General features: G+C 36.2%; 1 protein-coding gene across 2 annotated transcripts; it reads right to left on the bottom strand.

The window, feature by feature from the left end:
* Positions 1–20,043: 20,043 nt before the first annotated feature.
* Positions 20,044–61,696, bottom strand: LOC131069024 (mitochondrial carrier protein CoAc2). Of its 2 annotated transcripts, none has more exons than XM_058004321.2 (7): positions 61,221–61,696; positions 60,656–60,741; positions 59,430–59,637; positions 58,839–58,974; positions 21,246–21,430; positions 20,963–21,112; positions 20,044–20,565 (listed from the first exon to the last, which is right to left on the bottom strand). In XM_058004321.2, exons 1-7 carry the CDS (start codon positions 61,422–61,424, stop codon positions 20,464–20,466), a joined length of 1,071 nt encoding a protein of 356 aa, XP_057860304.1. In that variant the 5' UTR covers positions 61,425–61,696; the 3' UTR covers positions 20,044–20,463. The 2 variants fall into 2 exon arrangements, with proteins under 2 accessions (XP_057860304.1, XP_059075918.1); XM_059219935.1 differs by having other exon boundaries at positions 59,430–59,503; positions 61,221–61,246.
* Between the last annotated feature and the right edge of the window lie 10,393 nt (positions 61,697–72,089).

The raw sequence follows: 72,089 nt of genomic DNA, 5'->3' as shown, positions 1-72,089 counted from the left end.
AAGACAATGATGATCCTAATGAATAGGAATGATGAAAGTCTCAATCAATAACTCTACACAAGGAATCAAATTATCAATGGAAGTGAAGGTAAATCAACTATATTTGAAGAAAAATCGGGAACCTTTGAAGGAACCACATCCTCATCTTATGAAGTTTAAAATTCTCTAAATAAGAAAACTCTCAAATTGTATCACAATCATAGGGTATCATTTCTGAAAAGTGAAGAGGCACAATACAGTCTGAAATAGGATCATCTAAGAATGGATGAGTATCTTGAGATGTCCATATAACTGCCAAATTTTAGTCCAAACAACATGATGACACTCAAAATAAATAATAGACTTTGAAATATTTCATCATCTACATGCATAGCAATAACTCCTAAGACATGATCCCTTTTACAATTTCAAGAAAATTTATTACTAGGTAGGCTAGGTAGGGGAACAGTGTTATACAAATATGGAAACAAATTAAGCCATCTAATATTTTTATGATTCCATGTTTACATTGTTTATAGTTCCCCTTTTTGAGAATGATCAAACAAAGATGAAATGAAAAGCCTATTTCAAACCATGATATTTCTTCAAAATTATAAGGATAGAAACTATCACATGAATATAGAAACTCCCAAACATAATTAATACTAGTTGAATGAAGTCTTTCCACAAAGACAAAACTTCTCCAGGTGTCGAGACGTCCAAGTAATCAATATGGCATATGGTCAAAAAACTAAATAAATAATACTTAGGGTTGAGTCTAGAAAAGGTGCATGTGAACAATGATAAAGTTCCTCAATACCTTTATAATGCTGCAAGAATCGCAAAAAATTGAGATTGTGGTAAAATGTTATGAGTTCGGAGGTCCAAAATGGAAAATATAACTTTAGGATACAATATAGTCTATCAAATAGAAAAATATCTAAAAATCACCTACACCACTATGAAGTACACAGAACCAGCTTTCCAATGATATCTCATTTGTACAAACTTGACTCACTATGCCCAGGTTATGCTCTACCAAATAAAAAGCCCAATTAAGCTATAAGAGGGGCCAAAAAAGTAGCACTTAGGGCTAATGGTGTGGGATCCCATGTGAATTGGTCATTGGTGGTCAGAAAAAGGGGGTTGTTGCCCAATAGTGATTGAGCATGGGTGGCTAGGACCCCCCATGGCTTTCTCCACCATTCGCAAGGCTCCGCTCATGATTATACACATGATTGTGACAAAGCTTAAGTACTATAATTCAACATTTTTTATATTCTAGATCGTTTACAAATATTTTGCTCATACGAGCATCAACTTGAGACCATTACATGACACTAATATTTTCTCATATCGAGCAACCACAACCATGACACTAATACTAGCTCATTTCGAGCAACCATGCTAGAATCAACAAGTGGAAGACCAAGAGTCACAAATTAGAATCTACTTATTAGAAACCACCATTAGCTCATTTCAAGCAACCACACTAGAATCAACCTATGGAAGACCAAGAGTCACAAATTAGAATCCACCTAGAAGCCAACTGTGGAAGACTGAGAGTCATGACTTTGAATTCCATATTAGATGTCCCTTTGGTATTTGAACTTTGATCTCCACAATGAGAACTCAATGCTTTAACCAATAGAACACAACCCCTTGGACACTATAATTCAACATTTAAAAAATTTATTGAACAAAATATCAAATTAAAATTTTAAAAATCTCCTGATAGGCCTATGCACTTCATACAATGTGACACGGAGATTGTAGCCCCATACACAAATTGTACAAATAGTAACATAGGATGTATGATGCAATCTAGAGCAAATATGCTCACAAAATATTTTAATTTTAAACTGACTATTTTGATGACAACTTGTGGAAGCTGATTTCATATGGTATGCATTCTATACAAAATAAATAATGGCAAAAATTTTCCCTAGAGCCCCAAGTGACTGTGATGAAATTTGATGATTTGATAGGTGTTCCTAGGATTTTTGGGCCTACTAGACAAAATGGCAAGGTCTATTTTGGCCCAATTTGATTCAAAAAATTAGCTACCTCTAGATTTGACAACTTGCCCAAACTTCAAACCCTCATAATTTTAGCAAAAATGGTTAGATTCAAATGCAACAAATACCAATTTTGACTTTATTAGTTTTCTTGGACTCAATGGTGAGCTCAGATCTCCTCCAAGACATGCCAAAGTTAGCTTGTAATAAAAAATTTCTCATCTGGCAATAGATTTACCCTCAAATATGAGGAGGGTTTTACATGGTCATGGCTCTAATAACATGTTGAAGCTATAGACTTCAAGATCACCAACAAAAACAATAAAACCTTCCACAAGAGAGTATGCAATAATGGACTTGCTTGAATATTGAGATATGAGATATGGGATATGTTACAAATGTACAATCAAATTGATTATATAGGCAAGGTGTGATGGGGTATGAAAACTACCCTTGATACAAACATTAAATGCTCATTGAAAATATTAAATGCCTAGATAACTAAAAGTTAATAAGGCGAACATGACCCCATTATAACTAACTTCTAGAAATGACACCTACGACCTAAGTTAACTTAATATGTGAATATATTCTCACTAATATCTAGTTAGGAAATAACCTCATTCACACTAACAATTTAATGAGGATCCGGTTTGGTAGGTCTTGTTGTTGATCACCATTATTTTATTGGTATGTTGATTCTAGTGAGAAAAACATTTTGTGGAGTACTTGATATAGTTGTTCATTTTAATTTTAACAACAAATTATGTTGCATGAGAATCTCTATTTACTTTTAGTGGAGTTTTGGTAATTATGTTCATTATGTTATGTATAACTATCACTTTTGGCAATGGTGTTGTTCATGATGCCATGAGCATTCTTGTACCCATTCTTGATCATTCATCTATCTTGGACACAAGTGCAATATGCTCATATTCTCTCAAATTAACCATGTATAATGAAAATCCCCAAGTTCAATATATATTTTTCTTTCTCAAATGTCTCCCTTTTCATAAAACCCTAATCATTAGGATTTTAAATAAAATGAAAAACATTAGGAAGATGTATCAAGCACACGTGCGTGTGCACGCATGCACATACACACGCGCATACAGACACCAACTAGGGCATCATGGACACTCAATAGTTCTTAAATATCCCTTAAACCCTCCACACACTTCTATTATTGCACACATTATTTATTCTTGAAAGCACACATGATCTCACACACACTACCATTAATGTTAGCTATCTACTACTAACTCAACCTAGAGATTTGAATAATATCAATTGAACAAACAACCATAATGTACCCATTTCCCCACATGTTGTATTTGATAGGTTTAGCTCCAACAATCACATAGACCATATCAACACCACTAGTAGAACATTGGTGTACCAGAGGAGACACGATCACCACTAGTAGAACATTGGTGTACCAGAGGAGACACGATCATGAAAGTGAGGATATGATCATCCTAGATCATACATGACTATGTATGCTAGTAGCATTTAACACTGTTCCAAGGCCAGATTGTCCTCTTATGAAGTTGGACCAAGCTAAGTCTATCATAAAGAGCATTCACATGGGCTTGTAAACGTTTTCAACAACTCACAACTTAGGCAAATGACAGAGTTTGTGAGGAATAAGAACAAATGAAGCAGAACAGACAGTTATTGGAATAGCTGTTTCTTTTGTTTCTTCCTGCGTTACAAAAGGAATACAACCATGTTTAATATAAAAGCAATACATCCATGTGACAGACAACATTAAAATCTTTGTAAGAAACAAAAATGTTGAATACAAAAGGAATACAACCATGTGACAGACAAGTTAACACATATTGGGAAGAGAATTCTAAGCAATTGTACTGACAAAAGACAAACGCCCGCAGCAAATCAGAGTATGGCCATTAATGGATTGAGCCCACATCACTGAGAAAAGTTCCAACCAAATGTTATTTTTTTTGTGCAACTTTTGTTTTATAGAGTGTTGGCAGTTGGTGCTATTTTGTTCTTTAAACAGAAGACTAAAAGAACAAAATTTTGGTGTTTGTTTTTCATGTAAGTTGTTGCCAGACATTGCTGTTGAGGATCAAGTATCCTAAGTGAACAATATCATCTTATTGAGTAAGTTGTGATAGTATTGTAAAATGGTTGTGGTTGGTAAAAAAAGGAAGATTTTATAAGATGACCTTAGAAGAAAATAAACATTAAGTATGTACAAAATAGTTTAGGTTAATAAATGATTGTTAGATATTGATATTCTATTAATCATTATAATTATTAAATGTAAATAGAAATAAGAGTATTTAGTTTGATAATTCAAGATGATTTTAAGATTTATGTGAATTTAAATTTGTGGTACATCTTGTTGTCAGAATGAGGATATTAAATTTGTAAATATTTGGAATCAAAATATTATTTAATCACTATCTAAGTCCAAGGGTTAGAGATAAATTCAATTCTATGAAATTGTCTTGTATTTGTGTGATATCTATTTTTCTTTTATTTCTTTTTCTTATGTATGTCACTCTCATTTGCTCTTTTTGAATATCTAAGGGCATGAATGTTTAGAAACACTGTAAAGGTTGTCAATTAGTCATAGCAAGTCAAGCTATCTAAATCAATCTCCAAAAATTGCACAATGATTGAAGATGTTAATCTTTAGTCATGCAATTGGTTTTCGAAAGATTGTGCAAAGCTAGAATCCTTTTAGAGCACAAATTAAAGTGTGCAAATATGAATAATATCTGATTATTGCTTTGATTAGGAGATCATTAGAATGAATATATTGAATGTCTTTAAATATAGTGACATGTCAACATATTAAGTTGTATTTCATTGGCCTTGGGTAAGAAGGATAAAGGTGAGAAGTTGGTCAAATTTAATTTTAGGCAACATAAGTCCATGGCCACAAGGATGACATTGCAACTACATAGTGGGGCCTTAGGAAAAATAGGGGTTAGATCTTGGTCGATAATGTGTGCATGAAAATAAGTGAGTATAGATGTGATAAACAATAGAAAAGGGTGAATATATGAGGATGTGTGAAGCTATGGATGGGGATGAGTGTAGGTACATATGAACAAATGTAAATGAGGTAGGTGGATAGAATAAGGAAAGGGACACAACTTTGCACAAAATTATGTCATTTGTGACTACGTCTATGTATTAAAGGACTCTCCTAAAAAAGACAAAACTAAATGGGAAAATTTGGTGTTGCTCCCATTAGGGGTGGAGGATGGTGGTGTAGCTCTCAATGGTCAAGAATAATCATGTATAGCGATCACTTAGTGCAATGCTCTCAAGTAGTAATAAAAAGGAAATTGTTTAGTACAATATCTCCAAATGTAAGAAAAAGGATAGTACTTAGCACAATACCTTCAAATTTAATAGAAAATGAGAGTTCTTAGTGCAATATTTTTAAATATAGTAGAAAAAGGAGAGCACTTAGTATATATCCAAATGTAAGAAAAAAATGACAACACTTTGTGCAACACCTTTGAATATCATCAAAGAGGAGAGTGTTACCACAATGCCCTCAAATTAGATCAAATGGGTCCATTCAATGTCACAATGTAAGACATAAACATCAAATCCCATATCAAATAAATAGCCCCATGTAGGAAAGAAAATGTGTAAAAGGGGAAGGCTCAATACCCCTCATGTTGAAAGATATGGCAAAAATAGCATAAAAAATAGAGATGGGGATGCTTTTGGGATTAACTACCCCTATTGCAAATGAAAAACAAGGTACGATAAGGAAACTTAAGATTGTGTGATAAAAAATACTAAATCATATCATCCATTCTATCAAACAAAATTAATAGAAGTATATGGAATATTATGCAAAATCAAGACTACGTCAGATGCTCATATTTACATAGAAAACCATTACAAGAGAAATCTCACAACCAAAACAAAATCATTATTATGTTATTAAAAATACAAAGATTCATTACAACATGTCTCTTATATAGTCTTGATCCATAGTATTACAAGATACACTTTTTTTGCAGTCGAGTGGCAGTCAATCTTCTATCTATCCAACCTAAAAAAAAAAATTAATGTGACCTTGGAACCTTCACACAAGAAGATAGATATATGCATCATCATGGAATACTAACAACCTACTTCCATTCAATTAACCTATGGAATACCAAGAATTGTATAACTATACTCTAACCATACTATGACATCAATATGTTACATATTTAACTAAACTTGATATCTCTACATGAATAATCATTGTGTATAAATACAATCTACCACACATTGAGAGCTAATAGTTTCTGAATAGATTTCACTAAAGTGTGTGTGCCTTCCTATTTTGCTACCAATCTAAGATTGTGATTGCATATACATAATCTAACCATTTATAGTTCCTTGTGGTATCTCAGGATACCATCTTGAACATAATCATGTCCTTGGATCTTATCATATGAACTCTATCTCAATTGCATATGTACCTACATTACCAACCATTGTCTTATAATGCTTACTTCAATATGTAGTAGTGAGTTCTTCAAATGAATTGTGGTTCATACTATAATAACCACTTGTAAACTAGCATGCCTATTATACAACAATATTTAGAACCCATTGTATCTTATTATATTGCATTATATAGCTTCTTACTACAATGTAAATAAACATATCCTTTGAGAACTAGGTGAATAGTAAAATTAAGTTCCAACATCCTCCCACTTGATATTTACCATAAGAAATTAACTAGGACAAGCATATATAATCCCCACACAACATGAAATAGGTGGTATTTACAATTTTCTTCAAAAATCAACAAAATATACCTAAATGTCAACGTTCTCATCTAAAATTTCATGGTTTCACCCTTACAAAATGATATTGCCTAGTTCTAGCATGGTATACATGATTTATTTCTTCTTTAGCTATCTCCCTTACAAAATGATATTGCACATCAATATCCTTAGTACTAGCATGGTAAACATGTTTTCTTTCTTCGCTTTTTAACATTGTAATACTCTTTACGATGTCTTGATCTGAAGGATGCAGAGTGGGATGTCATGCACGGCTAGAATTTTGGGCCCAACCAAGGCTTTTGGTGATGGAATAGCTGGAGGATCTAAGGAGGATGGAGAAGATGATGTTGTGTGTGGGGTTCTTGGAGTTGTTGATTCAGCTTTGGTGGAGGCTGTTGCTTTGGGCGAGATGGGGTTGCCCCCTTTCATTTTTAGTTTTATCACTTTTCCTCTTTCGTTGTTTTGGCCCTCCTAGGAGCATCGGGTGATGCTTTTCCTGGTGCATGATGTGAAAGAGTGGTTCAAACTGACTATTGGGGAGGAAGCTACTGAGTGGTCTTGCCAACATGCCTGCTTTAGAGTCAATTTGGCCTCAGTTTTGAAATAAGTTGAACTGGCATTATTCATTGTTGACTACAAAGGGCATGCCTAGCAGGTAATGTCTCCACTCTCACAGGCAATGCATAATAGCACTCATTTCCTTCTTGTGTCCAATACTTTCTCTTTCTAGCATTTAGCTTGCATGACTCATAGGCCACAGAGCGGCCTTCTTGCATTAAAACTTTTCCAATGGCAAAGTCTGAGGCATCAGTCTAGACCTGGAACGGCTTCCCATACGAGGAGAATACAAGGACTACATCGACTGTAAGCTTCTCCTTTAGTTGATCAAAAGCATCCTATTTTTCCATCCACTCCTAGCCTCTATGCTTCTTAAGAAAATCTATGAGGGGCACTATTATTCTCATATAGCTCAATACAAACTTGCGGTAGTAGTTGGCAAGGTCGAGGAATTGGCACACCTCGTGCATTGACCTAAGAGGTTCTCATTCTCGGATTGCTTGCTACTTTGTTGGGTCTAGCATCAGTAATTTGTGACCAGCAATGTGGCCCTGGTAGAATGCTCTTTAGTAGGGAAACTAGTCTTCACCTGCTTTCGATCATCACATGGTTTGCACCTTGTAGATGAAGGCTTCTTGATCTTAGGTATGTACTATTTCTTTTGAGCTAATTTCACAAGATAATCAAAATTAATATGTTCCAATCTTTTGTGTCACAACCAACTCTCTTCTCTTTGTATGGCAAAGCAATTATATTTATTTACTTCACTTAGATGATACACATCACTATCAATCCTACTTCCTTCTGCAACAAGATCTTTGATATCCTTCTTTCTAATTTCACATTCTTTTGCATTGAATGAAAGGTTATAACCATTGTCACACATCTAACTTACACTCAAAATATTATGTTTTGAACCTTTACGTATAGGGTGATTTCACATCCTTTTGCGTTGAATAAAAGGTTATAACCATTGCCACACATCTGACTTCACTAAAAAAATTATGTTTTAAACCTTTACATACAGGATATTGTAAGTTCTTGTCTTACCACCATCAAGACTTAAGGTACCCTTACTGACAATCCTAGCAATATAATTGTTATTGACAATAACATCTTCTCCATCAAAATCCTTGAAATTCATGAACTTACTCTTATCTCTTGTCATGTGACTTGAATATCCGTTGTCTATGATCCATAAATTACTCTTCTTATGTGCATGAAGTGCAATCTGAGCCACTAAAGATTTCTTTATCTTCTATTCTTTAGGTTTCCTCTTCCAAACCTTCTCGAGATCACAATTCGAATTTATTGAATTAATTCTTTTTATTTTTGGCTTAGCATGGCTCACATACTTTCTTCTACAGTTTCTTGCAATTTGTCTAAAGTTGTTGCAATTATGAAAAATGATATTGAAATCAAATAATGGAGCAAACATGTTTCTACTAACAAAATTATTTCTTCTTACCAAACCTTTCCTACAATCCACAACCTTATGACCAAAATGATTGCAATTAAAATAATAGCTAGAAAAAGAATGATTGAACCTAGTATTGAATTCTTGTCCTCTTGATGCTTGTCTTTGGATAGATCCTATTCTATCTCGACACTTGAGTGAAACCATCATCCATATTTCTATTATTTTTAGTTGTCACAACTTGTTCATACTTTGAACTTCTATTTCAAATTCTCTACAACTGTCCTCATGGACTATCCAACCATCTTTCCCTTCTAATCTTCTATAAAACCAATGTTGATTTTAATGTATTTATTTGATCCAAGATCTTAGTAATTTCCAAACTTTGGCTTCAATGATTGTTTTCTTTTTCAAGATCTTTTCTCAGCACCACAATTTATAAATGCCTCTAACTTTTCATAGTCCTTCTCTTCATTCAACAACCTCTCTAGCAAAACTTCTTCAATTCTCTTTGCTTCTTGTATTTGAACCTTCAAATCAATGACTCTCTTTTTTTGCCTTCTCAAGACTCTAAGCCAATTTGCCTTTAGCCTTCACTTATTTATCAATTATGTTCTTCAACCTCTTTATCTCTTTGCCTGTGTAGAGTAATTCTTCCACAAGATCAACCTTATCATCATTCTTTGGACTTCATTCCAGTATTACCAACAAGAGTCTCAATCGTCGTGAATAGAGATTTTTCACCATCATTCCTAGAAGTTCCTTTATCTTCTTCTTCATCAGATGAACAATTATCCTCATTTACAAAGAATTTTTTTTACTCTTGTAAAATTTCTTCTTCTTGTTGAAAGACTTCTTTTCATTCTTTTGACCTTCATTGTTAGAATCTGTATATGAACACTTATAGCCATAAAATGTCTTGTCTCACCACAATTAAAACATTTGAAAAGAAACTTACCTTAGTACTTCCTGGAACCTCTCTACAATCTTTTGACAAAGTTTGCCTTTTCCAAACCTGACTCATCATCAAAATCAAAATCTTCTTGCTTGTTAGACATCTTGAAAGCAACCTCCTTTCTTGAGGATTTGTCACTCTCAAATCTCATCTCATAAGAAATCAATGACTCATGTAACTCATCTATAGTCAACTTATTTAGATCTTTAGCTTCTTCAATTGCAACCACTTTGGGATCAAATCTTCGTAGTATAAATTTGATTATCTTCTTTACAATTACCATTTCCTTTAGTCCTTAACCAAGTCCTCTAATAGAACTAACTATCTCATTAACCCATAGTAGAAATGCAATTTGACTCACACATCCTTCATTGTCTTAAAGTTCCTGACTTTCACAAACTCAGAACTAGTTAGACCACATATAATAGCATTCCTTGTTTTGTCATTATTCTCACAAACCTTCATTCTAGCCTAAGTTTTTTGGGGGCTGTCAAGAATTTCATATCCATCCAAAACTGATTGCCAAACCTCAAATCCTAGAGCCATCAAATAGGATTCCATCCTTGCACTCTAAAAAACATATTTGATCGAACTATGTTTTAGGCCATCAATATTTCTTAACCAAATATCTAGTTCGATCCTATTACAAATTTGGTTAAGAAATTTTCGTATTCTTGACTTGTAGCTATTGGTTTTATATCTTGGGCCAACACATGAATGTAGTTGTAATTGTATTGCATATATATGGCGATCTAGGATTTGTCCTAGGTAGTTATTGTATTTGTTGTTGCTAGAATGCTATATTATGAGGGCTTCAATGCAAATATCTGAATGTTTGATGTACAGTTGGATTTGATGGAGTATGAATTGAATTCTAAACATAGTGTGAATTGAATTCTAAACATTGTGTGAATTGAATTCTAAACATTGTGTGAATTCATCAAAAGATCATATGAAGTGTGTGAGAGTGTTTGAAGGTTAAATAGATCAAGAGCAAGCTAATTTTTTCAGTTTTCAAGGTCTACAAATCATGCCTTTGTAATGTGGTAGGATTGGTGCCTTACCTGTTGAGTTGGTGCTTAGATCTTTGTGTGCAAATTAGTATATTGTGTGCCCTTCAATTGGTGTTAGAGTTGAGTTCCTTGGAAGAAGCTTAGCAACTTGAGGTAGATCCATGATGGAACACTCAATTGCTCAAGAAGGTTTTTCTTCAAACCATGCCCAAAATATAAAACCAATATCTGCAAGTCATCCATACGAAAATTTCTTAACCAAATTTGTAATAGGCTAGGTCCAAAAGCCCAAACACTACTCCAAAAGAAAGAAAATGCTACACTGTTCCCAATATAGCCCTATCTAGTCCCAATCTAGTCCAAAAGGTCATCCACATGCTACCTTTAATGAGCACATGTTAAAGCCACAACCACATTGAGAACTGAAACAAGTTGTAAAATTAACCAGTATAGTGACTCTTCTATCACTTAAAACGTTTTGTTTGATAAACATCAATTTTGAAAACATTAGAATATTATGGAACATGTATACACATACTCTCCTTTCAAACCGTAGGACATAACTCACAACCAAGAAGAAATGTGAATCATAATAAGTTACTAAAATAAGCTCAATGTTTGGGTATCTTACCTCAAACATTCTAGATCATACTTCCAAATAAATTCCACCAACATAAATAGATGCAATATGATACTACAAACATTCCTCATTTGATTTCATCAACATAACTAGACAAAATACCTTCGCAACTTAATTTTTCTTATATGATATGACAGTGTTATGCATTTTTCAATACTTTTGAATGTCATTGCATCAATGATAGAATTGACTATCACATCTAGCACTCTTTTGATAGCAAAGACAATACTCCTTTGACATCAATGGCAACATATGTTTAAAACAAATTAATGAGGAGATCATGAGAGATTTTCATAAACATAAGTATGAGTAATTTATCATCTTCTCATATCTATTTATCTATTTGCATACAACCTTTTCATTAGAATATCTTGTGCTTATATATTATGTTAGATGCAAAGTATCAAATGCTATTAATACCCTAGCCATTCAAAATAATCTAAGGCTCCTATTAAATTATTCATGTACAAGGTAATTATCTAAATGTGGAACCATTTTCATGAATCAACTAGAATAGAACTATAGTAATAAAGTTTTGATTTTAGGGTATAAGTTGTTCCATAATAACATAATGGATTCTCCCATCCTGGTGGATTCAACTCTTGTTGCCTCTAACTTACAATTCTACTCCTGATGTTGTTCCTTTGTAGCAACCCATTGTTGTTCTACAATAGCCCCATGTTGATCTACAACAGTCGATTGTTGTTCTACAACAACACTCTATTGGCACTACTAATGGTATCCCAATGGGGTCCTTACCGCTTGATCTCTCTCTTGATGATCCCAATGATAGTGTTTGGACTGTAGTTTGTCACACGCAGAAGGGGAAGTCCTCCCCCTTCCCCCAAACCCCTCCTTGTCAAGGCCCGGGTGTCCCTACCCCTCCTTGAGTTGAGTATGGGTTGTTGATGGTTAGACAAGTTTTTTCACTTGTCTGACCTTGTTGATTTGGGACTTTCTCACATGTTTTGTTGTTCTCTTACTACCTACAGGCTATTGTACTAAAGGTCAACACCCTTATTTTTGCTTCTTGATCAAAAACATATCAAAGAAAACTTCATATCTATGATATATGAAAAATAAATATAGGAGAAAAAGAAACTATGAAGATATTCTAAAGTGGTTAAAGAACTTGCTAGCATTAGACTCGAAGATTTGAGGGAAAGAGAAACCATTTAACTAGACATATGAAAATCAATATTTCAACCCTATTGACCTCTTTCTTAAAAAATGATATTAGAGTTTCAACATCAAGATCAAGGAAAGACAAATTACTATACAACGTTGGTCCAAAGATACATACTCACATCTTATATAATAAATTTAATTGGAGACTTAGATCCTTATAAAGTGGAATAAATATCCTATCTTTAACACCATTTTATGCCTTATGGATTAAGGCTATCATACAAGAGATCTAATATAGATTAAGCTCACAACTCAATCACCTTCAAAAGGATTTTTTATTATAACACAAAATGCAAAACTTAATCGCATTCATATATCATTACTGAGTTCATTCATGATGGGTAATTTCTTTGAAAATATTAATTCTATAGTCTACTATAAATTAACATAATTAATTTCCTTTCACGATATCACTCTAATGAAAGAAATATATATCATATATAATATTAAAAGATTGTATATTTTTTGATGGAGGATTTTTCATTCACAAAGTCAATTTAGCTATCCAATATAAGAGCACAAACCTTAAGCGGAAACCTCTTTTGCTAAGAGCCATAGATTGTATATTGTCAATACCAAAATTCGAAACAAAGATCTTCAATGGTATAAATAGGATAATTGACAATATTGGTGTAAGATACTAAATATGCTTAGCTTTGCCTCATTTACAAATTCAATAGATGGGTTTCCCTTCCTTACGTAGTGGGTTATTTGAATTGTTTAATAATTTCTTATATGCGAATTTGTAAGTTTTGTTTAATAATGTGAAACAACAAGGGGATGGTCATCGATGAAATTTGGTACAGTTGTGTTCTTGTTTGACTTTTTTTGTGTGCAACTAGAATGTACCCAAGAGATAAATTATGACAAAAATGAATAGTTTACTCTCTCAAGATATATGTAAATATTATTTATAAGTTTGTATGCACACTTATACTTCTTTTTTAATTTTAAGTAGATGAATTTGATAGGTGTAAATTCAAATTTGATGACTATTGTTAAAGTTCTTTAAATTTATAAGAATGACTAGGTACACATGTAATTTTATCTAAAACAAATTGAGATGTTTAATGTGATTATAAATCAATGTACACCATCAATTACTAAAAAAGAGAAAATGAATTAATAAATTTAAAAATAATAGTGCACCACATGAATTGCAACATGCATTGATTGAGCATAAAAAAGTTTCCCATCAAGTTTTATACATTTTCTAGTATAACTTATTAAAACAATTAGTATAGCCTGACAAACTTTGACACCACGTTAGAAATTAGGATCTTACGATACTAATCATTATAAATAAAATACAAAATAAATAAAATGAAAACCACACAAGCACTAGTTTTACACATTGTTAGCCTTATTTTTAACTTCCAAAATTTTAAACGTTCATGTCAAACTCCTCATATTGATAAGCTCCTCACTAAAAGTATCTTCCATCATCTACAAGCTCTTGGGGTTTTAGCTGTGAAATGCAAAGGCACGAACTAGGCATTTGAGTAGTATAACAAGTATTTCTCAAGGAATGTCATGATTGCATGATATATCATAATGGTAAAGCTCTCAAAAATGACAAATGTGTTCATAAACATATCATTTAATTGAAATTATTGTCAGATATTCTCATTGATATGTCATGCATAGGCATTTTTAAGGAGGCTCTCAAACGTATAACAACAAGTACCAAATGAAGCGGTTATTAAAACTTGATTTGTCACTTCGCATAATTACCCAGGCCGTCCAAGTTTCCAATGAAATAAAGAAGTTAAATTGTTGAAGATAGAGCTTTTCATCAAATTGCATAGCAAAATGATATTTATGGGTCAGTTTACAAAGATTTGAAAGAGACCAATTCACTCCACTTAGTTCTTCACTTCTCGGTGAGTTGTTCAAGTTTCGAAAGATGTCGATGCATTACAAGTATGAAAAGTTAGTTATTATAACTCACTCATCTGTCGTGGACTTTTTCAAGTTTCTTAAGTTGCCAAAAGCTCAATTCATTAACATCATCGACAGGTTATTGCAGTTTTCAAAGATTCTGATGACATAAAGTAGCCGCCGTCATTCACAAATTATCAACTATATGGGCAAGTTATGGTATTTTTGCAAATCACCGAAAACAATGCCTTCATCATAATGATTCGATTTGAGTTGGCTCACATAACTTAAATACCGATGCATGTATTCATCTCATCGATTAAAAACATATTGGTAAGTTTGTATTCCGAAAGAAAAGTGTGAAAGAAGAGTTAGTTATTATAACTAACTCAAAGATAACGTTATGAATCATTCTTTAGCAAGAACTGGAGTTCCAGGATAGGATATCGACATTCAATTAAGGTTCATAGGCTTGTATGAAAGATGTGGAACACAAACATAAATGTGCACAAAGAGTAATGGTGTGTGAGCCACTCAAATCGAATACCCGACATATTGTCTCATGAGATGCAATAGTTGCAGACTACGCAAAATATAGATGTTGAAAAAGCTTTCAAAACTTTCAAACAAATGCAATTTGCAGGAGTAATGTCGCGTTTCCCAACCATTTCCCAGGGCTCTTCACGTCTTCACAACAATGTATGGTCATGCACTAAAGCACCTTCAAAGGCAAAATTTTGTCAGATACTATAATTGGAAAAGCCTGGTAGACGTGCATGCAAATGTGGATTCATAGCCAAGCAGCTTGAACCTATGATAGAATGCTTCGAAGAAATGTGGTCTCACAAGAATGCATAAAATACATACGATGAAATGCACACGAAATGTGAAGTATTGACAGGGCACATGAACTGCTTGACAGAATACCTCGAAAAGATGTCACCTCAAGGATAGCATAAAATGATAAGAGAAGTGAAAAAGGACTGTGCATACTTCAATCAAATCGATTTGCAGCATAGTTGATCGATGGGCATCAATAAATAGTGGTTGTTTTGAAGGGACCTTGAGACATATCATCAAGAGGCGAGATCAAACTATAGCAGTGGGTGTAAGGATGTGTTTTCTTGGTGTCTGAAGATAATGTATGAATATGGGTTGGTCATAGAAATAAAGCGCCTGAACAATTTGATTGGCAATCTTCTAGAATGGAATGTGGAGTCATCGACATATTGGTTTATTGAACGCTACAAATAGGTGGTAATGTTGCATTATGCATTGAAAGTGTACGACATGAATATGAGCGAAATAAGGTTATATTCATTCATGGACACAATCAATTGTATCATTGAGAAGAGGCCTCAATGCACCACTTTTGAGTATGCCATGGAGACCTGATGGTCATTGCAACAACAAGGAATATTGGTGTCATTTAGAATACTCGTACAAATCTCAAAAAAGATGTGGCTCACATAGTGTACCGTAAAGACCAAAATATTCATGAATGTGGGAAGATACCTTGCTACTTTGACAAATCCAATGCCATATTCTCTTTATGATGTTATGTGCTTCAAATTATCTTTTTGTAAAAGTGACTTATGTCTCTCATGTAACCACAAGTTAGAATTCAGGTTTAGCTTTTGTAAAAGTTAGTTATCCTAACTTGTTTCCAAAAGGTTTACTAGAAGTAGTCACTTAGGTAGTTATTTTAAGTGGGGAACTAGGGTAGTTATCCTAAGTAGTTACCTAAGGTGGTTATTCAAAGTGGTTATGAGTTGGTTATCAAGGTAGTTGTTCTCTCAAGTGCCTATAAATACAAGGCTTTAGCATTGTAAAAGGGGAGACTTACGGAAAGGGAGATGCTGGAGAACTTTTGGATTTTACATCTTTGTACTCAGAGCTTTTGAACTTGTATACTTTCAAAAGAATAGTCAAGAATACATATAATTCGTGTGTCTTGAATGTACTTCTCAATTATTGTTATCAATTTCTCGTATGTTAAATTGATAATTCGTTTATGTACTTGTGCAATCTATTGATCTACAGTTCAAATGATATATGTATATGATGAAACACAGTCATACCTTGGTATCTTGGTTTGAACGTGATAAGATAACATGTTTCCTTGTAGGTTGAGATTTTCTATCCTTCTTTTGTCTTTACATATCAAACATATTTTGTGCTCAAACCCCCTTATAAAAGTTATCAATTGTGGAATCTCAGTGTGTATTCGTATGTCTGCCATTGGGGTTTCTGTTATCTACTTTCATTAGTTTTGTGTTTTCCTTCCTTTATGTACTTTCAGGTTAAAAGTACACAGAAATCCCCCATCATACGAGGGAGCTGCCCCTCTCAAATGCAGAGGAAGATTGGCACCACAATCTCTCCAACTGACTGTTGGGACGGTTGTCACTACTCTTCGGGCGAACAAGGTCAAGTTTGAAGGAGAATTCACAGTGACAAATCTGTTTACCAACACACATTACACAAACCCTTTCAGATAACCCCATAAAACATCATTTTATTAAAACACTTACAAAAAAAATAAGTATTTTTAAAATAAACTCAAATTGGGAACACTCCTCTTGTGCATAATGATATATTTCACTATAAATCTCCAAATTCACACCCTCTCAATGAAAGCAAGCCTCCTCAAATATGGGAAATGGTGGGAAAATACCTAAAAGAGTATTAGTCACACTTATTCAAAACTACCATTCATAAATAAACAATAATCTAATAGTTATTAGACTATAATGAATTTAGTTGGGATATGTTTAATAAAGCATATAATATATAAAGTTATATAACCTTTATTAGAACAATAATAAATGTGATAAAGGTATGACCCCTAACACCATTATGTTCTAACAATTTGTTGTCCAATTAAAAAATTTCTCACTCTAATAGTTTGTAGCTATTAGAGCTACGTTGACCACCACAAACTCTTCTTTTGTGTTGGCATTTAGGGCTTGGTTGGGAACCAAAGGCTCATCCAAAACCTTGTTTAGGTTTTGAAGGTTCTTAGAATCCATCAAGTCTGTACTACTCTATTCTTGCCATTGTCTTTACCTTGTTGGAAACTAACTAGGAACCTGGAAAATTTGAAGATTTATGGTTCTTGATTTTGAAGGAAGTGTTAGCAGTCCCCATCTCATTTTGTTCATCCTCGTTGAAGTTTCACCTCCCAATTAGAACCTATGAGAGGCATTCCCTTTAGCATCTATTTATGACACTTAGAGCATCAAGGGGAACATGTCAAGAGATCGGTACCCAATCAAAACCCTAAGAAGTTCTACTATTATTCCTTCCTTTGGTCAAAGGTTCATCAAGAACCCTAAACCTTGAAGGTTCCTAGTTCCTAGTTTCCTAAAACCATGCTAACTCCCTTTCCTTTCTTGGTGTTGGAGGCTCATTGCCCATTGGGAACTCAATTGCAACACTTATCTTTAACAGTTTGTGTTGACAATTAGAGCCTAGTTGGGAACATATGAGTGACTGAGAATTATTGAAAGGTTCCTAGTTCCACTACAACCTCTAGCATCACTTTATGAAAAATTTCTCTGTATTAAACCTTAAGGTAGAAGGACTACTAAAAGAGAAACAAGAATATCCCTAAATCAAGTACAAGATGGCATGAAATGGCATGTCCCAAATAGGCAAGGGAAGTGGAAGAAGCAACAAGGGGGCTTGCGAATTTGAAGCAATAATATCATGTTAAAATTGACAAAATAACTTCATAAAAGCATCAATTTTTTTCAACACCAAAGAACCTTCTATGAGAGAGAAATGTGATAGAAACACTTTATTGTCAAATAATGATACAACTAAAATGTAAATAGAGACTCTTGTATATATAAGCAAGGATGAGACAAGATGATAGGGATAAGTGAGAGCCCAAAATGTGCATGTAAAAAATGTTATAACAAGTACTAAGTAAATGTAACTAACTAGGGGTGAATTGAGACTCTAGTAAATGAGTACAATACTAGACACATTTGGCCTCTATCAGTGGGTGAGATAAAGTAATTGGGATAGGTGAGAACTCCACATGTGCATGTGATAAATGCCATAACAAGTGCCATATGAGCATGACTTCAAACAAATACACATCCCTAAGTAAGCTTAATTAAAATGATGTGAATAGGAGACAATAGTAAACTTAGTCCCATAAAAGACCCTTACACCAACACAAATTTCTTCAAGCCTCCATTAGTGTAGAATCACATTAAACAAAAGCATTCTGAAGCAAAAAAGAACCTTCCATATTCATTCTATTTGCAATGATATGTAACAAAAGGTCAAGTGAAAAAGGACCTTCAATAGTCATCTAACTTTTCATGTGCGTTTGGGGTATCAACTCTCCAAAACAACTTTCCAAATGCAAAAATTCTTGATCAAAACACAAATTCCCCTCTTTCTAAAAAAATTGGGCACTAAATTGCCTTGATACTTCCATTTTGTATCAGAACATAGTAGTTCAACGGATCGACATGTTATCAATGAAAAGGATGGCCTGGATGCTTTATTTTGAAAACTTACGAAGTGGATTAAATAAATGTACTCTCTTTATAATGTGCAACCAAGCCGTCATTAAAAATAAGTGTCAAATGGAAAGCCCAATACGCAACTTGGAAAAGACATGTTATTATAACAAAAATTAACGTATCCATGTTTTCCCTCACAAGTGTATCGTTATAATAACCAAAATTAACGTATCCATGTTTTCCCTCACAAGTGTATCGTGTTTCATATTTTCAAAATGCTGACGAAATCAATAACCATCTTATCTCAAAGCAATCCTTGTTTGATCTCAATACGCAGAGGAACAAATTATAATACGGAAGACAAAATTTTGGAATTTCAAGTCCATGAACTAGTTCACATTATGAGTAAATAATTTGTTAAGAGTTGCTTGCTTAAATGCTCTCAATTCATAGAAACTTCGTACAGAAATAGACACCAAAGGAACATTTCAGAAAAGCAATTGCAAATGCTAAATAGTGACTCACTGTAAAAGGTAGAAAGCCCATGGACTGCTTGGATAACACCTTCCATCCAGCAGTAAAACGTATTACATTGATAAATAGTAGTCAAAAACATCAATTAAAATATCAGCTCCGTTCTGCTCTTTAATTAGGGTTAAGATATGGATAAAAAGCTACAATCATTTTATCATCTACTTTACCATCTATTTACAATCAGGACTGACATTTGCAATGTCAATGTGTGATAACTGTAAGACTTGTGACCTGGATTAGCAAGATAATAAATTTACTGCAAGATCTTTTCAACATTGCATGATATTTTTGCAGGATCAAGATATTTGTGTGAGATTTTTATTGATTAATAGACAAGATTTGCCGTAGATAAAGCAAGAAAACAGACAACTACTAACTCCGTGAATAGAAAGATATTTGACAAAGCACTCTAATTTAGATGCCAACTGTCTTATAAAATTATTTTAATAGATGTACATCAAAATTCCTTTCAATAGACTAAGGCAACACTGGCCAACAACAAACATGCTAAAGAAAACTCAGATGATTGCACGTAGGAAAATGAATCAAGTAAAGAAATAACATCCTAAAAACCAACCAGACAATCACATCATTGCTGCAAAATAACAAAATGCATTCAAATCTTTTTTATCAAGTAATCGTTTTACAATTGAATATGAATAATACCCCGTTTGAGGATATTTTAAATGCTATACACAAAGAAACCTACAGTTTATGGTTCACATAGATAAAGATTACAACTGTGTAAAGAATTAAAAAATGAAGATATAACAAAACAAAAGGAACAGGGATGAGTGGTAAGATATTTCTTCAATTGAATCATTGCTATTGTCAGTGTAACCTTCCATATCGGTGCATCCTTTCTTTTGCCAAGTGTCCAATCTCAATAACCCATTTCTCCAGACTGATTGTAGTCAGGCACAGTATATCATCTCCAAAAATCATTGGACCAGACATAGCAAGTGAATGACCTTGTCAAGGTAATGAAATACAAGAGACTTTGCATAGTCTCTTATTCTTTAATTCCACTATGAGCATTTTCTCGAGATGGAATTCCAAGAAAAGATTTCATGCCATCATAAGCAGCAAATCCAATTGCTACTGTAGGAACAACCTGTTAAAAAGCTGAAGATTAAAGCCAATCCTACAAAAAAACATTTGATACCCACCTGTATAAAGAAAATCTAAAAAAACCAATAAATATAAGATTTATTTCATGACACAACTGTAGCCAACAAGCAACTTAATTTCCAATTGGTAGATCCCTTTACTTCAAAGTTCTTAGTGAATGTCACAGCAACAAACATGTTCAGCAATCAAAAATTCTAGTTGAATTTCACAGATGGAAAAATACTGGATAAATACATTTACTGAATAAGGGTTAACTTTTTGGAGAATATTGTGTTAAAATAAATAGAAATCACTGGGTGGATGATAATGATATTTGAACTGCATTCAGCAATCAGTGTCCCTAAAAAAATCAAAATGAACTATATATTTTTACCATTTACCTTTACATAGTTGATGCTCAGTCCAGAAAACAATTGCTTCCAACCTTGTCTTTGAACAATGGTAATCAATCCATCCCATGTTCCCTTGAATTCATTTTCCATTGACCGAACAGAAGAGGCACTATCTTTGGTGACAGCTAATGTTTGTACCTAAAGAGGCAGTCAAACCTTAGATGTGAAGCTCTAGCATTGCAATCTTAATCTTCATTTTTAAATAATGAAATATGTGAAATCCATCTATACAACTGAAAACTCCTTACTCTAATCACTAAAAAAAATATACCTGCATCTGTCGTCTAACGACATCCAGAGGATATGTGATTGTCTGACCCATCAAACCAGCCAAGGCTCCGCAAGCAAGCTTTGCCAAGACAGATTTTTCATGCTCATTAGGAATATGTCTCTTCAGCTCCTCAAACACATAGAACTTTAATCCCGCATATGGAAAAATTCCATAGAGAGAAGGAACTGTCATGAACCATAAAATCCTTAAACAATCAAATGAAAAAGCACAGCAATTATCTGAAAAGATTTAATATCATTTATAATATTATATGACATGAAAGAAAAACAAGAACGCCATGTAATTAGCTAATAAAATCACTTCAACATGGAAACATAAACACATTATAAAAGCTGAAAAACATTTATAATAAAAGGTCTCACTAATTGGTAATTATAACAGTGCAAACATAAATCAATTATAAAGACCATAAAGAAATGATTCAAACGGGTCTCTTCAGTTAGAAGCATTAACGGACTCTAATTGGAAAACCATAAACTGGAAGTCATATTTCAAGTCTACCTTTCTAACAAGTACACACCCGCTAACAGCTCAGCACTGTTCTCTCCTTAAAACAAGATTTCATTGAGAATGAACTTGAAGTCACATTTTGAGTCTGGCTTTTTGAAAAGTACACACCCCCACTTACAGCTCAGCTATGTTCTCTCCTTATAAATAAGATCCCACTGAGGTTGAAGTGTTGAACCCATCACGACTTACCTATCTTAGCATCATCCTCGTCTCCCTCTATTCTTCTCTGCTCAACAGAATATTGCCAGCTGATCCACATTAAGTTTGTATAGGAGTTGGATAATGAACTACCCATACCCGGGGATCACCTACAAGACAAAAATAACCTTCCACAAGGGAGAAAATGGCAATAATAGCTTGCTTGATTATGGATGCTTGAATGATTGATTGAATATAAACAATTATATCCTATGCAATGAGACAACTTAAGTGACAATTATTAGATGACTTAAGACTTGAAATATTAAATGTCAAAAGATAAGATAAGACCTTATGGCAACTAACACCTTGAAAGATTCCCTAGGACCTAAGTAAACTTGAGTGTGTGAATAGGACCTACCAATGAACTAGTTAGGTAAAATACCTTATTCACACCAACAAACCCCCTTAAGTGCAGCTTTGGTAGTAGTAATTGTCATGCCCCCATTGATAGCCCTAGTCACAGCAATCATAAACCCTAATTGCAGAAGTAATAAACCCTGGTTGTAGCAGTCATGAAAACTTATCACAGATTTATATGGGTGATTAAATAAATGCAAGGGCCGACATAAAAAGATAACAAAATAAAATATGATAAAATATAATTTAAGATGGGAGGCAGACTTGGATTAATTTCTTCACGAAGCCGGCCTAGGGTTTTGATAAGACAAACAATATAGAAGTTTAAATTGGGGCTAACCTAGCCTTGAGATAAAATATTTAAGAGCTGACTCGTACCCCAGCCCTAAACAGAGGCATATATAAGGCCAATGCATAGGATGATTTAGAGACGAGCAATACAAAAAAAGACACATTAAATTATTGCAGAGCAGCGATTATTCCTAAACCTGCATACAGTGATCCACATACAGGTTAACTAGGCAGCAATCAATGATTATCAGCAGCGATTCTATTTACAACAGCGATGACTGGTAAATATACAATCAGCACTTATATTATAATGCAGCAATTAATACATCCAGCAATTAATACATGCAAAGATTATTAAGAGACGATTAAGACATGGATCAGACAGCATTTGAAGAGTCATCATTGATGATCGGACTTGAAGAGGCATGATTAAGAAGGTTATGTCTATTCCAAGGGGACAGCAACTTCCAAAGGTCACCTTCTTTCAAAGAAATGTAAAGATACAAAACATAGAAGACTAGATGGGAGGATGGGCATGGAAGGCAGAATCATTAGGCATTTGATCAAGGAATAAGCTGTCAGAGTTACTAATAATACACTATATGATAGTTTTACATATGGTTCAAGCATTTGGTATGATGCATAAATACATGGCACTCTGATCTGATTAATTTGTCATTTGTCTTCCATTTGATAGGAGTATATGCAGATAATCTATTGCTTCTAATATATATATATATATATATATATATAATTAATGATGAAAAGATTCCTTTAAAGCTTCAGCCAATCTGCCGTCCCATTATGGAGGGGAGAATGTGCATATAAGGAATGCCAGTAGCATAAGGGTCCATTTAAGTTGAGTAACCCTGAGTGGGGCTGGGAGGCTGAATGGTAGGTATCATTCCATGCTCTTGGGCTTGATGGATAGACTCAAGGCGCCTTGTATGATCTGCCATCATGCTTCATAATGTGGATGGGTTATTGGGAAGAGCCTTAAGGGAATCCCATATGTACATTATGAATATTATAATGACAATTAGAATTCTATTTTTAACATTGTTGGATTATATGTTTATTCATCTTTCATAATGATAACTAACCTGGTTGCGGGCTCTAAGTCAAGATATTAAGTTGACAATTTACATTCCCAAACATATTCCATACCTCATTTGGGAATTCTAGGGCAAATTGAGTAAGTCCCAATAGGGGTCACTAGACTGCTTTTCTTGTTAATATATCTATATATGTGCATAGTTAATTATGATAAGGTTCCTTTAAAAGCTTTCATCTAATCTGTCATCCCATTATGGAAGGGAGAAGATACATATGGGGGATGCAAGTAGCTAGGAATCCATTCAAGTAGAGACACCCCAAGTGGGGCTAGGAGGCCGAATGGTGAGTGTAATTTCATGCTCCTGGATGGAACGACTCGAGGTGCCTTGTATGATCTCCCATGGTGCTTCATAATGCAGATGAGTTGTTAGGGAAACCACATGCACATTATGTAATTTACAATTATGAGTAAGATAATGTTCCTAACCCTAGAAGGAAAGATCGATTTTATATCTAACATGATTGAGGGGTCTCAATCAAAATCTAATTAGTAAAGGATATCTCAAATCCATTTTTTACTGTACTTGGAATTGTAATTTTAGGGCAAAAACTAGGGCATTGGAAAAGGGGACATTACAGCAGATTATTATGCAAATGATGCAAAGATGAAGATTAGTATGGGTCCTATTGATGGGTGTTTTGTGACACCACCAACACAGAATAAAATTTCCAACGATCACTCTATCCTCTCTTGATCAAAATCTCATGTAAGCTAAGATTGCAGGAAGATCATACATTGATTCCAAGGTTCCAACTGTGTACTAGCAACTTTATGATGGATATAGACTCATTTGATTGATGTTGCTAGTAATCCAAGGGGACTTACGTACAATACAGAAGACTTAAATTTTGAAACTTCAAGGAAACTTTCGTGAATGATTTGGCAGTAAATAACTCTTTTTGGGACTTTTCAATGAAATATGCGGAAAATAAAACAAGAAAGGGTTTAGAAAAGCTAATCTAAATCTAGGAACTCAACAAAGGACAATGACGTGCAATCTTTAAAGGTTGTTCTTGTAAGATTTTAAACCATCAACGAACACCATCAAAGAACAATGTTCATCCAACAATCTAAGTTAAGTACGCACATGTAAAAGCTCATTCCAGCCTTACACTACAAATAGAAATCATCTATCGACAAAAGGTATGAGCAACTGATCTCATCATATAGCAATGCAATCAATTTCATTCATCTAAGTACTTAAAGCAAATCTAATCTAAGTGAGGAAGATGAAACCATGCAAGTTTTAAAATAGCTCAAGTGAACACCAAAAGCCAATGTATCATTATTATTATCTCATACAATTCTCCCCCCTTTTCTCTTCTTTGGTTGTGAACTCCCAGGAATGCTTTTCTCCTTCCTACGTTTTGTTCTTTCCTGCAAAATTTCCTCTTCCCTGACCTGGGCTCTTGATGATCCTTTTGTCGCCTTGCTATGGGATTCCAAGTCTCCCATCAGCTGGTAAGTCAAGCGAGCATTCTTAGCTTTCAAATTTGCTATATGCCATTCAACCCAATGCCTAGTGAATTTCAGGACTGGCCTGCTTAGGACATTTAAATCATCACTTTCTAGCTCTGACCACTCTAGCATCTAAATAGGCACATCCTTCTCCTTTTCATACTCTGGTTGAACAGTATTTTCATCTTCTTCAACTTGATCTGGCACTTAAATAACTTCACAAAGTCTTATCAGATTGAGAAGCAACCTGGAAAACATTCTCTTTCTGACTTTGAAATTGTCCTTGGCGTTGACCTGGTAATCCTCCAGCTGAAACTTGTGTTTGTGTTTTACTCCAGCAACCACCCTGATTTTACTGTACGGATCAAACAATGTCCTTGTAGTATGGGCTGCTAATTGATAAAATAATAATTCATCAATTGACTTTTCTATTACTGCCAACGTTGGACACATTTCCTCATAATCTCCTATGATAATTGGGAATTCAAGTGACAACTTCTTCTGAATTTTGTTATAGGCAATCAACTATCCGGTAACCTCTAGCAGCACCATCTTGTCTATTGGATATCTTGGAAGCATATATGGCTGATCAGCAAATCCTTGTACCCGTATATAAGTGAATTTTGGAAATTGGATGTACCAGGCTCCATTCTTCTTTACTAACTTTCTCGCCTCCTGCGACAACCTTGTATGAAGTCCTCCTTGCAATGATTTGGTGATGTGCATTGTGAATGTGTCACTTGCCATCTTGAAAGTAGTTTCATACAAGTGCAACTATGGATAGCACTCGTTAACTTTCAGTTTACCTGGTCCAAATCCCATGGGTCCTTTGCCTAGCAATCCATTGAAATTGCCCATTCTGGCCAACAAGTAAACAACATATGAGCTCATATAGAAAGATTGAGATTGCCTTAAGTTATTCAGCTGCTGGTCCAAGTTGTGGCTGATTATTTTCGCCCAATCTATCACTCTTTCACCTTCCATTACTTCACCAACAAAGTAAAACATCCACGGTTCAAAAATGAAGGCCTATGGACATCCCATGACTCTACTCAGCATCAACACAAGATCGACATACTCTTGTTTGAAATCTATGTTGGTGATCTACTTTGGCAACTTGGAAATATGAGGTTTTGGCCTCTACATCGACACCTTATTAATTATTCCAGCACACCTTTCAAAGCCAGCGTCATAAATCAATGTTACTCTTTCTTTGCTCTTGTATGTCATAGACTGGTATGTTGGAATTCCAAAAGTCTCTCCAATCACTTTAGGTGTGAAGATGGCAAGGAGCTTGCCATCAGGGGCCAAAATCGCCCTTCTTTTTGCATTGTAATGCTTTCACATTCTATAATCAGCTCTGGACACTAGATGGTAGGAGGGAAGCCGACAACTACAACAATCCTGTTTTTGACAATCTTTGTGGCAATGGCTGACGAAGCACGTCCAGTTGTTCCATATACTCTCCTCCTAAATTCTCCCAACCTAAAAGCTCCTAGGTTGGTGTCGTTGACTTCTCTCCACTTCGAAATAATCTTTGATTCTAGAAGAAATCCTCTTTGCTCATACTTGATTTGCGCCTGTCAGGAGGTATTTGCAGCCTTGCTGGATTCCGCAATTCCTACGAAATAAAATAATAAACATTAGATTCGCGGCAAAGGAATATTATAAATCTAACGAGGAAGGAATTTCATGCTGCAATTCCAGACTTGGAATAAGATAAAACCTCCAAGAACTAGAACTTTTGATAAATAACAAAACTTTGCTTCTGACTTTTCTCCACTTCTCTCTAGCTTCCAATTTCACCAAAAACCGTTGTAAGAAATGAATTCCAAATCATTGTTTAAATAGAAGTCTCTTATAAAGCTGCTAAGTTGGCGAGGGGATAAAATTAGCAGTTGCATTAATTTTCTTCAATCATGCATCATGTTTCCTTTGACAACTTGCCATTCAAGTGGATCCCACCATCATCTTTTCAAAAAAACTGGAACTTCTATAATTTTCTGAGTTGTGTCATAAATATAGAATATTCTCTTTGCATGTTGCCAACTCATTATTACGAAAATATTTCCATTTCGGGCACATAATAGATACTTTGGAAGATTTTCCTACCTTGGGAGAATCTTAACTTTTTTTCACTTCTAAAGGAATCCTGTATGTCTGGAAATCTAGGAGAGAGAAAAAAGTTTCTAGAGAGATTTTTATTTTGAAGGAATTTTTCTTGTTCTTGTGCACACCTCTTTCTATCAACTGACCACTTTTTCCATGTCCAAGGAAATTTCATCTTGTCCTGAGTCCTAGAGAGAAAATCTTCACTCTTAGCCATTTTTTTCAATCTTTTGGATTTCTTCAATCTAAGCGCAATTGCACCTTGAGAAAGGAATTTTTTTGAAATTTTGAAATTTTCCTCCTTAGCCTTGATTTCCATGTTCTATTTTGTCCTTGGGCACATTTTGAAGGTGGAGGAGGAATTTCTTTGGAATTGACATTTTCCTCCTAAAACATGTTTTTGTGTCTTCTACTTGTCCCGAAGCGCATTTGCTAGGAAGTGGAGGAATTCTGGAAAATTAGACTTTTCCTCCCGGATGTCATTTTGGTGCCCATTCCTTTTCTGAGAACGCACTTAGGCATAGAGGAAAGATTTTTCTGAAATTGACAAATTCCTCCTTGCATTGTCTTTAGCGCTCAACCACCATCCCTGGGCGCATTTCCACTAAGGAGGAGGAATTTGGAAGAATTGAAAAATTCTTCCTTGATAAGGTTTTAGCGCTCCTCTTCCATTTGGAGCGCATTTTGCTAGGAAGAAAGGATTGTGGGCATTGGGAGGATTTTCCTCCTTGTAGTGACTTTGGCGCTCTGTCTTGGCTTGGAGCGCATTTCCAAGGTGGAAAAGGAACTATGTGTTTGGAGGAAATTCCTCCTCTTCATGCATTTGGCGCCCTCATCCCATCTTGAGCACATTTCCTTGGAGGTGGAGCAATTTTGTCTTGGAGATAAATTCTCCTTAACATCATTTTAGTGCCCAAATCCTTCCTAGAGCACATTTTCCCTAGGATGGAGGAATTTGGAGGAAACAAGGAATCCCTCCTTGACATCACTTTAGCACCCAACTACCCTTGGAGCGCATTTTGGCTATGGAGGAGGAAATTTTGAGATTTGAACTTTTCCTCCAGGTCTTGAAATTTGCACCCACCATCATTTTTGAGTGCCACTTTAGGATAGAGAAGGAATTCTTAGAAGAGGGAAAACTTTCCATGCCTCAGAGTAAATTTTCGTGCTTTTGCCAATTTTGGAAGGAATTCCAGAATTGGCCATTTTTCTGATTATCTACTTGCTTTTTCAACTTTTTGGATTTGGAACTTGGATTTTCATGAATGCTCTGCCATCAATGTCCTGCCAAACTGCCTGAGATAGACCTACCAAAAATAGACTTACTAAAAATAGTAAGTACTTCCAAACATCAAATTAGGGCAAACCGGGATAGGACACTTGATAAAAATAGACACTGTTAAAAATAGTAAGTTTGTTTAAACGCAAAATTAGGCCAATCCGAGATGATCGAAACTTACTAAAACTAGTACGTCCTCAGAATTTGCTCAAATTTCACTGGTAGCTTCCTTGAAGGGTTCTGACTTCATTGCTACGTTCAGATTTTCCAAAACCCTAAGCTACTGAACTCAAATCTAAGTCTAAAGGGCAAAAAACCTAAAATAGACAAAACAAGCTCCAAACTTAAGTCAAATTCACTCAAAACACCTGCAGACTTGACCAAAATTTGCCAAAACACTTGCAGACCTAGGGAGACTAAAGAGACTACTGCTAAATGACCCCAAAACCATAACCAAAAGACCAAGTGGACCAAAAATGTAGGGGGTCCGCATTTGGAATGGGTGATGTGTGATTAGGTCACAAAATGTCCCAACTACTCGATACCCATTTACAATGCAATTTCTTACAAACGAAGAAAATGAGAACACCTAGTGAGACAAAATTCCTCTCCAAAAGAGAGAAGAAACAATCAAGCGATGAAAAATGGAGGACTCGATGATACCTGTCGATGATTACATCCATCACAAAATTACAAGGAATTCTTCCTCCATATTAAGGAAAGAAGAGGCACTATGGAGCCCCCCCATAATGAGATAACCTTCTACAAAGCAATACTAGAGTAAACTCTCAAACCTTAACACAAGATTTTGAAGCTTAGAAACACTAAAAACTCATTATTGTTGGAGCAACATTGGAATTCAATGATGCATCAAAAATGATTGACTATCTTTCTGCCAAAGAACATTGGAAAACCCTCAAGATTTTGAAGCTTAGAAACATTGAAAACTCATGATTGTTGGAGCAAAATTGGAATTTAATGATGCAACTTTCTGCCAAAGAACATTGGAAAACCCTCAAGATTTTGAAGCTTAGAAACATTGAAAACTCATGATTGTTGGAGCAAAATTGGGATTTGATGATGCAACAGAAATGATTGATTGTCTTTTTGCCAAAGAACATTGGAAAACCCTCTAAAGGAGCAACACTAGAATCTAATTGAAGCAACAAGTGATGATAGATGATTTAGAACTGAAACGAAGTGATTTGATCAAAATAGCACCTTCCCAAGTGACAAGATGTCCAAGTAATTCTCCAAGATACCCATAAGGCAAGAACTGAAATAAAATGTACCTAGGGCTGAAACTAGAAGTGCATGGATGGAATGATAGAGCTCCTCAAATCAAATATGGTGGTAAAAAGTTATGAGATCAAGAACCAGAAATGTGGATCTGACTTCAACAAACAAATATTGGTACCAAACAGTAGATATAGGAAAATAACCTATTCCAATGGAAAGTACACAAAACCAGTTTTCCGACAATATCTCATTTTTGAAAAATGGACGTCATGGCGAAAAATGATGATGATTTTTTCGATTGGAGTAAAATTGTCAAAAGAGGAAAAAAAACTATAGCACCCAAGGGGCTAGCCCTTGGGCACCCATGTGACCACCCATAATGCATTGGCAAAAAAGAACCCTGCCACCAAAGGCAGCAGCACCGTCGGGGCAATGAGGTGGAGGGGTAGTGTACCATAGGCTACACTACTTGGGGCTTTAAGCCCCCTCTACGGAGCAATGACTGAGGGCAAGTGATGCCACACGCTCAAGCACTAAGTCTAACCAACCAGCTTTGATACCAATTGTAATGTCCCTTATTAGGATATTATTAAAAAAAATTCCCTAAAACCACAATTTTAATTAAAATAAGAAATATAGTACATTTAAGAATAACAAATTTACCAATTGGAATGTCCTTTATAGGAGAGATCCTGGTATAGGTCCTGTACACAATATTAGTCACTAGAAATTGACATTATATCATAAGCTATGATAACATACATCTTACTAATCGTTAGTAAACATCATGGTATACATAAACATCATTCAAATTGAAATCCAAATAAACCATAGCCATTTCAAGTGGATTTGTATAATAGTTATTAGGAATTCATTCAAACAATTGCAAACCAGAGTCTCAAGGTTGGTCACCCTTGTATTGCAAGAGCATGGAAGGTAGACCGCCCTTCCATCCCTCAGTTCACCTCGGAGGTTGGTCATCCTCCTTATTCAAGCCCAAAAGCATGGAAGGCCAATCTTCCATTCCATTTCATGGCCCACAAGCATGGAGGGTTGGTCATCCATTCCCTCTCGGGGTGGCATACTAGATGGGACCTCAATCCCAAGGGCACTCTAAGCCCCCCAGCCCATCAGCCTAACATTCATCTCAAGGTGGCATACTTGGGTTTCGTTAACTTAGAAGGCTGACCATCCTTCCTATTTCCAATCCGTTTCTCTAAATTCAGAATGGACCATCATATGAATCCTTCTGCGTCTATAATTAAAAGAAGCATTTGGATTACTTACAAAGATAAATAATTTCAGCTAGTATCTCTACTGCATGAACACATATGCATAGATTTATAATTCTATTTATTTATCATATTTTTTCTCAATTAGAATTGCTACTAGATCAGTTCCAGTTCTGATTTAATTCTTTTTCTGCTTCTTCCTTGATCATTCAATGATACCCTTCCACAATTAAATGTCTCTGCCTTTATATCTTTATTTTTGGGTGAAAGGTCACTTCTTTTCTTAAAAACAGCATCTCCTTTGCAAGGGATGCATCCCCTCCTGATTCAAGCGCTGTCTTGTAGATATTTATGTGTTCTAAACCTAGGTCAGGCCTTAATTATTATACTTCCCTCAGCCTTGGTCGCCCCTTTCTGATTTTGTATGTTTTACCCTTGGTCGGCTCTTTTACGATGAATCCTTTTTATAATAATACCTTCTTACCTAGGTTGGCCTCCTTTGGAATTTGTCACTTAGGAAATATTTTGTATTTATGCTAGTCGGTTGTCTTTATTAAATATTATTGCCTAAATTTAAAAGACTGTGATTTTTATTAGTTTAAGGGCTGTTAACCCAAATCTGGTCGGGGGCATGACAGTCCACCCCTCCCAAGATTGCTTGTCTTAAAGCAATGTTAGTTTTCATCTTGTCCACTAAATCTTTTGTCAATATGAGAATCCCAAACCAACCCTTGGAGTTTTGTAATTCTTAGATCCTCCTTGTGATGTAATTAGCTTCTACTGTGCAACTCTGATATTATCTCAAGTTGCGAATTTGAACTAGGATATGTTTTTGTCAATAACTCTCAGCAACATAATCAAGAGTTGGGAATTGGCGAGGTTCATAATCTAGCATAAGTTTTCACTTTTCTCTCATTCTTAGAAAGTAAGTACAAAAAGTCATCAATCTATAAATCAATTTCTCTTTTGGCATCACTTGTATTGCGAAGGACTGATTTGGTTGATCCAATATTTGCAAAATAACATGGATATCTCTTTGCGTTAAAGCAAGGGTGAGCTTAAAACATATTAAGATGACGATTAGAAGCATGAAATATATCTATGGTCTTAAATGTTCTTTGCTAGAAAGGTTTAGAGATGGTTTTAGGAACTGTCTTCTTTGTTTCACAGCCTTGCCTTACTTGTAGTAGGGACTATGTTGAGTTGTCATTAGTTTGCTGTAATGTCCCCTAATGGGACCCTCTTATATTCTGATTCAATAATCTCTGACGTGTATGCATCTTCTTTCTTTTCCATAATCCCCATGCATAGCACCAAGAACAAGGATGTTACTGCCTGTAACTTAATAACAGTGCTGATCTGATCTGATCGATGGTGATGTCACTGGTTGCTTTTGACTCCTTTCCTTTATATCTCTCAATGTGAGGGAGAGGTCACACCTCTTCATTATGGATGCCCTTTGGCAAGAGACACACCCTTTCACCATTAGCACCCTTTGAAAGAGTGCAACTCTTCATTACTTCTGCCCTTTGAAAGGGACACAACCTTTCACAATCAGATCTGCACTTCTTATTTAAATCAGATTTGCACTTCTGATTCCCAAATTATCCCCTTCTCAAAATGAGGTTCTCTTCTCCCTTTTATATCCCATGTTTGAGGGAGTCACAACTTTTCCTTCCATGTCTTTGACCATCCATTAGCTTAATTAAATTTTAATTATATTTTATTATATTATTTTATATTTTAATTTAAATTTTATTTTTATTCTTTTCTATTTTAATATTATTATTATTTATTATTAAATTCTATTCCAAAGTGGGGACATTACATTTGCTTGTACACTCATTTTATTGAGTTAAAAATCCCGAAGGGCAACTTGACTGAAAGTTATCATCAAGTTAAAAACCCGAAATTCATCACTTAGTTCTTTTAGACTCACTTTTCCTTTCAAGGGGGTTTATGAAAAGGGTTTCCCTTCATCTGACAGAGGAACCTTAGGATTGAGAATTCAAATTGACACATTTCAAATTTTGTTGTTGAGATCAGTCCTTATTGATTGGATAGAATGTTTCTAGATCTTGATTACATGAGTGAACAGTTTGTGGATATGTTTTGTAGCATATAACGTTTGGACATGTCAGTTTGTAATTGAGATACTGGATACAAATTTTGGGGATATTCCAAAGTCGCGATTGAGTATATCCTATGTTATTAGTTTGGTGATGGATTTGATTACTTCGTTTTATTTGGTTTACAAGCATATATGCTTTATGGATTCACAAGATCCAAGTAGTTGAGTCCAGAAGTCTGTATATGTCCAACTTTAGATGCCAATTGGAAAACTACCATATAAGATTATGTAATGTCCCCTAGTTGGGGGTATGCCTGAATTTGCCCAAAAGTAACAATTCCAACAATATAATTCATTTTTCAAATAGCATTCTGTAATTAAATCATCTAATACTAATAGTTATTGAACTTCGGAGTAAATGAACAATTAAAAATTTTTAAATGATGAATAATATCACCTACTTGGGTCTAATATATAGTTCTATTTCAAAAACCAATCATAGTAGGGATTGGAGAGGAAAGCACGATAGGGCAATCAGAAACTGTTCAACACAATTAAGGCAAAAGCGTGACATAGTACCCCTTGGCCCACAAGTGGCAGGAACTCCCAATTGTGTCTCCTTACTTATCCATACATGATTGCTTTTAGGCTATAGCTTCACTTCCAACAAACAAGGATTGTAGGGATTGGAGGGGAAAGCACAATAGGGCACCCAGAAACTGTTCAACGCAACTATGCCCAAGAGCATGACATGGCACCCCTTGGCCCACAAGTGGTAGGAACTCCTGTCCACCCGCATGGGGTGGCCTACTTAATTCATGGGAACCAGTCTGCTGCCTCTCCCAATCATGTCTCCTTACTCATCCATGCAATGATTGTTTGTAGGAAAAATAAATAGATTTAATCAACAATATAAGAGTCTAAGCAGATTGACTATTCCCATTAACGATCATATCTATGATACATAAGGGACTACATATTTAGACAATGTACTTAATCAGGTTGTGTTGTGACGTTTTCACACATCGCCCCATTGCAAATGGGGACCCCCTACCTTGAAGGGTCCTAGATTTTAGGGGTTTCTTTTAGGGTTTTTGAAAAACTGAACTTAGAACTGGAATCGGGACCTTTCAAGGTACCTCCTAGTAAAATTTGAACGAATTCTGAGCACTTACTATTTTTAGTAAGTCTATTTTGAGTAAGTTTCACTACCTCCCAGATTGGTCTAATTTTGCCAAAAATCAAACTTACTATTTTTAGTAAGTTCTTTCCTGGCCTGTTTTGTCCAAATCCTAACATTTTGAAACACTTAGTATTTGGGAAAATCTATTTTTGGCAGGTTCATCCTTGAAGACGCTGAAGACTGAATGTTCCTAAAGATCATTTCTAAATCCGGAAGAATCAGAAGGCAGACAAGTTGGATCAAAAAAATGGTTAAGTATGGAACTCCTATTCCAGAAGTGCAAAGCAATTCACATCAATCCACAAATGTCATCCTGATCCGGAAATGGCCTGAAATTTGACAATCTGAAAATTTAAAAGATCTTCTAAAACCCAAAATTTGCATTATAATTCCTAGAGATCTGAAACCACTCTCAAACATCTTGCCAATATATACATGAAATATAACTTAAAGTATAAGACTTATACTTAAATGTTATATTGCATGTATATATCTTGATGAAGAGAACGAGACCGACTTGGAAAAGTGAAAATGAAATTTCCCTCCCCAGAGAAAAACATCGCCCAATGATGGAGTAAGGGCGCTAGAATCACCTAGGCATGGAGAAATGAAGAAAAGGTAAAAATCCTTGCTCTATGCAAAATAGCGCTCAAAGGAGAGCAAGGGCGCTAAAACCAAGGTGTGGAGGAATTTTCCTCCACACCATGAATTCCCTCACACATGCAAAATTCCACCCAAGGTTGGATTAGGGCGCTAAAGGAGAGGGGGCAAGGAAAATCAAGTGATGAAGGATTTCCTTCTTCGGGTGGAAATAGCGCCTAGGGAGATGGAAGAACGCCAAAATCCAGGGATAAAGGATGAATGCTTCAAGATGAAATTTCCTCCATCAAGGTCAAAATTCCACGCCCAAGTCAGAAATTCAAAAAAAGAAAATTCTAAGGCAAGGAAATCCAAGGGTCAAGGAAGAAAAAGCCATAAATTTCCCTCCAATAAAAAAAAAATTAATCCTATTTTTATGCATCAAGACATGTCAGAATTCAAAATTTTCTGCACATCTCGATTCGTGAGATAATTCTCTCTCCGTCAAGACCTGGAATTCTATTTTTGGAAAGTTCCTAAAAAAATAGAAAATTTTGGAAAAAAAATAGAGAAAATTCCTCTGAAGCACAAAAAAGTTGAAAGCCTCATGAAAATCCTTCACAAATCAAGAAGTTTTCTCTCTCCTAGGGTTTCTCGCCAAGTGGCAATCGCGGCAACGCACATTGAATTAATGGAGCATCTCTTTGCATGCAGTCGTCACATTTATGGCATTGTGGCAAATTCCTTTTGCATGCAACCGTCACGTTCTAGAGATGATGGTGCATTTATGGCATCATGGGCAATTTTTGCATGAGGGTACATTCATTGCATAGTGGGCACTTTTTGAATGTAATGGTTAATTAATGCTTTATGGGTGCCACTTTTGGTAGGATTGTAATTAATTGTATATGGGATTTATGGGGTATTTATTGTTGATTCCCACCTTGTTGCATCTTGAATGGAGAATCTTTTGGGGAGACCCTAATTAGGGTTTTGCAACACCTGAGGCCTATATAAAGGGATGACCCCCTGATTTGAAAAGAGGAAGGGAGATTTGTATGAAATTGTTACGATAAGTTTTTGAGATAATAACAGTGAAACATTGTTCTCTGATGGTGTCCACTTAAGTTATTTTTTCAAAACTTGCATGGTTTCACCTTCCTCACTTAGAGTGGAATTTTATTTTCTCAATTGTTAGATAAAGTGCTTTGATTTCAATGGAGAATGTAATGGTGTCTGCCATGGTTCACACTTTTTGCATCTTGTTGATTGTAAGTTGCAATGTAAAGTTAGCCTGAACCCCCAAATTTATGCTAAGTTCGATTGTGAATAGTCGTTTGGGTTGTATCGTGTTGGGTATTCAAATGTAATTTCTCAATGTGAAAATCCTTCAACATCCTTAGAGGATTGCACCGATTCTTGCGGAGTTGTAGTTAAACTTGGCGAAGCAGAGCTTGGTTTATTTGGAGTTTGTCCACCAAAGCATTATCTATTGATATCACTGCCCTTAGGAGTAGATTTAGATCTTTCTAAACCCTTTCCCCTTTATTTTCAGTTAGTTCCAGTTTAGTTTGTTCAAAGCAAACGCATCACAGAATTGCCATATCCGATGATGAGGTTCCACACCATAGCAAAGAAGTGAAAGAACAATCCAAACGTAAGGCCCCTTGGATTACCAGCATATCACATCAAGCCAACTGAGTCACATCCATTGCATAACTGGAACCTTGGAGTTAGCCGTTTGCTCTTATCGCAATCTTAGTATACGGTTTATCTTTGATCAAGAGAGAGTGAAGTGACCATTAAGCAACTTTATTTTGTGTTAGGCGCTGTCCTAAAAAAAATGTCAATAGGTTGCATACCAGTTATTTGCTGATTCTAATAGCTATCTTGCTAGTGCAATTTACATAGATCTATCTCAAAATCTGATCCTGTTAGATGGGTGCAGATTATGTATATATATATATATATGAACTTCTGATCTTATTCCATGCCTTCTCTCAAATGAAGATCTGCCTTAAATATTTCTTAAGAGGGATGGAGGGATGCATCTCTTTGCCAATATCACCATCCTTCCAAGTGATTTGTCCCTTCCAACTGACCACTGCCCTTTTACATATATAAATTGCTTTATATTAATAAGGAAGTCGGCCATGATTTTTTTCATATTAATTGCTGTTTTATTTACCTAATCCCTGCTCTCCTTATCATGGTCAGCCTTAATTATATAGTGATCACCCTTTATTATTTAAACTTCTATATTGTTGCACTTGACTTATCAAACCCTAGGTCGGCTCCTTAAAGGAATTATTTCAAATGTTACTCTTAAGTTTCCTTAAACTTGTCCCCTCCCTCCCTCAACCATAATAGCCTAAATCTAATAATTTCTAACTTAGTTCAGCATAAATTCAATAGATTATTTTATTAATTAGGGCTGGGTTGGTGTACGTTTTATCATATACCGAACATTAGAATAAAATATCCAAGGATACTCTATCCTCTCCTGAACAAAATCACACTGTGTGCCAAGATTGCGAGAGAAACCACACGGCGACTCCAAAGTCTATATGTGCGAACAGGCGACTTTATGTTGGATAGCTTCCTTGGTAATGTATGCTAAAATACAAGGGGGACTTACGCTTGGCTTGTTTAATTCACAATGAAGGTCTAGACAATGAAGCTCTATCGTTTAGGTCTTGGATCATGGACTTAAAGAAAACTGAAAAGGAGATAAGGGTTTAGAAGTTCTAATCTATTCCTAAGAATTCAAGAGATGGTATTGACTTGGTGAAGCCAATAACCATACCTTGCTTCGCCACGCCGGGACAACTACACAAAGTGGGTGCAATCTTCAAGGGATGCGCTTATGATTTTCATGTCATGAATAACTACCATCAAATCGAACAATATTCATCCAAATAGAAGTTAAGCATCCACAAAGTAAGCTCAGACTAACTTTACACAATTAACAAAAATCATTTGTTCATCAAAAGTATGAGCGGAAGATTCACCATAAATCAATACTTATCAGATCTTGCATTCATCTAACATACATGAAATAAAATCTAAGCTATGATGAGGGATAAGAACCATGTAAACTCCAAAATAATGTAAGTAATCACCATCAATTTGAACAATGCATTACTTATTACTTTGGCAGTCATAAACAACAATTTACTATCTCAACATGTTTTGCACCATGCTCCCATGTTTTACAAATGAGGGGTGAGCTCTATTAATAGACTACTCAATTACAATTCAAAGGCCAAGATTGATTTCAAATCAACGGTCGAGATTACAAAATAAAACCCAAATTAGGGTTTGTTACAACTAACTACCTCTCGACCAATGAGAAAATTACATTTGGGGACACTTGTCCTTTTGCTAAATATACACCAATAATAAAATAGAAAGTTGTTGCATTGTGGAATGTGCCTTCTAGAAGCCTTCGTGGATAAGTCACGTTCATTGAACCTGGACATGTTGACTTGGAATAATTTGATTGGTTGGAAGATGATGAGGTGCCACCTCAGCATGTTGGATGTCCTCCTTGGTCACTTTGTTCTCTTTCCATGTACTTGCCTTAGAATATCTTTCCTTGCCGACAACTTTGTCCTTTGCGCTTGCTTCTTCCTAGCTGTGATCTCAGATTTCTTTCGAGATTTTGATCTTTCCTCACTTGTATTTGAATCTTTGAGGCCTGGAAGTCTCCCCTTGGAGCGAATGTTTGGACTTGAAGTTATTAAGATTTTCTTTCCTGATTGCTTTGCAATTCCTCCTGCTTGAACTGGACTGATGGTATTCCTCTGAATTCTCCAATTTGTGTTGAGAAATTGCCTAAGTATGGAAATTTTTTTGGAATACTCTTCTTGTCACCATCTAATTCTTGATTGTGAGCTTGTCCTCAATTCTTCAAGAGATGAAATCCTTCAAAAGTTGCCTTGATTGCTTTGAAATTCCTTCAAGTGCCTTGAATTTGGAGAATAACTCCCCTCTACCTTTGCCACAATGGAAGAAATTGGAACTTTCTCTGTGAAGTATTTCCCATAGGCAAATTTTGGCTATTCAATTTCATTTTGTAACACCTTCACGTGAACAATGCATTACTTATTACTTTGGCAGTCACCTTTCAACACTTAGCCAAGATTTTGGCCATTTCTATGTTGGGACGAACTTTGCTTGTGGATTTGCCTTCTATTCTGAATTTGGCTTGTGCTAAGTAGGACAAACTCCATCCTTGGACAAGGATTTTATTCATTTCCTCATTACTTTTCCTCTTTATTCTTCTTCATTCTTCTTGTTTCCTTTCCAACACTTAGTCTAAATTTGACTCTTTTGTTGTGGAAAACTCCACACTTAGCCAGTTTTGTTTCCTTTCCAACACTTAGTCTAAATTTGACTCTTTTGTTGTGGAAAACTCCACACTTAGCCAGTTTTGTTTCCTCTTGGCAAATTCCAATACTTGGGTCGGACTTTGGTAATTCCTTTCCTTCCTCGGGTAGGACTTTAGCTTTATCGAGCCAATTCACACTTAGGCAAGTACATACATCTTGGTCATGTATTGTGAGGAACTTCTTAAAAATTCATGTGTTCAAAAATTTTCTCTGTGTTGGGCAAATTTTGAAAAATAATTCTGAGTGTTGGATTGATTTTTCCAACCTCAAACTTGATTGACCCTTCGCCAATGGCGGATTTACCCATGTATTGTGCCATTTTCACATGTTCTTTGGCGGATTCGACAACTTTGTCATGTCATTTAACTTCTCCTTATGGCGAGCTTTGATTCATACATTAGGCCAATTTGCCTTGTCCTAGGTGGACTTCACCTTCTTCATGTCATGGGCGGACTTGGCTTCATGTTGGACATTGTTTTTCATGCCTAGGCAGACTTCATAGGCCTTTGGACAATTTGAATTTAGCCCCTCTAACCTTGAGCATTGTTAGGCCATAGTGCATGGCGGACTTAGCACATCAACAAGCCACTTTGTGGCGGACTTTATCATTGGCCAGCCACCTTTACTTTCTCCTTGGCGGACTTTGACATTGTTTTGCCTAGCTTGGGTGGAGTTTAAGACTCCTTAGACATTCCTTGTTTAGGAGGGCGGACTTGATAGCTCCTTTGCCATCTTGATCTTTGATACGGCGGACTTGATAGCTTTTTTGCATATGCTAGGGAATTTCCTTGACACTTAACCAAATTTTGAAATTTTATTCTCCAAGGTATCAACACTTATCCAATTTTCTGAATTTTTTTTTATCTCCAAGGTATCAACAATTAGCCAATTTTCTAAAAAAATTTCCTTGGGCAGAGTTGAGCCTTTGTTTGGATGTTTTCTTGGACATCCTCTTGGACATTTCCTCTTGAGCGGACTTGCTAGATGCTTGGACAATCCTTGCTTGGGAGGCCGGACTTTAACTGTGATAAGCCATGTTCATCTTTGCCTTGGTCGGACCTTAGGCATCATAGGACATCCTTGGGTGGGGTTCAACCTTCATGTGCCATGTATAGGGCGAACTTCAAGACTTGTTTGGACATACCTTACTTAGGTAGGGTGGACTTCATGTTGATCAAGCCAGCTTCACATTTTACCTTGGGCGGATTTGACCTTACCTTAGGCATGGCAGGCTTTGCCAGCCTTTTGCCATTCCCTTTGCCTAGGTCAGACTTCATGGTCTTTAGGACATACTCTACTAGCTGGGTGGACTTTGTGCTGCTTTTGACATGCCTTCCTTTGCTTGGGCGGACTTCCATGCTTGTTGGACAATCTTTTCATGTGGCTTGGCGGACTTAACCCTTTCAGTGGACATGCCTTTCATCTGGCGGACTTGGACTTGTGCCGAATAATCAACCTCTTGAGGATGGCGGACTTGATGACTCCCTAGCCAAGGTGGACTTTACCTTCCTCTTGCCATGCCAAACCTTAGGCAGAGCGGACTTGATGCATGCTTAGGCCCAGCCGGACTCTGAAGGTGTTTGGACATTTCTTTTTCCTAGCCTTAGGCAGCCTTTGAGGTTGCTTTTCCATTCTTCCTTAGCTGCTGGTCGGACTATACCTTCTTCCTGCCATCTCCCAACCTTTCTTCTATTGTCATGCTCAATTTTGACCTGCCATGTTGATGCTTAATCTGCCATATTTTATCTAGATTATCTGGAACAAAACCCTAGCCTGGATTTTTTACCCTACTCTTTACACTTTGAGACACAATTTTTTTATTTTGAAGATAGGAATGTTGCTGCCATGACTTGAGGGACCCAATCCTAGGTCAACTTTCAAAAAAGCTGAAAAAACCAAAAAACCAAAAACCAAAAAGCAAGTCAAAAAGCTGCTTCCCAAATAGGTCCCAAAGTGCCAAAAATCAAAAAAGCAAAAAAGCAAAATTCCTAAAAAATAGGAAGGTGTCAAAATTGACCCAAAGCATTTGCGATCTTCGTCCTTCAAGCATTCTAAGTGCTTTCGTGACGTCCAAACACTATTCTGAGCATGATTTCCCTATTTGACTTGGATGACCCCTTGAAAACTCTAACTCCTCATTGCAAAAAGACTGGTGATTAGCAGTTGTGACGCCAAGGCAAAACCCTAAAAAGAAAAAACAGGGGGTCTCCATTTGCAATGGGGCGATGTGTGAAAAAGGTCACAACAGGCTGCAATCCAGATCTTAGGCAGGATATGACAGATTAGCTAATTAACAAGGATGAAGGCATTAGTAGCTTCAGCCAAACCTTTTACTTTGGGAACCATATGAATAAGGGAAAGCTAGATCCTTCAATTTCACGTCAAATAGGAACAACCAAGAAGATCAGAAACTTACTCACTTGAAACTGTTACAAGGGAATTGTTTCAGAAAATGCAGGTGTGTCTAGTCAAAGGTTAAATACATGTTATTACGCCAGATGACAAAGGTAAGATAACCCCTTTATCGAAATTTTAAACCACAAAAAGCATAACAGTACATACAGTAATGGTATATGCTCATTTAAAATGAGTGCCTAGTATTTTTTCTTGATAATCAAACAAGCAGAACAATATCATTGCAAATGCTTATTAGCAATTGGAGATAAGACCAAACAATGGCATGACTGAGAGGAATAATGAAGTATTTGCTCCTAGATTCACATAATGAAAGAATCAAATAGAAAGTCTTGTCAACTATAGTCTGTTGGAGCTTAAACAAATGGTAAAAGAAGGGGTTTAACTTTTATGCAAGGTCTTTGTGCGTCTTTCATGCCAGGAATCCGTATGAGAGCATAGAACATGCAATTTCTTTTTGATCATTGTAGACTTACTTTACTTGATTTGCTACCTTATACTAACACACACTTGTTCGTTGTTGTAGGTTAAGTTTCAAGAAAATATATAGAAATCTCTCATCTTGAGTAGAAATGTTGATAAGCATTGTGTCCTTGCCCAAGAACCAAAAACATAGGCAAGTTCTTTGTTTTGATTGCTATGCATGCTCAAACCATAAGATCTAACTTGTGTAAATCTACAGGATGTCTACATAAGTTTAGGGCTTAGTTTACCTTTAGTTACAAGGGAGTTCCCCTTCTAACTTGAAGAAAGGTTTATCCATATACATTCCATTTTTGTATTGTCCTGAAACCAACAAACTCAGAAGTTAACACTTGTGCAATGTGATATTGAATTGCCAGGCATTTATAATTCTAGCTTTTAGCAGCTGTAGTTGATAGGTTTGTTTGCAGTAAATGGATACATTCATCCTTATTATTTAAGATTTTGGCCATATTTTGGCAGTCAACTCTCAGGTGTATGGTTAAGTATCACCTTCACCTATTGATCTGCAAGATTGAAAGGTCAGTTTTTCCCTATTAAAGTCAAAGAGTTTCAAGTTGCCTTTCATCAGTTATGAAACGTTGAAGACTTGTATACAAGGATGTTGGAAACTCAGGGTGGTCTCAAGTATCCTCAGGAAGAAGACAACTTATATGCAGTTTAACATGAAAAGGCTTGTTGTTTTCCATTTCTGGCGAGTCCACTACTTACACAAGAAGAAAACTCACATCAAAACTATGGTGAACCAGCAAAGAACTTCCATTTTCTGGGATAATAACTACGGCGAATGTATTCTTCTTCAAAGAAAATTCTTAAGTTCCTTCTGAATAAGATGACTTATAGAACAAGTAAGACACAACTCAGCATGTACTTCAACTAATTATTTTCTTTAATGCTAATGGATATAAATATTAGTCAATTTAGAAGACAGATAACTAGATATAAAAAATTTGAGGATGTGGTAGACCCTCTACAAAATGTATGAGAGGATGCCATATTGAGTATACAACCTTTAGCTTACAGTCCAGAGCAGGGGCATTAACAGGAATTTGACTGTGGATGAGGAAAGTGATATTAGTGTGGGCCTAACCGTCCACAATTTAGAATAGTTCTGTCATAAACCACCATGACAACATATAACTGAATATAAGATTCATAAGATTTTGGTTGATTATAATAATGACAATTAATACGTAAGAAAATTGATTTCTTGGTAGTACTTTACAATTTGCAGTTTCAGAAATGATATTTTCAACATGCTTAAATCACAAAATGGCATTTGAAAAGCTCCTCAAGGGAATAGATTTCTCTAAGTACACGCTAGTCTCTTCAACTCTGACAACTATAAATTACATAAGGTGTATCTGTGATAATACTATTCAATGAATGTTCTAGTTTACACATTAGTATGGTTTAGTCATCTATACATCTGCCTATGATATTTTGTTGTTTTCCTGGAAAAGTGTCAAACAGCAGTTTGCTAATGTGTGCAGATATTCACTGCAAGGAGAGAATATATTCCATTACAGCAACTATATGATATAAACAGCATAAAGAAAGCCTGAACACAAGAACACAAAGTTTCACGTAGAAAACTCTTTCAGGTAAAAAACCACGGCATACAATAGCTTTCATTCACTGAAATTGGGCACCAACCCAGATTACACAAGTGAGCACCAACTCTCCTTGAATCGCAGACATAAATGATGAAGCACCCACTCCACCAAATGAGGCACCAACCTCAAAGTTTTTAGGTTTCACTTCTTCAAATTCAAAAAACTCTCCTTTTCTCAGCTTCAATATTTGATTACCAGTCTGCCAATAAACTCTGAAAGGATAATTAAATATATTCTTCACTCATAGTCTGATAAGAAGAATTCACAAGTTTTTTAGCAACTCATCCGTGATGCTTACCCTGCTAGACTCAACCTTAGTTCCATTCAGTACACATTGACTGCTACTTACAAAACTTATACATCACGCCTCTGTTATACAAAATACACAAATCATCAACTAATTTTTAACTATGCTGTGAAGAACTTAACATCTGTTTTAGAGTACGCTGCCTCTCCAATATCACTCACTTGTCCCACAGTCCTTAAAGAAAAAATTCATTATTTTTCTTCTTGTGGCTGCATAAGATAACACAAACTTCTAAACCACTACCACACACCGTTTTCAGTTCTTACTACACACCCCTCTTTAGCACATCCCACATACTTATATATCAAAATCGATTTTCCACAATGGTTACAACATCATCCACCACATTCAAGAGAGATTCACGTGGGCCTTTTTTAGAAACAAAATGACAATACACAACTACACCACCCAACCAGCAATTGATCTCCATCACTGAAATGCAACCCACAATCTCTATTTTAAGAAACGTTTTCCAAATATAAAAGGAAAACACGTCTTCCCTGCCAACAGTCAGAAAAAGGTTATACCTCCGTTGACTTTATTCATACACTCACCGCACTGTGTTGTGTTCTTCATAACAACTGCAGTGTGATAACTTCTGTAAAGGCATCTCCACCCAGAATAAGTTACATCGCTCAAGATATATTTCCAAAGCACTTCATACTTTCAACGCTCAGAAATTTTTCTTTCAGTGGTTCTTCCACACACCGTACTGTTGATGTGTGTTTTATGCACATAACATTTCAGAATAAAATACCAAAGTAATTTACCCTCTTGAACAAAATCACCTCAGATGCTAAGGGTAAGATCAACTAAAATGATTCCAAGGTTTCTACATGTCAAGTCTTGATGAGTGGGTAACTCAATGGTCGATGTGAATTGTTGTGTTCACTTGGGGACTTACACAAATGTTAGGATTATCTTCTTTGATCATGAAATATGCGGAATATGTGTGCTGACAACTTAGGATTTGGCAATGTAGTTCTGGACTTAATTCTTACTAAAAAAAATGGGCAAAAGGAATAGGGTTTAGGAAATCTATTTTAGGCCTAATAATGTAGGAAATGATGAACAGGTTTAGTGGAATCAGACTAGGCAAGGTCTCACAAACAGCCAACAAGTATCGACACAAGCTCAGTGCAATCGTCTAAGGTATACTCAAGGATTTTCAAACTATCACCATCAAACGTTGACACCATCCAAGTTGATGCTTGTGAAGGGACGCATAATAGTTGAAGTTAAGCTTACTCAAATTTCCAGTCGACCACACAAGGCGCACTTACCAACGGCAAGAGGCTAGTGGTATGGATTAAGGATTCCACACAAATATATTCGACAAATCTTTCACTCAATCTAATAAACATGAAAATAAATTCTAATCTAACTTGGAGGAATTGAGAACCATGAATACAAAGACAACATTTGAAGAGCAAAATCACCAACAATTAAACAATGATTTAGATTCAAATAGTTGCAACATATACCAACAATTCTACAAAAACTCTCTTACAAATGAGAGACAAGGAGGTATATATAGAGTCTCTTACAAAATGGATGGCCAATATTAAAACTAAATCAAGGGCCAAGATCATGCCAACAAAACCCTAGAATTGCCCTAATTAGGGTTTACATAATAAATGGTGTCACCAACATATGGCCCAATAAAAAGATACCTAGTCATCAAATAGGGAATCTTCTAGAAGATTCCTCCCTGCATCTCTCTCTCTCCTAGCATACTCCAAGAATCTAGCCAATACAGAATCTAACTCCTCCATGGAAATGCTAAGCAAGGTATCCTGTTGCAAATCAATCACGTCCAATGAATCCTAGCAAGTGTCCAAAGTGTTCTCCCAATCTGGCATGAGCTTCTGCGAACTATGAACATGAATCAATAAAGAGACCAAATCATCTATCTGACTCTTCTTCAAAGAGTCCAACTGATAAAAATACGTAAGTTTCATCTTGTCTCTTAATTTGGCTAAGTGTAAACCACTAGCATCATTGACATCAACACCCAATAACTCCTCAATTGAGGCAAGGATCTTCAATTGAATGTCTTGAATCAATCCTTCCATCTCTGTACAACTCAACTGGGCGTTCTCATAAGTTGATTTCTTCACGGCCAATGAACAATACCAGCCATGGAAATCGTATCTGTCTCCACTGTGCACAATGCTCTCGTTGATCAACGTGGACTTAGGAATCTTCTTCAAAGCTCTGAGGCATGGAATAGTCTTCTCCTGAATAGGCCAGAATTCTTCCCAAACTCCCTCCAAATACTAGATTCTAAACATGAGCCATGTTGTCCTATCATATGCCTGGACAAACTGAGTAAGGAAATCATCTGCCTGTTTTTTTGCAATCTCAATCCACTTCTCCACCTCCGAGAGCGTATCTCTTGCTGCCTCATAGTGTGAATGTAGTCCATGATCAACCGCGATAGGGGAAATAAGGGTGGGATTCTCACGCCTTATCCCCGCAATATACTCTCTAAGTCTAATATTCTCTTCTCTGTACTTATCCTTCTCTTCAATTTCTCTATCTAACCGTGCGCTGATCACCTTAAGGTTATCACCAACCTCCTGAAACTCTTTCTCTCTTGTAGTACGGCCAAGGGCAACTGAAGTAATCTGGAAATCCATGGGAGTAGCAATGTCCACCATCACTCCTCCAATAGGAACAACCACCTGCGCAATCCGCATTCCTGTCTCATCTCTAGCTATGTGCGACAAAATCTCAGCTCTCTTGGGTTATTTCTCCTTATTGCTCCTAGCTAGGTAGTCATCAATGTTATCAATAGGTTGTACCTCTATCATTTTCTTACTTTTTTCCATACTTTTCATTAGCCAATCGGGAATAGCGGCCATCTCCATACCATCATCGAGACACATATCTCGATCGAGTCCTCTCAATGCCGAGATAACATCATCATCATCATCAAGATTACTCCTAGTCAAATCATATATCTTATTTCCCAAACTAAACTCCAAAAGGACAGTAAGGGATCACAGTTGATCATCATTCTCATTTGGTGGAGCAGATGTCGTTGTGGCATGTAACTCCTGAATATTCTCTAGTAGAATCACTGTGTTGGAACATTGTTGGGTTTCCTTATTCTGTTCTGTTATTTCAATTTCCTTAATTGATGAGACACTGAGAGGTGGTGAACGAATGATAGGTGAAGGAATGATAGTCTTTTGTTTCTTCTTCTTGACCTCCTCAATCTTCTTCGCTCTGGCCTTGACTCCTCCTGGCATGTTTTTCCTTCTCTTGGGAGCTTGACTCTCTTCATCCGCATAAATCCTAACATCACTGATAGTCCTCTGATCATCTTCGGAAGTAGATTTTTCGGCTTCATCTTTTCATAAGTGAAGGAAACACCCATATCAACTACTTATTCATCTAAATATCTACCCATGTATGGGAGAAACTCAAGACCTCTCTCATCAATACATTCAAATCAATCTCTTCTGATTCTGACCAATTAGGCAATAAGATTGCCTTCTTCATTTCATTTTCATATTGTGGATGCGTATGATCCCTATCATCTAACACCTGATCAGGAATGAGGAAAAGTTCACACTTCCTCATGAAATCCACTGACATTCTGGACCACATTCGTCTCTTCACTGCCTGCTCGTCCATCAGGTTGGCCCAATAATCTTCTATATCTACCTTGTGGAAGAACTTTTCTCCCCTAATCCTTCCAACATTCTTTTCTGGATCAAATCTTTCTCTTTTCTTGAAGGTTGCAAATCAATAGAATGCAAGCTCCTCACTCGCAGTGCCTTCCAACATTCTTTTCTGGATCAAATCTTTCTCTTTTCTTGAAGGTTGCAAATCAATAGAATGCAAGCTCCTCACTCACAGTGCTGGCGACTAAGGTAGACTAGCAAACCTCGAACGTCTTCCCAACTGAAATAGGGAATGTCATGCCTGTCCTATGCTTCTCTCTCTGAATGGAATCAAACTCTAGAATTTGTCTCACCACTTCCAACAAGATCATTCTGTCGGAAGGATACCTAGGAAGCCTGTAGGGTTCAGATTGAAACCCATGAATCCTAAGGTACGTGAAACTGGGAAACTGAATATACCATTATCCATATTTCTCTATTAGCTCTGTTGCCTCCTTGGACAACCTCTTGTGGATTCTGCCTTGCAGCATCCACGTGATGTACATTGTGAATACGTCATTCACTCTCTTATAGTCTTCAATTCTATACATGTTCAGCTAGGGATAGCACTCATGACTCCTGAATTGTCCTTGCCCATTCTCGACTTCACCTCTGCATATCAATCATTTGTATGAAACAAACCGTGCAAGCAGGTATACCAAGTAGGAAGTCATGGCGAATGACTTGGACCGCTCTACATTCCTCAGCTGAAAGTCCAAATTGTCACTTATGATTCTAGACCAATTTATCAACGTCCCTCTAAGACAATCCCGGATGAAGTAGAACATCCATCCATCATATATTGCACCCTACGGCATCCCCATCACTCTGTTAAGAAGGACTACTAAGTCACTATATTTATCTTTGAAGTTTGTTCACCTAAGTGTCTTGGGAGCCTTGGAATGATGAAGCCTAGGCTCGATCATCCACTCTTTGTTTATTATACTCTTACATGCATCCATCTTCTTCGTGTACAGCTCTTCATATTCATCCTTAGTTGTATTCTTCATATCTACTCCACGTGGGATTCCAAACACTTCAGCAATCGCATCCTCAGCAAGGTAGGCAATGACAACGCCCTTAGGAGTCTTGATCATTCGCGAGCGAGGATCATAACATCGTGCACACTCCAGGATAAGTTCACTACATTGTATGGACTGTGGAAATCCAACGGCTTGAAAAATACCACTCTTCATAATGTTTACATACGCTGGGGAAGGAATCTGATTTCCGACTCCAAACATCCGCTGTCGCATCAGGTTCAAGCTCAAGAAATGCATGTTTGTATCCGTAATCCCCTTCCATCTGGATGACATCTTGGATTTTGGATAGAATCCAATCTCCAGTATCCTCTGTTGTTCTCTTCTTTCCTTAAATCCGGACTTCAACATCGCACCTATACGAAGCTTGAAGTTAGAACTTAGGAAAAATATAATATTCTTAATAGAATTCCTGACTTCTTAATGATTTAGGCTAATTAGGGTATGAAGTCAGGAAAATAGTCCACACTCTAGGTAGATCTTAACAATTAAATACAAAATGTGACAAGATTAGGGTATGAAACCCTCATGAAATCAACACCTCCTTATACTTAGAAATTTTGTGCAAATCATAGTGCAAAGGAGTATACCAGATCAAGAGTGACTAGGGAAAGGTGTGAAAGGTTGTGTTTTCACATAAATTTATGTCTAAAGACACCTTCCGCAGTCAACAATGGAGGTCACAAATCTGAAGACAACCTGCAACTAATAAATTAACCTTTCAAAACAAGTTGCAATCATTCAAAAATATGCACAAACTTGATAAAAATCTATTTGGACAATGAAAACAATCAAACTCGGGAGCATAGGTATGGCTGGTAAAAGATAAGTTCCTGAGGACAAGCAGCCAATAACAAAGTTGCAGACCTGAGACAGTCCTCCAATGGTCTGAAAATGATCCCAAAGTGTCTCCAAATGCAAATTGCTATAGTTGTGGTTCGCTGGGTAATAAAAGTTAGGTCTGAAAATTGATGATTAGCCAACAATGGAGGTCGAACTAGCTGAAGCAATGGCTTCAAAATTCAGATCTGCAGTAACCTCAGCAAGTAGGAATAATGGCAGCCACCAAGTGTGAAGGGATTCACCAAAATATGGCACCAAACCAAAATCGAAATTTTCCAGCTATGGCGTCACCTCACACAAGTCTGAAAACGTCATCAATGGCCTTCAAATCTGCCAACTTAGGTCTGAGAACAGCAAGCAAGAATGGCGGCATCAACAAAAATCGTCCAAGTTGGAGGTAGAAGCTCCAAACACAAAAAAACGCCTTTGCACAAAATCGCTATCTTCACCAAAAATCGTGGCACTTGATCGACAATGGCAGCCACCAATCATGTTGCTTAGCTGGAAAATGGAATGGCAATGGGAAAAAAATGGCAGCAAGAAGAGTCTTCAATCAATCACTCTACTTGAACACTTGCTCCAAAATCGCCAACTATGGAGAAAATCGCCCTTTGCACAAACACACTTGGCAAACTCAAATAATAAAATAATGCTGGACTCCTCCCTTTAAACTTGCTTTCATCATCAAATCTCACCACACAAGCAATGTGGGATAAAACACTTGTTCTTATAGTTGCTTGGGTAAAACTGATTTGCTTCTAGAAGGTTGAAAACATTAAATGCTTATTGCAAATCATTTATTAATTGTTTTTCATCTTTTAAATAGTCATCACCTTTTATTAAAAAACAATTAAATGGGGCTCATTTATTAAAATATTTCAGTTCAAATCAAAAATAGGCCAATTGGGGAAAATTGATCCTAGTAAGGATTAAAAATCCTCACAAAAATCACTTTAAAAAATCATCAAATATTCCCCTTAGGGGAAAATCAATCCCAGTCTAGATGAAAATACGGACTCAAAATTATCAAACGTGCATAAAAAATGGGGCTAGGGGAAAATCGATCCCAGTCTGGATGAAAATCCGGACTCAAAATTATCAAACGTGCATAAAAATGGGGCTAGGGGAAAATCGATATGTGTGGAATGAAAAATTCCACTTAAAATTAAGCCATCACACAAAAATACCCCTCTGGTGGAAAAACGACCTCAGTTTGGATGAAAATCCGGACTCAAAAATCATGAAAAATACTGTCAGTGGAAAATCGATATGAGTCTGGATGAAAGTCCGGACAAAAATCCTCAAAAACTTGTCACAAAAGACCTAGTGGAAAATCGATCCAGGTGTGGAATGAATGCAAACGTCATCCGCAACCTATCCATACCTCCCTGGTGGAAAAACGTGGGTAGTCAGGATAAATCCTAACACTTAGTCAAATTTTATTGCTTCCAGGGGAAAAACGACCCTAGTATGGATTCGCAGTGGTGGAAAAATGGAGCAAGTATGGATTTCAGGGGAAATCCATGTCCAGTCTAGATTTTGAGAGAGGAAAACCATGGGTAGTCAGGAATATGAGGGGAAAAGCACCTCTAGTATGGAATTTTGACCTTTTAACCCTTAGAATATGAATTTTCATCCACTAAATGATGATTTTTCCACTCAAAATCACTTAGAAACTTCGAAACCTAATAAAACTCAACTGGACTTAGGCAAATTTATCAAAAATTGGAGCGTGACACAAGGAAATCTATTGGGACAAAGTGTGAAATCAACTTGAATAATTCTCTAGGAGCGAGAAAACAACTCCAAAAGGTCTGAAAACACCTTAGCACTTAAAATCATTGATGAGGGCATTTAAAAAACACGTTAACACTCCAAAAGGGTCAACACTTTGACAAACTAGGATCATTTAGAAATCTAAATTTTCACACGCTTGATCCTATAACCTCAAAAACCCTAAACGGCACTAGGCATGATCAAAACTCCGAGACTCGGGCACGAGAAACACAAAAAATTGCCCACTAAGCAGCCAAAACCCTAACCTCACAACGCAGAAAGCAGGAAAAGACGGGGGTCCCTGGTAGCAATGGGGCGATGTGTGAAAAGGTCACAACACGTACCAATAAGATAGTCAAAACAAATACAAATAATGATATGGCTACAAATTTCAAACTCAGCACGAAGAAAGGAGAATACTCATGCCAAATGTAAGGAGTGTTTGCAAAAAATCCTTCATACGCGACACACAACCTCCCAAAAAAAACAATCCCAAAAAAACACCTAGCTATATTTGGTTGCATAGCAACCTCACGTCTTCATACAAGCAATCGCTTTAGTAAATTTGAGAACCAATATTCATACCCACCTTCTTCCTCGAAAATTTCTCATGGCTTGTATCATTAATAAAAACGATTCCCTTTTTTAATATTCAAGAGATGAGATGGCAGGTGACATGGAAAACAAGTAGGCAGCTTAAGCTGACAGACAACCAGCTCAAACAGACAGGCAAGTAGCTCAAGCCGACACCAAGCAGCTCAACCTAGCAACCAAGCAAGTCCACCATGTAGCAAAGTAGCTCAAAGATATTTCATTCCAATTCTCTTTTCAGAAACCAACCTTTGATATCAATGACAAAATCTACAACAGCATACACATAAAAACACGGAGCTTACGCATGGATATATGCAAACACGAGCATACACGCAAATACATGTATTGTTAGATTCCTTCTTATTGACTAGAATGATTCATTAATTCATGTTTACCCTCCAGGATGGATGGATCAAAGCTCTGATACCATTTGTAATGTCCCCTATTGGAATGCTACCTGTTTCCCAATATTTACATACATCATTCAACATCGTTATGTCTTAAATTAGGTTATTGAGATTAGAAGTATACATAATGCAATAAATAACTAATTAACTTTAGGGTTCCCCCTCACTTCTTCCCTAACCCTACAGAAGATGGTGGAATTACTATGCTAGGGCGCTTGAAAACAGTCTACGAGCGGTCTCCCTCAAGGTTTCTTAGGAACATATGTTTACGCCCATCATAGGACTCTCCCTCAAGGCTTCAGAAATATATGCCCTTACCCATCTTAGGATTTACCCATCTAGTAACCAAATTACTTTGTCTCCCCTACACAAACCCCCTATCCCTACATAGGCATTAGTGGAAGACTAAGGACTGGGCTATATATATAAAAATCTTTCATGTACTAGGAATGTATATGAAATTAAGTATGACTGTCATATATATTGCAATCTATATTAATATTACTGTTAAATCCTACGTAAGAACATTATCAGGCTTCATATATTAACAATGTTCCACGGGGACGCGTCCCCCCCTTTTTGGGCACATCCCCCTGTCAGAAACGTCTCCGGGACGGGGGGACAGGGACGCGACGTCCCCTGCCGTCCCGCCACCACCACCCAAACGCTGTCGGGACGTGGAGACGTCTCCTCGAAGACGTCTGCGCGTCTCCTTGGGAGACGTCTGGGCGTCTCCCGCGTTCCCAAGTCAAAACAAACTGGAAAAGGCAATTTTTAAAAAACATGTGCCTTTTGGGGGGGTTAAGGGGTAACCCTAATTGGATGTGGGCCCCACCCTACCCCCCAAAACAACACAAAAGCATGTTTCTTTTAGATTTCACTCTCATTTTGGAAAACTGATTTTTTTTCCAGCAAGCTGAAGAGGAGGAAAAACTTGAAGAAGACTGATTGAAGGGTGAGAAAAGTGATTGCAAGCATGATAGGAGCTAGAAGAAGCAAGAAGAAGAGGAAGAAGAAGATTCTTCTACATTTTGGAGAGATTTTTCAAGCACAATGTAGGGTTTTTCAACTTTTTCTTGTGTTTTTTTGTTTTATTTTCTGATTTTCATTGTTCTATGTCATTTTTGGATTTTTTTTCCCTATTCATCTCAAGACTCAAAATGAGATTTGATGTTGAATCTTGAGGGCAAAATGATGAATCATTTTGCCCTCAAGATTCAACATCAAATCTCATTTTGAGATGAATAGGAAAAAAATTTAAAAATAAGTTACCGGTTCTTCCCCTTTTGGCCTGGGTTCAGGTTCTGGTTCTTGCCCGGTCCCGGTTCTTCCTGGGTTCTCCTTGGGTTCCTCCCGAGTCCTTCCCAGGTGGCCGGGTTCCCTGTGGGTCCTGCGTCGCAGGACCCACAGGGAACCTGGCCACCTGGGAAGGACCCGGGTGGAACCCAGGTCGAACCCAGGAGGACCCGCATGAACCCAGGCCCGTGGTTTCCAAAAAACAGGGCCACGAGTCAAAATAAAAATAAAAAAAAACTTTTTAAAATAGTTTTTATATAATAAAACTCTAATTCGCGCAGGACCCACAGGGAACCCGACCACCTGGGAAGGACCCGGGTGGAACCCAGGTCGAACCCAGGAGGACCCGCATGAACCCAGGCTCGTGGTTTCCAAAAAATAGGACCACGAGTCAAAAAGACAATAAAAAAAAACTTTTTAAAATAGTTTTTATATAATAAAACTCTAATTCGCCCCTTTATGACTTTTTAAAAAAGACTTGAAACTTGAATATTATCTTTTTTGCAAATTACAAATATGATATTAGACTTTAGCTATTAGTTTACTAATTACATTTGCGATATATGAATATTTATTGGCATTAGCAATTAATAATTATAGATTTATCATTTATCATTTATGTATGGAAAGTCACATTGAATATTTTATTTTTGTATGGATTGTATTTATCGAACATATGTATAATAAATGCGTATATATATATCATTAAAATATATATATATATATGTACAGACGAACCCGTACCCGTACCCACACCCAAGATTTTTTTTTTTGCCGAATCCGTGAATCCGTACCCGAATCCGAATCCGAACCCGTACTGGTAACTTAGATATATTGTTAAAGTAGGCTGATTTTATTTTTATTTTTATTTTGTGAAATGCAGTGTCAATTTCACAATTAGCTCCCAAGGCATGAGTGAAGATGACATGGAAATCCATTCTCATAGTGAGAATGATTCAGAATATGAACCTGAAAAATGAGGGGGGTGACCATGGGGCTGATCCTGGAGCCCAATCTAGTTCTATGGCAAGTGCACCAGCTAGTATAGGTTGCCCTTCAGAGTTGTTGGCACTTGGCACGATATGCTAGGGGTCATTTTGATCCTAAGTCTCCTCTAAAACAGTTTGCTTCATAAATATCAGTACAAGGCACATCACATTCAAGTGGGTGAACAAGGAAGTGGAAGTGCAATATTTGTGACACAGAATGATTCGGTAACATTAGTAGGGTGAATGCACACTTTCTGTTTTGGAGAGGAAAAGGCGTGAAACATTGTAAGTTTTTGAAGGAAGCCAAAAATATACAGTACAGAATTGAATTTAACAGGCTTTGGGGGGTTCTAGATGACACAAATATTTCAATGCCTACTACTTTGTCTACTAGGGCAGCACTTCAGGGCAACCAGAATGTGCCACATACTTCTCATGCTTCGCAGACGGGAGGAATGATGTTTGGATCTCCATCCACTTCCACTTCTACTGCCACCAGGGCTGGGAAACGTAGGTTGCAGACACCACAGAGAAACCCCATTGCTGATATGTTTAATGTGCAGCTGAGAGATGAGATAGATGAATCCATTGGCAAGTTCTTTGCCAATGGCATTCCCTTTCATGTTACACGGTCTCCTTATTATAGGGAGATGATGGCTATGGTGGCCAAGGGAGGACCATCTTATGTGCCACTAGGGGAGACGAAAATAAGGACCTCGATCTTAGATAAATGCTATTCCAAGATCAATATTTTGATGGAGAAGATGAAGGCATGTTGGGTGGCATCGGGGTGCAGCATAGTTATGGATGGGTGGACAGACATTAGCCATCGTCCACTCATCAACGTCATGGTCACATGTGCAGAGGGCCCATACTTCCTTAGAGCAATTGATTGTACAGGGCATCGTAAAGATGCTAATTTCTAGTTTCAGGTCCTCAGGGAGGCTATTGAGGAGGTTGGGCCACAAAATGTGGTCCAAGTAGTGACAGATGCAGCCCATGTGTGTAGAGCAGCAAGGAGTCTCATTGAGGCAGCCTATAGACACATTTGGTGGACCCCATGTTGTGTGCATGCCATGAACAATGCACTCAAGGACATGGGGAAGATAGACTAGATTAGAGGAGTGGTCACCAATGCGAGAGATGTGCAGATGTTTATCTGCAACCACCACACTTCACATGCACTCTTCAGGACCTTCGCAAAGAAGGAGTTCTTGAAACCAGTTGAGACTAGATATGCATCCTATTTCATTCTCTTGGAGAGAATGATTGAGTTGCAAGAGGCATTGCAACTCATGGTTATGACTAATGAGTGGAATAGGTGGGTTGAGGCCAAGACAAAGCAGGGGAGAAGGGTGAAGGAGATAGTGAAGAGTGATGTGTTTTGGATTGATGCGAAATACATTGTCTCCATTTCTCCAGTATTCCAGGTGATCAGATATGGGGATGGGGATGCACCTAACCTTGGAGAGGTGTATGAGTGCATTGACTCTATGCTTGACCAGATGAGGGTTGTTGTGCGAGTGAAGGACCCCTCTTTAGTATTCTACAATGAGCAAATCCAGCCTATCATTCAGCATAGATGGGACAAGTTGAACACTCCTTTGCATATAGCTGCCTTTGCCTTGAATCCTAAGTGGTACAAGGCTAAACCGGGTAGATCAACACCGATTCAGGATGATGAGGTGAAGGCGGGTTTCTTTAGGTGCATAGAGAAGATGTTTGATTCCAGAGATGCCGGCACAATGCGCACTGAGTGGGGAAGATTTGCCACTCTTAGAGGTTATTCAGATGCGACAAAGATGGATATAAACAATATGGCACAGGAGGACCCACTTTTATGATGGAATTGTCATGGCCCGAAATCTTTGACCACCACTCTAGCCATCTGTCTGCTATCCCAGGTTTCCAGTTCTTCAGCTGCTGAGAGGAAGTGGTCTACATATAGCTTCATCCACTCTCTTAAGAGGAACAGACTTACCTATAAGAGAGCAGAGAAGCTTGTGGCTGTACACAGTGCTTTGCGTCTCATGGACCGCAAGACACTTGTGTACAAGGAGAGTCCAGCGGCACGATGGGATGTAGAGCCAAAGGAGCCTTCACAAATTGATGAGGATGATCCTACCACTTCAAATGCAGGGCTAGTTGGTGTGAGCTTGAGGGACCTTGATCTTCAGGAGTCCAGCAGTTCCAATGAGGAGGAGTTTGTAGATGATTAGAGGCCTCCATTAGCTACATTTTGAGTTTTGTCATTTTGTCTTTGACTCTAGTCTCTTTTGTAATGCTATTGCTACACGTATTTGTATTTGGCTACTCATTGTAATGATGAATCATGTAATCATCTTTATTATTATAGACTTTGCAATGGCATCAGATATTCGTATTTTCGTTTTCCTTTTTCGATATTCATATGATAGAAATGAGAAATCTCCAATTTGACAATTTCATTTGTCAAATTTTATTTACTTTTAGCAATTAGTATTACTAATCTAAGTAATCTTGGTATTTCCTATAGTTTCATTTGAAATCTAATTCTTATACTGTTATACATCTTTTCAAAACTAGTTTTTCAAGTACTATATGTATATGTATAAGTATATGAGCACCACCACCCCGCCACCCCCCACCGCCACCGTCCCCCCGCCGTCCCAAAATTTAGACCCTTGGTCCCCCCGTCCCGTCCCTGCGTCCCCCCGTCCCCAACGCCCATGGAACACTGTATATTAAGCATACATATTAAGCACATCCCCAAGCATACCACCAAGAACAAGGATGTTACTGCCTGTAACTTAATAACAGTTCTGATCTGACCTGATCGATGGTGATGTCACTAGATGCTTTTGATTCCTTTCCTTTATATCTCTCAATGTGAGAGAGAGGTCACACCTCTTCTTCATGTATACCCTTTGGCAAGAGACACACACTTTCACCATTAACACCCTTTGAATGAGTACAACTCTTCATTATTTCTGCCCTTTGAAAGGGACATAACCTTTCACAATCAGATCTCCACTTCTTATTTAAATCAGATCTGCATTTCTGATTCCCCAAATTATCTCCCCTTCAAATGAGTTCTTTTCTCCCTTTTATACCTCATATTTGGGGGAATCGCAACTTATCATTTCATGCCTTTTGACCATTCATTAACTTTAATCAAATTTTAATTATATTTTTTTATATATTAAATTAATTTTTATTTTTATTCTTTTGTATTTTAATTTTATTATTATTATTTATTATTAAATTATATTTCAAAGCGGGGACATTACAATTTGTCACTTGGGAAATATTTTATATTTATGCTAGTCGGCTTTCTTTATTAAATCTCACTGGCTAAATTTAAAAGACTCTGATTTGTATTAGTTTAAGGGCTGTCAACCCAAATCTGGTGGGAGCATGACATAATGCCTTCTAGAAAGATTCCCTAGGACCTAAATAAACTTGTGTATGTGAATAGGACCCATTAGTGAGCTAGTTAGGTAAAATACCTTATTCACACCAACAGTTTGAATGTCACAAGAAACCAGGACACTTGTTGAAGGGCCAAAACCGGTGGTGCAGAATAGAACCAGTGAACTTAAAAGTGCATCACCTTGTATGACTTTATCCTTAATGCTTGGAAAATTTACAATTGAATAGTGCGGTTGCTCATTGTAGATCTACAAATAATGTGGTTACAACCAGAAGTAACATTTCATAACCATGTTATTGGTCTTTTCCATAATCAAGGAATAAGAAGCACAGCATTTGGTCTGAGAAACCTACCCAAGAAGTAGAAAGAAAACCAGTACAGGTGGAATACACATTATGCAGATGTTTAAATTACAGAAGCAACTACAATGCATGGTACCAGCTAAAGTCACAATTTAATTACGCTTTCTGAACATCAAAAGCTAAACATTATAAGTGTGATTTGTTTCCCTTGAATGATTAAGTTGACAAGTTACACGGATGTGATATCAAATGCAACCAAGCTGCAGAAGTTAATTAAATTGACTCTTCAATGATTTGTTTCCTTTTTAAGTTTTAACCAACAAATCAATGGAAATGCTTGCAAACATTTTTTCAGTCTAACCAGTCATATATAAGAGAGAAAAACTCTCTGTCCATACCTACTCCACGGTAGAGACCGCGTAAGCCACTCTCCCTGTAGACATTTGCAAACACATCCACCATCCCTTTGTAGGCTGGCTGAAAATGAGCATGCCTTAATTTCTTATCCACATGTGTTTTGTATGATCCTGTCAACTGCACAAGTAAATACAGGAACATAAAAATGAGTAGAAAGAAAAGTAACGAGTTATATATGCATTCATGTCTTCTACTTTCCAGTTCATTGCAATTGTAAAATCCTGTTCTCCACACATGCATATTTGTTTTAAAGCAGATTAGATAACTTTTGCTTCGGGTTTACTAATATGGTACACAAAGAATAAGTCTATATGCCTTTATTCTTAAAATTAAATATTCAATATTCCAAGAGAGGCATCTCTATACACTCTCAGACAAGCACATACAAATTCTGTGAAAAATTATGTTCAGATATAGAGGATTTGTCTTGATACTTGCTGACATCTATGTACATGCAGATTACAAGATTTATCTCAAAATTCAGTAAGACACATATCAGCAAGCCTGTAATAAACCATTGGCATTTTAGAATTTCACTATACTCTCAGAAATAAAGCTCTGAAATAACTTGCCTGATATGCTAGCCTGGTACGAGCTAAATCCAGTGGATATGTGCACATAACTGCTGTTCCTCCTGACAAGGAACCTGCCAAGAGATCAACAATTGGACCAGTCCCAACACCAGGATAATAGTTAATGATCCAGCGGCGGTATTGTTCATATGTCATAAAATGCAGAGCAGCATATGGGACAATTCTAGCAACACTAGCCCCGTTTCCTCTGAAACAATTATATAAGAAACTCAGAAAATTCCTCAATCAACAAAATACTTACAGCTACTGCATATCAAATTTAACACCAAATTTATACTGCATCCAGTCCTCTTGACAAATTTTCAATTCTCATTTGTTATGATCATTGCCAATGAAAAACTGAGGTGCCTAACATTGTCCTAAGCAATGTTACACAAAGCAATAAGCAATACGTATGGATGAAAATATTCTAGTGTAACATCTTTGAGAATTCAGCCAAGATACAGTCAAGGAAATCTGTAGGTTGACTATATTTCTTAGTATAGATTAGTTGAAAAGCTTTTCATTTCATAAATTAAGAAAATAAATCTAGCCCCGTTTCTTCTTAAACAATTGATGAAGATTCGGAATATATCTTAAGAAGGAATTTTAAAAAACAAATCAGGCACCGCATATGCAGTTTGAAACCAAAACCAAACTACGTCTGGACCTCTGACATTGCTTACATGACCATTTCCAATTGAATGCAGAGCAGTGCCTAAGGCTAACATTGTTCCAAACTGCACCACGCATATCAGTAAAGTAGCTGGACTTTGGCACAAAATGTCCATGGGTAGCATTTTTGAGCATCAGGGCAAGACAAATTGAAGGAAATCTTTAGGAAGTGGAGTCTTCATCTTTATGGAATGGTAAACTAATATTTAAACTAAACTAATAGTTAAGAAAAACGATATGATAAACCAATTAAATTGTGAAACAATAAACTATGCCATGACTTATTTGTGGAAAAGCAGTCGAATTCAAATTCCACCCACTTATACAATTTATCAAAACTAAACTTTAAACTAATGTATATATGATACAAGAAAAACAATAGACTAATATTTCAGAAAAATCATATATGATGCTTGGAAGATTAAAAAGAACGTCTAACAAAACAAAAAAATCCCCCAAAATTTAAAATTATCCATTGCGAATTCAAAAACTAAAAGGGCAATTCAAAATCTTGCTGAAAATGCAGCTATGCTGCTTGTAACAAATCCTACCTGTAAAGGCCACCAATGCCCTCGGTCTGAAGTATCCTTCCAAAAGATTTCCATATACCCAGTGATTGAAATTCTCCGCGCCTCGTCTGCCACAAAATGAAGGTAAGTGCTTTTCTGCATCAATTATGCATAGGCAGTTCAAATTTCAACGCATATCAAAGGCGTTGGTCCAGAATCAAATGACCCACAAAATCCAAAACATTTTGCACCGTAATTGAAACAGAAGTTTAAAAATCGTTTCAGGATAACAGGAATTGGCATTGCTAATCATCGTTAAGTCAAGGAATTTAAAAAAAAAATATTGAATCAATGCATTTAGGGCTGAGACTTTGTTTAAAGTTAAAGACCCACAATGTAACCATGTTATAAAAAAGACAAAAAATCTTTGAAAGTGATGTAAAACGCATTTCTGCCCAACAATTATGTATATTATTGATGATAACAACCACCTTAACAAAGAAATTGACAAAAGAAAAAGAAAAAAAGAAAAATTTTAAAAGAAAAACAAGAAAATTGAATTACAATCCAAATTATGAATTCATGAAATTGAGAATTGAAATTGAACCTGAAATAAAATTTTAATGCGCTCAAAGGGCGCCACGGCTGTTTTTGCAACCGCACCGGAAGCCCCTCCGGCAATGAGCTCCTTCATGTAAAGTGGCAGGTCCAAAAAGAGCCCTTTAATGGCTCCCTCATTCTCTGCCATTAATGAGGTTTTTTCAACAGTTTTTGACATTAGACTGGGATCCTGCGAGGAACCCATGTTCATGAAATTCAGTTATAATTTTTAAAGGGCCTCGTGATTGAATCACAGTCAGGCTGGTTTGAAGGAGAAAGATCTGATCGTATGAGTGTTGATCACATAGTTGTTGGCCCCCATGTGACCAGCAGGGGGCGAAAAAGAGGCTGCAAGTTTAATCTATGAAGAAACAGTTGGCGGCTGAGCGTGGATAATTCAATGGATTATGCGGCGACCAAAAGAGTTTTAATCAAAATGGATATAATCTCTTTCCTTTCACTGATCTTCCTTCCCTGCAAGTAAAGGATGTTCTTATTATTTATTCTTACACGTGGCAACTAGGGAACAATGTTTGTATCAGCAAGGCATTTGGTTGGCTCTTCCTCGCCATTTCCCAAATATCTCAAATTATACATATTTCTAAATAAAGAAATATATTTTTTATTATTAAAATTAAGTTTTATGAATGTAAAAACTAATAAATTTGATTTAGATTTTGTGCAATAGAATTTTGATATTTCAAAAAAAAAGTTGATAAATTATTATTTTGATTATAATTTTTTAATTCTAGTTTAGTGATTATCATATATTTAGTGTCATAATAAAAAACTAATCAAATTATATGAAAGGTATTTTTTTTTTTTAATTAATTTCAAAACAATAACCATAACAGATCCTATTACACACACTAACTTCAAATGAAACTAAATCATCTAATTAATGATTGCAAATTGAAATTATAGTCATATGGTGACCTCAAGGCCTCATGTTACAGCTCCAATGGCTATAAAACTTATCCCACACAATTACCTTCAACTAGATCGGGACAACAATCAAAACAATCTTAGCTTCATTGTAAGATGAGGCTTTAAAACATCAAAACTAATAAACTTATTGATGGAATAACTTCCAATATTCAATTTGTGATTTCTCGTGCTTGCAACACTTAATAGAAGTTGCAACTCAAGCTCTTTATAAAACCTCCATGGCTGATTGCTTTTCTTTTTTAGCTTCATTTTGTCCTTTCAACTCCCCAGTCTATCAAAAATCAACTTTTTCTCAATAATTGATGGAAATATAAAAATTTTGGCACTAGAGTGGATAAGTCCCCTTTGACGTTTGTGATGCACTAGCATATTCTCCTTCATTTCCAATGCCCAAGTTATGAAAAAAATTAAAATATTAATTTAAAATGCATTTTAGAACACTTGTTGGCACCTAGTGGTTTCTCATATGATTCTCTCCAATGTCCACACATTATTTGGCCATTTTTACATTTAAATTATATATTCAAGGATACATGACATCAGCATGAAAGAATTGTACTAATTTGTAATTGTTAGTGTAAGAAGAATCAATTTGCAAGCATCTAATTTGAGTGCTCTTTTCTAACTCTGACTACCACTAGTCCTACAAAAGTCTTGTCATAAATGCTAGAATGTTCCACCATTTCCAAATTTGCAACATGTTTTTTTTGGAAATAAAATAATAAAATTTAAATGATTTCTTGGAAGGTAACAACAAATGGACTTCAGGTTACTATTGGTAAAAATAAAACTTTTAACTAAATAATAAATTATTCACCAAACTTGAAAACAACAAAAATAAAATAAACATTTCAATACACACACACACACACATACACATTGTTGGCAGTGAGCTACCCCCTTGTCAATGAGGCATTCAACGCTGACCTCAGGATTCGTGACATAGCAGTGAGCCTCCCATGGATCTCAGTTAAGTCTGGCGTTTGTAGCAAGCACTAATGGTTCAAGCTTTTGGCGCAACGGCAAACAATTCCAACAATTGGTATCATAGCCATGGGTCAAGGGTTCGAATCCCTGGGGTCACGTTGAGGGGGGGATTGTTGGCAGTGAGCTACCCCTTGTTAGTGAAGCGTTCAACGCCGACCTTGAGATTTGTGACATGTCAGTGAGCCTCCCGTGGATTTGGGTTAAGTCTGGTGTTTGTAACGAGCATTGATAGTTTGAGCTTTTGGCATGACAGCAAACGATTCCAACACACACATATATGTATATATATAGGTACATGTATATGTATATGTATATGTATATGTATATATGTAGATATGTGTGTATATGTATATGAAGATATATAGATATGTATATATCTACACACACACACACCCACATATGTATATATATGCATATCTATATATATATATATATATATATATATATATATATATATATATATATATATATATATATATATATATATATATATATATATATATATATATATATATATATATATACATGTGTGTGTATGTATATGTGCATCTACATACATATATACATGTTGTAGCATCGTAAATTATATATGCATACAATTTTGTTCTCACCTAGATCTCACCTTGGTGCTTTGTCTTTTGATGCTAGATGACTATTTTCATTCTACTCATACCACTTCACAAACCTACAATTTCAACATCTTCCCTGCCTTCTCCATAGATTTGAGTCTTGATTCTTAGGACTAGGGCACCCAACACTCTAGTCCTCTCAATCAAGACCCAAAATTGGTCCTCACAACGATCACATCAAGTGAGTAGGAAATTGGATCCCATGTCGACCTACTCTAAAAAATTCAAATAATTTTCAAGAAGTCAAGTATAAAAGGAGGTCTACCCCACTCATTTCGAATCTCAACAATCTCCTAAGTCGTCTAATTATCCTAATTACACTCTAGCAAATCCAATTCAAGTGAGAAAGCAATCAGACATTCATCAAGCATTGGAGAAGAAGTGAAGTCAAGTTCAAGCATTCAAGATGGCATCCATGATCAACCTTCTATGAAAAAATTCCACAAGACATCCTAAAACCCTTGCATGAGGATTCAAGCAAGCTTCATTACGGGAATTGACTTAGGAGCTATACTCAGAGATTCAGATAGAGTTAATGACGACGAATAGGTTCATATTTCAACGAAGCGAAAATCGAAGGACCAGGGTAAATCTCTAGTACCCAATCCCAAAAAATCGACCTGAACTTTCAGGAATAGGTTCTGATTCTCTTCTTCTACCCAGACCCTTGTCGATGGCTCTGTTAGATATCTACAACATCCTATTTTTGTCAATTTACTTCAATTTCCCAAATACTTGCCCTAGATTCAACTATATGATTTCAATTGCATTTTCAACTCAAACATTAAGGGAATAAGAGTTCAATCAGCATTCAACCCTCTTCTTAATAGAATAGAGGTTGGATATGTTGGAACCATAAAATTTGAAGATTTTAGAGTTATAGATTCATGCCAAAAAGTGGATTTCTCAATGCAATTGTATCCACCCTATGATTAGCTCCTGAAAACCCATGAACACGTTAAGAGGTCAATTTCCAGGTATGTATATGTATTCAAAAGTTGAATTTTCAGCTGTTGGAGACATGCTGATGGATGCAGCTTTAGTTTTGGGAGGCGAAAACATACTCAAGATTTCGTCAAATAACTTTATCCAACTGGCTACACGAAATGTTGGAAATGATGCATCTTGGGATTGGCGACATGTAGAAGCTTCATTATATTGTATTTGAGTCATATCAAGGGCAGTTTCAAATATCAAAGGGAGTTGTAATGCCACAGGTTATGGACTTGCTACCGAAATTACCTCTTCAATCTCAACTTCTTCACACAGAATGTTTGACCGATGCAGGATATTCAAAATGGTTGGGAAGTGCACCTAGTACACCATCATTTCTGCCTTCCATTATAGAAGTTTTGATTAGAGGCATTACTACAACACCGAACATTTCAACTGTAGCTTCATTAGCATTGCAAAATGTTTGCAATGCTTGCAGGGACAAGTTAGCTAGTTCACTAAAAGGTCTTTTTATGATTTATCACGAGGTTGTAAGTGGACAAAGTAATTACAAGTTGTCCAATGATGATGCCTTGCAACTTATTGAAGCCTGAGTATGGTTATAACTGCTCTTCCAGCAGAGCATGCAAATAGAGCAGTGGAGTCATTATGGATGCATATAGTTGCTCCCTTGCAGCAAGTCATAACACAACAAGCACAATCATATCAACAGATGAATGCAAATCAATACATTGTTCCTATTGATCGTATTGCAAATATTTTCAGATTTGTGAACCTCCCTGAAGTTGTCATTGATGCATTCCAAAAAATGTGGCCAATTTTTAAAAAAAATCTTTGTCCAACGAGTGTGGGATATGATAACCATGGAGCAACTCTGCAAGGCGTGCAAGTATGTCGTGAGAACATGTGGAAAGTCTATGGTAATTATTATGGGTAATATGTTGCAAGAGGTCCAGATGCAGTATACAGTACATCATCAGTCTTGCTTTCTTTATCTTGCAAGTGAAGTAATTAAGGTCTTTGGCAGTGATCCTTCATGTGCAAATTATCTGGGAGGTTTGATTACAGAGCTTTTTGGGCAAACCGTAGGCTTACTCAAGACAATTCAGGAATTTACATCGAGACCAGATATTGCAGATGATTGTTTTCTTTTGTCATCAAGATGCATTAGATACTGCCCACATTTATTAATATCCTCAAGTGTTTTTGCTTCACTCATTGAGTGTGCAATGATTGGCGTCACAATACAACACAGAATGGAAGCATTGGAATCACACTCACAAACCACTGGTTTTTGCCTTACAACAATTTATTGGCAGACGAAAAAGCTAGTCGACGGGCACTTCGATTTTTTCTTTGGAGAGGAGGTAGCATTTGGGGTTGCGCTACTCATGGGTCTCTATTCAGAGATGGGATTTGAGAAGCCAAGCAAAGTCCAAGCAGTAACTCTTCCAATAATTATTATACCACCTCACCAAAATTTGATTGCTCAGGCTCACAATGGGTTTGGAAGGACTACTTGTTTTGTTCTAGGAATGTTGAGCATAGTTAATCTGAATATTGATGCACCACAGGCACTTTGTGTATGCCCAACAAGAGAGTTGGCAATTCAAAATCAAGAAGTTCTCTTAAAGATGGCAAAGCATACATCTATAACGCCAACATGCGTTGTACCTACTGATGTTGCAAGCTATGTCAAAAGATGTGGAAACATGCAGGAGAGTAACCGAATAAAGTCACTGTTGTCAATGTTGTCGCACTCAAACTGCCCTAACCCTATTTTTCGGGCATCGGGGTAACATAAAGAAGCCTTCCCCAATAGCCAAAGTTACCCCGATGAAGACATGGGAGATATCAGATTTTCATTTTAAGTCATTGGGCATTGGGGTAATAGAAAAATACCTATCCCGATAGTAGAGAGCTACGCCGATGGATAACCAACTATTGAGGTAATATGGTTTTAATTTTTGCAAAAGGGGGTAAGTTAATATATTTTAATGTTTTATTTTTGAGTTAATGTTTGAGAGTTAGAATTTTAATTTTTCCAAAGAGGAGATTAGTAAGGTAGTTTTATTTACTTTGAGAAGTTTTGTGACTCAAAAGTAAAAATATTCTCAAATGCTATATGCTTGATATGCTTATGTCTTTAGATTTTTTATTATCAAAAAGATTTTTTCTTTCAAAATTTTTTTTTTTTAAAATCATTTGATTATAGAAATATAATAAGTCACTTCTCTTGGTAAAAAGTATTTTTGTTCCAATGATAAAATGGCTATACTATTATGGATTAAAATCAATTTTAAGGGCAAAAGTATTTTTTATTTGTATAGGGATTATATTATTGAAGATTTTATTTCTCTTAAATATCCCAAAGGTTTAATATAATATTTGGAGATATAATGATTTTTATTTTTGCAAAAAATTCTTTAAATCACTTTCTCAAATATAACATTTTATCACTCAATGTTATTATGTAATATTATTTACTAGCGAGGATTTATTTGTCAAGGGAATTACATTTTATTTATAAAAGCCTTTTGACATATAATGAATAGCATTTGATTATCAAGTGGGTGATACCTTCTCATAAATATGTTCACCCTAAATCAATAAATTAAATATCTTAGGGTGAATTTTATTTATTGGGAAATGAATTCCAAATATAAAGAATAAAGACTTATTATAATGTTTTACTGTATGTACAGAAAATTAAATTCCTTGGGCGAATATTAGGAGGGAGTATTTCTTACTTAAAAAATTTTAATGATCATTTATCATCCATAAAATATCTTGAGATTATTATATAATACCTTCATATTTTAGGATGATATATTCTTTATCAAAGAAGAGTCACTTTTATCCCAAGCTAACCCTAATGGAAGGTAGAATGAGATTAAACTTTAATTAAAAAACCTAATTGGATTAATTTTTGTGCAAGATATTCTATCAAAATATTGGTGATGAGGAATATCAAGGAATTCATGAGCAGAAGTGGAATTTTATCAAAGTGAAATATTAGAAAGAACATTATTTAAAGCATTTATTTAGTATGTATTTTAGGGTTTTTATTTGTAATTATTTATTAAACCAAAGGGTGCGTCCTTTGGGAGTGAAACTGTCTGCCACTATCCCTTATGTTTATAAAAGGGAAGTCACACAGAACAAAGGTGGCAATAGATAATTTTGCCGCTGGATGGGTTGCAAATGTTATGTTTTAAAAAGGTCTAGTAGGAATAAGAAGTTTATGCTGTGCAAACTGAATGTATTGGAGTATTTGTAAGTGCAGTTTTGTGTACATTCTTATTCCAGAAGTTAATATGCAAGATTTCATGTTTTTATCTTCAGATCATTGTGTGTAATTTTGTGTTTGATGAAATCATGTGTCCTCTTGATAAATCTTTTAGATCTATTGTGTTGTGCCATCACATGATGTTGTATCAAATATAAAATTGGGTTTTTATTGTTCATGCAACACATAATGAAACCTTTGCAGTGATGGTCTTATAATTGTCTCTTGAGTTGATAATGATTCTTGTCCACAAAGTTATTCATTAACTGTCAAATAAAGGCATTGGTTTGTTATTAATCTTTGCTAAATAAGTTTGTATGCATTAGGTCCTTATCAAAGAAACAAATCTTCTAATTCCTATAAGTACTGCTCTTTTTCATAATTGCTTAAATTCCTAACAATAATCTTTTGCATAATACAACTATACTCACACTTATTTTATCAGTTTTAAAAGCATTCAATAAAAAGCACTTCTGTTAGCATAGTTGGAGGAAAACCTTTTGCCATCCCTACAATTGCTAATTCCCACAATTTAAATTCACTCAAAACAAACCTCTTTTGTGCTTGAGAGTGTAAGGTACACCCACCCGAGTTTAGTGGAGCCTAAAGTGCACAGGGATTTGGTCTTTGACCATCCCTGTTCGTTGGCCAAGGCTGATTGGATCAACTGAGGATTAGGCAAGTCTTTGGTTTTCCAATATGTGGTTTTGGGCACCAACAAGATCTATTGTTTTCATCCTCCTTTTAATTTAATGCATGTGAAAGTTAGGTCATTTCCTAGTTTACAAGGCACAACTTTTGAAACCCTAATTTTTCATCTTGTGTGTGTGTGTTGTTGTGTGTTGTGTGTGTGTACATATATGTGTGTATACATATATAGAAATGTGATGCAAGAGAAAAAGAAACCCCTTACCTAAAAGGTACACAAATGAAAACACAAGCAATGACATATAGACTTTCTTCTTGAAACCAACACTCAGATTGCAAAAATGATTTATAAATTTGATTACTAACTACTATTGCATACTTTGGCCTTATATTGGCCTCTCACACTATGCTCATACCTTCTCACACTACACACTCTATGCAACCACACATATAATTTCATAGTCTTTACTCCCTCTTGGCCACAACTTCCTCTTTGCAGCCTATACCCTCTCCTGCCATTGACTCCTTCCCACGCACATTTTAAATTTGTATTTGTCTTTTTCAATTTACATTCTCATTCATTTTGTTTACATTCTATTGGATTGGAATGGTCCCCCAAGGCGTTCCATTTCTCTTCTCCTCTACCAATGAATAGTCAAAAGATTTATTGGTTTTTCATTCAATGAAATTTGTCTCGACTTCCTTGTGATCTATATTTATTTTGTATTTTAAAACACTACTTATTCTCTATTGATTATGCATTCCACTAAAAAGGCCTTTCCTCTTCTAGCGTTGAAGTTCCCCACGTGGCCTCCAATCATCCATCTTTCAATGCCCAACATTCTTGAATACCTTCTCTTTTTCCTTGCATAAAATCTCTTCGCATTCCTCCTCCCTTTTTTTTTCTATTTGTCATTATTTTTAGTGTTTCATTTCCTCTTTTTTTTCAATGTCTTTCTTCCACTATGCATCGCATAATATCTATCTATTCATTGTTCGAAAGTTTAAATGAACAATCACTAGGGTGCTAACTAAGGTAGTGGTATTTGGATTTATGCCTACCAAATGCAATTACTTATAACTTTTCAAAGGTAGCAGAGAGGAGCCAATACGTGTGTGGGGTCAAGAACGTGATATAGTTCATGTGTTGTCTGGGGCCCATAGTTGAGCACCTAACTTGCCAAAACATGTCATAACTTTCCCTAAAATATACACATATTCAAATCAATAAACCACCCACTAAAAACACAACACGTTTTACTAACAAAGTGTTTTCATTATATATTTAAATATAAAACATAGAGTTCGATTGTAATTGGTCAAACAAGTTGGACTACCAATAACATGACCTTGATTGCCCACGTGCACAATCTGACGTGCCAAAAAGTGGGTCGAATTTTCAAAATTAAGTGTCCTTATAAAATCATAAATATGGAAAATATTAAACGTTAACAATGTTGGTATTTTGGTATGGTTTTGTCATTGATGTCAACACCTACTAAACACTTATCAACTCTGGCACTTTGGAGAATCAACAACATTCACCGTCAAGCAAGTGACTTATTCACAGTCACCGATATCTGGTACACTGGTAGGATATAATGATCACCGGCACTTGGAAGGGCATGGAAAACACTTGGTTATGTCGAAGACATCGTGTGGACACCATGTCTTGGAGTTTTGTTTATTGGCATATTCGTATTTGCATATTTGTTGTTACCGGCAAATAGGTCCAGGTTACACCAACAGGTTTATCTTTTCCAGATCAGCATGTCACGCTATGGAGATGACTTATTGTTGTTGTAAATGCATTAAGCCGACATGGTGAATCGGTTATTGCATCGGGTATTAATTGATTTGTAAATTAATTTTATTGTATTATCCTTTAGAGCCGACCTACTAAAATTGGTCTTAGGGTATGGTATAAATATAAGATCTTATTTGTAAGATCGAATGAAAAATGTGAAAAAGGATTGTGTGAAGGTATATGCGAGAATAAGTAAAGCTATACATGCAGACATCATTTGAAGGTTGAAGGAGGGTTTTTGTGAAGACAATCAGAACTACACTGGTACTGAATCCAGCATATGAAGATGCTATTTTGAGCAGTACATTCTTATTGGATTTAACCATCCAATTGTAGTCAGTGTGACTCCTATTTTGTGATTGAGCAGTGAGCTCTAGGCGCTTGGCCTTTCTACATGTGCAGACCCCATTTGTATACACTTACTATCTGCAGTAGTATCATCTGATTGTGGGTAAGGTTTCCCACCATGGTTTTCCCCCTTACTGGGTTTCCACGTACAAATATTGGTGTTATGTGTTGTGGATGACTTTGTCTTTTTGTTTCATGCATTAATCCTTACCAGTATTGCAATTAACTATTAAAACTGTCTACCGGCATATTAGATTGGTTTACCAGTATTAAGCATTAAGTTGGTTGAGTTGTTTTTGGTTTGAATTTGTTAGACAACTGATTCACCCCCCCCTCTCAGTTGTCTTTGGGACCTAACATACAGACCCCAACACCGACAAAATGAATAGAAATAACATCATAATATTGCCACCTGTGCACACATGGACCCAAAAGTGACCCATCAAATAACACGTAAATAGATGTTTAGGTCCACGTGTGCACCATGAAACGTGACAACATTAACACAGTTTGCCAACCCTCTGTCCCATCTATCCAGCTCAAACAATCACATTGTTGTCACTTCATCATGCACAACTGGTCATGTCATAGCCACTCCCACCTGCATCCATGGCAAGAAATGTTTAAGATCACCATATTCCATACAAAATCAATCAAGTCAGGCTTACATGAATTGCCTCTACAAATTTAATGGAGAATTAAATTTCAAATTTGAAATAGTACAAACATTAAAGATGGCACCACAACAAATACATGTTTGTATAAAAAAGATAAGATCTCATCTCATTGCACTCACGAAGAAAGACACAACAAGAATTGCAGCAAGAGAAAGACACAACAAGCATCGAAGAGGAGCAAACCAACACACCAAGCAAAGGATCTTGACCAAGAAGACACATCACATAAAGAGAACCAACAAGAAAGAGGAGTAAGTAGACACAATTTATTTTCCAAGTATTAATCTTGTTACTTACCTATATGTTCATAGTACTTTACTCATGATGTGATAAATCATTTTGTCCACTCGGTTTCACAGTTGTCAAATAAAGGTTACTTTGTTCAAATAAACTATTATGTTTATATTTAAAAAATATACTACTACAAAGCTTACCAAAAAACGTAAAAAAAGCCATCATCATATGCTCGCACACCTTCAATTCTTCGAGACCCCCTTGGGACCATTCACCTATAAGTCTCACAAACTGTATTTTGGCTGGGGTGGGCACTTCCCTTCATCATCTTGCCCACTTGGACCTCCCACTGCCT

The sequence above is a fragment of the Cryptomeria japonica genome, chromosome 4 (genome assembly GCF_030272615.1).
Source record: "Cryptomeria japonica chromosome 4, Sugi_1.0, whole genome shotgun sequence".
NCBI classification, from domain to species: domain Eukaryota; kingdom Viridiplantae; phylum Streptophyta; class Pinopsida; order Cupressales; family Cupressaceae; genus Cryptomeria; species Cryptomeria japonica.
This window is presented reverse-complemented; position numbering and strand designations above follow the sequence as displayed.

Excerpts from the sequence above, each read along its gene's own strand:
- LOC131069024 (XM_058004321.2), bottom strand. The coding sequence starts at position 61,424 with ATGAACATGGGTTCCTCGCAGGATCCCAGTCTAATGTCAAAAACTGTT. Across the intron at positions 21,431-58,838 it reads CGGTCTCTACCGTGGAGTAG|TTCCTTCTCTCTATGGAATT; the intron begins GTATGGACAGAG and ends GGTTCATGACAG. Across the intron at positions 20,566-20,962 it reads TGAGCATCAACTATGTAAAG|GTTGTTCCTACAGTAGCAAT; the intron begins GTAAATGGTAAA and ends GCTTTTTAACAG.